The 69253-nt window shown below is 37.7% G+C and overlaps 3 protein-coding genes across 3 annotated transcripts in view; all 3 read right to left on the bottom strand.

Annotated features, from left to right (window-relative positions):
* The window catches only part of LOC146463975 (uncharacterized), a 9699-nt gene extending 5896 nt beyond the window's left edge, over positions 1-3803 (bottom strand). The window contains exon 1 of the mRNA XM_085083765.1: positions 3737-3803. Coding sequence (XP_084939891.1) covers positions 3737-3760 — 24 coding nt within the window. The 5' untranslated portion in view covers positions 3761-3803. The remainder of the gene's footprint in view (positions 1-3736) is intronic.
* A 17082-nt stretch (positions 3804-20885) lies between these two features.
* LOC146463976 (uncharacterized) lies at positions 20886-23415 on the bottom strand. The gene is made up of 4 exons (XM_085083816.1): positions 23395-23415; positions 22873-23062; positions 22349-22467; positions 20886-21324 (listed from the first exon to the last, which is right to left on the bottom strand). Exons 1-4 carry the CDS (start codon positions 23413-23415, stop codon positions 21091-21093), a joined length of 564 nt encoding a protein of 187 aa, XP_084939942.1. The 3' UTR covers positions 20886-21090.
* Positions 23416-49732: 26317 nt separating this feature from the next.
* LOC146463977 (uncharacterized) lies at positions 49733-55706 on the bottom strand. The gene is made up of 4 exons (XM_085083759.1): positions 55649-55706; positions 52540-52729; positions 51004-51131; positions 49733-50181 (listed from the first exon to the last, which is right to left on the bottom strand). Exons 1-4 carry the CDS (start codon positions 55670-55672, stop codon positions 49948-49950), a joined length of 576 nt encoding a protein of 191 aa, XP_084939885.1. The 5' UTR covers positions 55673-55706; the 3' UTR covers positions 49733-49947.
* Between the last annotated feature and the right edge of the window lie 13547 nt (positions 55707-69253).

Consider the following 69253-nt stretch of genomic DNA (forward strand, 5'->3'; position numbering starts at 1 on the left):
ACTGCAACTAGCGCAAGTTCACGCCGAGGGAAGCCAGAAAACGTTTCTCGCAACGGAGATAATTAAATCTAAAGAACCTCTCGTATAAAAAAGGGGCTTCGGAAATATCCCCATGCCCGTGATAAGCTTCCTTGCAAAACTTAAAGCATCTTCACTTACCGAAAATTTAAGCCGTGCATGCATTTAGTCTGCACTCTTGTTTCCCACGTCTACTGGGAAGATCACTACGGTTCTAGTGCTAAATACATCGCTTTTTAACGAATATCAATTTCCGCTCCATGAAGGCCTCGGTTCAGATTACTTCGCAGCACCTTTAACAAAGGTTACCACCCAGGTTGCTACTGCAAGGTATTTTGGTGGATTAATGGGCTTTTGTTCACAACGCTAACAGCGATTTTCAGTGTTACGTGCGTGGCAGAGAGTAGCGACTATCTTTCAACATGCCACCAGTTGACATGCTATGTCAACAGCTAAAGGACCGTTTAAACTAACAAGCTGATAACTTTGCGAGTATTGGCAAGAGAAAAGGTAAATAAACTAAAATTACTGACCAGAGACTCAATGGTTGGAGAGAGGTGTTAACATTACTCGGGTCTCAATTAAAAAAGAAAATAAACATTTTTTACGCTTTCGATTGCTCTCCATAGATGATCCATGACTTCCGGTAGAATTCGGCCACTTCTGTTCGCAAGGAGTTGGCACTCAAAACAGCCAATTTATCGATCTCGGATTGACTTTTTGATATTCCCCACGTCATTTTCGTGATACGAAAACCTTTCTCTGTCATCACCGAAATTCGAGTTCAACTGTACATTAGGGCAATCACTATTCAATACACTGAATCCTTGAGTGGAACTCTGCAGCTACAAAGCACGAATTTTCTCTTAAACTCTTACCTCTGTAGCTGTGAAAGGTCTGACGTTAAGCCAGACGTAGTGCAGGTAGTTAAATTAACCTTCAAAACTGGCAGTTATTGCTGAGATAATCGGTCTTCATGTCTTATCTAAAATCAACTTCCCGGGAGGTTCTTACCAGTTTGTGATTAACTGGTCGCTGATAATTAATGGAGGTCAAAATCAAAATAAGGAGATATTCCAGGGTCAGGTTATTGCTAGCCTCCCACGTAGTCGTTTTAGGGTACTCGTATTAAAACTAGTATCAGGGGATTCGTACTAAAATCCCTAGAGGCAGTTGTTAATACGGAATTGATTAAAGTCAGTGATTGGTTTCATTCTAATAAATTAAACATTAAACACCGAGAAATCAAACTATGTTATCTTCCATCCCTACCCGAAAAAAAACCCATTAATTACAAAAAGCAAATCAATTTATTTGATCCCAACACCGCTAGCGTAGCTCACCTGGAACGACATGCAGGATTACGTAAACATATCGGGACAGTGATTGATACTGAAATTTACTTGGAAATATCACATTGATTATGTTGCCTCTAAGATTAGCAGAAAAAAAAGGAAAGCATTTTTTTTAACAAAAAACAGTCTTACGATCGCGAGCCTACAAGTGCAAACCATCAGTGATAATTAATAATAAAAGAAAACAATTGTGAAAGGTCAGACGCAGTGCAAGAAGTAAAATATATTTTCAAAACTGGCAGTTATTGCTGAGATAATCTGTCTTCACGTCTTATCTAAATTCAAACTCCCCGGGAACTTCTTACCATTTTGTCATTAACTGGTCGCTGATAATTAAGGGAGGTCAAAAGCAAAATAAGAAGATATTCCAGGGTCAGGTTATTGCTAGCCTCCCACGCAGTCGTTTTAGTGTACTCGTATTAAAACTCGTATTAGGGGATTCGTACTAAAATCCCTAGAGACAGTTGTTATCACGGAATTGATAAAGGTCAGTGATTGGTTTCATTCTAATAAATTAAACATTATACACCAAGAAATCAAACTATGTTATCTTCCATCCCTACCAAAAAAAAAACATTTATTATCACGTGCAGATCAATTTATTTGATCTTAACACCAATAGCATAGCTCACCTGGAACGACTTGCAGGATTACGTAAAATATATGGGAACACTGGTTGATACTGAAATTTACTTGGAAATATCATATTGATTATGTTGCCTCTAAGATTAGCAGAATTATTGGTATTATAGCGAGATTGAGACATTTTATCCCTCTGAGTACTTTACTAACTATTTATCGATCTCTGATTGCCCCGTACTTGTCACACTGCATAATCGCCTGGAGACAGGTTGCGAAATCAAATTGGCGTAAAATTTTACTCTTGCAGAAGCGCGCCTTTCGTCTGATGCCATTTTTTTCCTAACAGAGATCACACCCTTCCTTTGTTCTTTTCTTCTAATATCTTACCAAATAATTTGCTTTATTAATTCGAGACGGTTTCGATCTTTGTGCCTCATGTTGCCCATGACTCTGTACATTTAAACCTTCAAAATCTCTACCGCCCTTCAAATCAAATTCACTCGCATAACACAAAGTTCTCTTCTGCTAGTAATTACTATGTTAAACCATCCAGAACAAACGTAGTGCGGGATTCTATCGCTAGATTAGGGCCAAATCTATGGAATTCTCTGCGTAAAAACTTTATATTTTTTTTAGTCTCCCCAATCAATTAGTAGGGCACTTGTGCTCGGCTATCCAGATTTGAGACTTGAATAAAGTTGTTATTGTTATTGTTATTATTATTATTATTATTATTATTATTATTATTATTATTATTATTATTATTATTATTATTATTATTATTATTATTATTATTATTATTATTATTTTTCTCTTTTCTTAGAAGGTGAAAGCAGACATTTTTCACCCGGTAAAACCTAGTAAGTCCTGCAAAACACCAAAAGATCGTAATTCCCAGTAACCAACCCAAACTATACTGAGCCTTGATTCCGTAAAATCTAACAGTTAAGCTTTTCAGTTTTACTTACTGCAGACATGTGTTTTAAATCCATTTAGTTCATCCACTTGTCCTCAGGAACCTCAAATGAATAGATCAGAACGGCTCTAATGTTAAATAGGCACGCACACAAAATGCTTTTATAAAGGTCACCTGCTCGGTATGTTAAAAATGATTCAGATTACCTGTAGCTACGTGACACTGACCACATTCCACTCTCCGAATGAAAATAAAAACAACTTTTGCTTTAATTCTCTCGCCTAGGTGCTTATCCAGTGGAATTAAAGCAAATCTTTCGTTTAACGTTTTTACCGCTGATCGCGATGAACGATTCGAACGAAATAAAGAACTTCATGATTTTTTGGGTGAGTTATTATTCATAAGAGTACGCCGTAATAAAACGTAGCTCAGTGTCCTAGTTACGCTTGTCCGTAACTTATTAAATGCGTAAGGTATCGTTCATAAGAGATACTCTAGGAAGGTTCTATACATATTTTCCCCTTTCTGTTTTACTTGAGATTTAAGCATGTTTAGCCTTGATAATCACCAAAGATATAATTGTAGGAGATAAATCCTATTCTTATATAGACCTCTCATGCTCTAATAATTGTGCTAACAGTAAGCACCTCCTAAATTTTTAAGACGCTCTACAGGTTTTTTACGAAAACCTCCTAGCCTTAATTTTTCTCTTGTTTTAGCTCAAAGCTGAGTTTTGTTTTGTTTTTTTTCACCTAGCAAAACCTTACGTACTGCAACGCACCAAAAACTCTAAAATTCCCAATATAACCAAAGCAATTTGTAAGCCCTGATTCATTAAACAGTTAAGCTGTCTAGCTTTAGTTACTGCAGAGATGAGTTTTAAATCCATTTAGTTCGTCCACTTGTCCTCAAGAACCTCAACTGAATAGGTCAACTCGCCTCTAATGTTCAATACGCACGTACACGAAATGTCTTTACTGAAAGATCTTTGGGTTGGTATGTTAAAAATGATTGCGGCAAAGATACCGCCTTCTTCAAAATTCACCTAGAAACTGATAACTTAAAAATCGTGACTCGTGTTCATCTGAACATAAATATTTCCGTGTAAATCACACCTGATAGAAGCCTGTTCGGTGTTTAAGAATAATAGAAGAGTGATCCACAGACCAGTTGTCCACTGTCCAGCAAAAATAAAACAACAACCGAACAACAACAAAACTAGCTTTAATCCTCTCGCCAAGGTGTCTATCTAGTGTTGTTTAATTTGTTTGAATGTTTTTACTTGGTCAGCCTTTGAATCTTTGAAATCGAGCCTAAGTAATAACGACTCTAAATTCTTTTTCAGTGACCTGTTAACAAGATTATCTCATCGTTAGCAACATCTCCCGCAATCACCCGCAATTAATTAACAATTACTCACCTCAGTGGAGGTGAAAAGTGAAGCGGCGAGGTAAATATCCTTCACTTCCACCGACACTGAGGTGAATAATTGTTTTAGTATATACCACACAAGTTGAATAACTAGTGGACCAAAAAAATTATTTTACTTCTGACAATGTACCAACAAATGGTATGAAATTTTAAATTCTCGCGCGCCGCGCAGTAAGCGATTTCTTATTGTAGAAAGTTCCATCTCGCTTTCTTGCAGACAAATAAAACTTTTGGAGACAATTGTTTAGTTCCTACGATGTCATTTCTTCAATTTTTCTGTGAAATTTGTCTTGTTGTTGAAACCATGCTGAAAAATTTAGATGTTTTAGTGTTTCCATTGTAATTTTAGTGCTCGGCAGTTTTTGTAAACAAGGGATTGTATTTTCATTTTCGCCTCAGAATACGAGGTTGAAAAGATTAAATAACTGACCATTTAATGCCGTTAAACCAAACTTGTTGCCATTTATGTATATATATATATATTTTTGTTTTTAACAGCCGCCTCGTTTATCGAAATAATTTCCTCTTAAGCAACTGTGGCGAACGGGAAGCCATCTTGTTTCTCTTCGGCTTCTCGGAGGTGAATTGTACTTGGCTTATCACCTTCGAGCTAGCCAATCAGCGCGAGCGAAAAGTACTATTCTTTTTTGTGATATATACTAATAATTATTAATAACATATTTTGCTTTTTAACTAAAATGATCAAAGACGCATCACAAGCATGAAAGGACGATAAATTAAGGTACCGTATTTATTCGATTAACCGCCCACGTCGAACAAGTGCCCATCTTGAAAGTCCAAAAATTTAATAAGCGCCCACCCTGAAAGCCCATAAACTTAAAAAGCGCCTACCCTATCTCCTTTCCAAAAAAACAAAAAACCATTTCTGTACTAGCCCAGCGTGTAGTATAAGAGGAGCGTCAGTTGTGTTCCAAAACTGGTTTTAGATATACGGTAGTCAGTGAACTTTTATGTTGTTTATGGTTTGCTCATGTTAGCGTTTGCAATTTGTTTTGTCTTGTTGAAGCGAAATAAACTTATTATCCCTGGTTTTGTTATTCTCTAAAAATGTCTTCGCTTGTTGAAAATGTAGGGAAAATAATAAGCACCCACCCTCGTGGTTCCAAAATTAAATAAACGTCCAGGGCGGTTTATAATTGAATACATACCGTACAAGGCAACAAAAGCTATTTAAAAAGATAAGTTTCCAGTAAGGATTAAAATGCTACAGTGATCTAGATTTCCCGTATCACAAGAGGTAAAGCATTCCACAGTGGCCGGAGCCGCGGCGGCAAAAGACCTATCACCAAATGATTGACATGATTTTTCCATCATTTGAGCGTAAGTGATAGGCAGATTGTTTCCTTATTGCGTGCAAACACTTGAGTTATGTATACACTCGATTGCAAAAACGTTGACACCTAAAAAGCATAAACCGTGAACGTTGAGACCCAACGGATTTGTGGGCAGTGTATAAACAATAACCTCATTTCCGTAATCAATAAGTTACCATTCTCGTTCTTTGCAATAAAAAATGCAGTGCTGACTTAATCCTTCCGAATAATTTTCTACCAAATAATGTTTAAGTTCATTGCCTGTTTTGAACTTAGGCAAATCGCGAATTGTATATCACTCAAATTGGCCCTTGTTGGCCAACTTGGACACTTTAATTAAAGCTTGGACAGTTTCCATCATTCACCACGTGCGACTAATTTTGGTCATCAACCGTCGCACGAGAATAGAATATTATGCAAATAAATTTAGTACACTTACAGTGTATACCCATGAAGCCATTGGGTCTCATCGTTCACGGTTTGTGCTTTTTAGGTGTCAACGTTTTTGCAATCGAGTGTATGCACTTACCTAAATCACGTTGGCGATCTATGCATTTGCTTACTCTGCCTCGTTGGCTAGACCAGAGGACTTTAAAACGGGAAATAAAATTAACGAGATATACTGCATAGGACGAAATGTTTTGCAAAACCAGAAATTTGTTTTTGCCATTTTCTGTGAGTTTGCCTTATAATAAAAAAAAATATCCCAAGGAATACATTGCGAAGAAAGAAAACTTTTCAGTGCAAAAAGTGAGGACAACCTGTAAAAATATTCCATATAAAATCCTGGGGCTAGATTCACCAAGATGTATCCTAAGTATTGTTTGAATAAGTGAACGACCATCTCAGTCATGTGGGTAATTTTTACTTATGCAGTTGCGGAAAGAAAGCCTGCATGAACGCTAGAACGCTAAACCTGATAACCTCTGCAATGCTGGCACCATGGTCTACAAGTTTGTGAATTTGTTCTACAGTTTGTATACCTGTAGCGGTGATGCGATGAAAGTGACTATGAAATTCATACATTTGAACTGCGGATGAAAGAAAAAAAAGACGATTTGCAGCGATCCGGTTTGGTTCTGCTACTCGTCATAAATAAGCAACGTTTTCAACTAGTTTAAGAGTTATAAAGTACGAAAGTAACTCCGAAGAACATCCTGCATTTGTCGAAAATGGAAATGGTTTAAGAGTTATATATTTATTTCAGTGTTATTTGACTGGCCAGAAACGAGACGTGACCGAGCTTGAAATCATCATGACCGGTGAGGAGAGGAGTCCGGATGTTAAAACTGCTTTCCAATTTTGAGTCAAAAACATGTAGTTTTCACTGCCCATTGTCAGAATTTAGGAAGCATTCCTAGCCATAACAGCCTTCTACGGATCTATGATTATTTTACGAGATCGTTTAATTGTATTTTCAAAACTCCGTTTTTATAAGACATGTCTCCAATGTTAAGACATCAGGCTCATAATTTTTCAGACTAAGGCCGGACGTCCCAAGTTTTTAGAAACGTTATAATTATTCACAAAGACTTCCTATCTCAGCAGGTGTCTTTAGTTTTCTCCTTAACGTAGGAGGTCAAAGTTGACTTACCAACTGGTAATAAGACCTGTCTTGCTTCTGGAGAAAAATTTGATTGTCTATGAGTTTTCATACCAATTTGCAACGGGGTGATCAATGTGTGGAGATTGCCGTAGTCTCTCCACTGGGCAAAAATAAAGTATTTGAAGCTTCTTCCTCTCTCCTTTCCAAGAACAAAATGTCAATTTTCAGTTAAATTTGAAGCGAAATTTAAAAACAAGTTAGTTAATGAAACAAATTTATAGGAGGAAGATCACGGTGCAAATTGAACAAATTAAAACAAATCCTTCGTTAGTTATTTTTAGTTTTTGCCAATGATCGCTATGAACAATTCAACTGAAATAAAACCCTCATTCATGATATTTGAAAATTATGATTCATAAGAGTTCCCTTAACAAAACAATTCCTGATTGGCTTAGCTTTACGAATTTGATAACTGCCACACGGCAACTTAAGCGAATATGAGGAACTTCAGTTACGCTTGTCTCATTCATGAATAAAACTTAGGATATACCCTTGGAGGGTTCTAAAGTTTCCTTTTCATGTTTGAAATGCATGTTAAGCCTTGAGAATTACCGAAGATATAATTGTTGGAGATAAATCCCATCACTTGATCCGCTTCGTCGGCTGGCGCAGACGACTTCAAAACGGGAAATAAAAATGAAGAGATTATACTGCACAGCACGAAATTTTTTGCAGAACCTGAATTTTGTTCTTGCAAATTTTTGCGATTTTTCCTTCGATCCTAATAAAAATAACATATCCCGAGAAAGACTGATACCTCTCTCAAGACCGTGTTTCCACCGGTACATTGCGAAGAAAGAAAACTTTCCAGTGCAAAAAGTGAGGACTGCCTGTAAAAATTTCCATATAAAAGCCTGGGGCTAAATTCGCCAATATGTATCCTAAGTATTGTTTGAATAAATGAACAACCATCGCAGTTGTGCGCGTAAATTATGCAGCTGTTTCTCTCTTTTCCAAGGACAAAATCTCAATTTCCAGTAATTCGAAGCGGAATTTGAAAACAAGTCAATTAATTAATCAAATTTACAGGAGGAATATCGCGGCGCAGCTTGAACAAAAACAAATCCTTCGTTGGGTATCGGTTTTGCCAATGATTGCGATGAACAATTCGATCGAAATGAAATCTTCATTGATGGTATTTATAAATGATTACAAAACAATCCCTGATTGGCTAAGCTTTGCGAATCAATCGATAACTGCCACACGACAAGTAAGCTTAAGAGACTCTTCAGCTCGGCTTGTTATAAGGTATCGTTCATGAATCAGAAGTTAGGATATACCCTAGGAAGGTTCTTAATTTTCCTCCTAAATTTTTATGTTATGTCTTGAGAGAAATGCTTGTTAAGCCTTGATAATCACCAAAGATATAAATTTAGGAGATAAATCCCATTCGTACATAGACCTCTCATGCTCTAGTTATTGTGCTAACTAAAAGCACCTCCTAATTTTTTAAGAAAGCTCTTAGCTATATAGCAAGCTTTTTACGTAGATTTCCTAGTCTAAGATGTGCCTGCTTTAAGTTGCGAAAGCAAATATTTTTTTCACCTGGCAAAACCTAAATAGGTCCTGCGAAACACCAAAAAAATCATAACTCCCAATATAACCAAACCAAATTGTAGGCCTTGATTCTTTAAAATCTAACAGTTAAGCTGTCTAGCCGTTTACTTACTGCAGAGATGTGTTTTAAATCCATTTAGTTCGTCCCCTTGTCCTCAGGATCCTCGATCAACTGAAAAGATCAATTAGGCTCTTATGTTAAATAGGCACATACACGAAATCTCAGTTTACAAAGGTCGGTTGGTATCAGATTTCCTATTCAAAGAGTTATTGTTACTGAGAGGACTCCACCTTCTTCAATGTTCTTCCTCGATGTCTAGAATCCGGTTTTAGAAAACAATGTCCTGACAGATTCTGCCTTCCGTTCTAGGAAAAACCAGTGTGGTGAAGGATTAGCAAGAACGTGATCCACAGAACAGTTCTTGGCTCACTGTCCAGGAAAACAAACATTTTTTATTTTGTTTAATGCTCATCCGGTGTTGTATTAAATAAATTTGTTTGTTGTTAGTTTACTTTGAATCTTAACTTTCAACGGAAATAATAGCTGACAAAAAACCAAAAGGATGTTCATACAGGATGAGCAAGATCTCTTCCAAAATAGTCACCAAGTAAAAGTTGAACTATATAAATTAAAATAAACACTAAATCAGTACTTTAACTGAAAACAGATTCCAGTTTTACGGACTACGGGCTCAGTTCTCTACTTGATAATACCCCTGTTTCGACGTCCCTTAAAAGTGATGAACTGTTCATTTTCATGTGACGCTATTTCGCAGCCAGATTTTTATGACAAATCCGTTATTTTCCGACCCGTTTTCAAGTCTTGCCTCTAACATTCATGTCTGTTTTCATTGTTTTATCACAGAGAGTATATACACTCGATTGAAAAAACGTTGTCATGCCACGTAAAAGGTAAAAACTGTGAACGATAAGACTCAACACCTTCCTGGGAAAATGTTCTTCTTGTTAGGAAATAAAGGCACGTGCGGCTTTTAGGATATAAAATTTTACAATACTCAGTATATCTCTTTCCTCCTTTACATCTAGCCTTCGGTAAACAATATATCTACAGCAACCACTAAATCTATATCTCTATTTTTGAAATTGCATGCTTTTTTTTTTTTCTCACCTCCTCTGTAATATATATCTTTTTTACTTTTATTTTGCTTTTCTTGTGACTGGCAATTAAACAAACTTGAACTTGAACATTTCTCACAGGCAAACGGAAAAAAAAATGTATTTTCTCTCTTTCGAAAAGCGATTAAATATCTTGCTTTGTTGTTGGTTCTCGTCTTTGCTCCGAGAGGTTTTTCTCCGGTTCTCCGGTTTTCCAATCTCTCCTCAAAGACCAACATTTCTAAATTCCAATTCGATCTGGAAAGTGTCCCTAATTAATGCTCTGCGCTAAATACATTGACATTGATTGATTGATTTTATTTTATCTGTACACTCTCTAAAAACTAAACCCATGTTCACTGCATGACTGATACGAACAGCAAAACCATACCCAGTTACACACCAAAATGTTCGGCAGAAGCACCTACAATACTGGTTAGGTTTGTTGGAGCAAGGAGTAGAATCAACCTGAAAAAATTCAACCCACATATGAATGCGAATCCATGAATTGAACCCAGGTCACATTGGTGAGAGAAGAGTGCTCTCACCACTGCGTCAGATCTCTGGTCTCCTCGCCGAGCGAATTCTCCCAAGCTCTACTCACAAAGATTGTGTAGTACCAGCTACTTAAGGAGGCTCGAGGCAGATTTTTTGGACTTAGGGTGGAATATGTATGCGAGATGGCAATTTCAAAACTTCCATCCTAAGTCCAAAAAAACTGCCTCGAGCCTCCTTAATACAGTACTTCCTGTTTTTCCTCACACATTGATTTTCACAAGCGTTATATTCAAGCTAGTAAACTTAGTATTTAAAGCCAGACATTCTTTTATCAGCTTTTTGTAGCAGCCTTCCAGTAATTCGCTTTCTCTGCCAAAACTGACTTGGGTGCATAGTATTGGAACAATTCTGGCTATTATTGTCCGGGTTTAGCTATGACAGAATACACAGAATATCAGTTACCAAAAGAATACAATTCCAGGTCTTCCCATTCCAACGAAAAACTTTCCAAACGGAATACAATTCCCCTTATTTTGAGCGGACTGTATTCTGTTCATTGCGCTATCGGTTTTCAGCATACTATTCTGTTAATTTCGAAAACAATAATAGGTCTTAAAAGAACGTGAACACCGTGCATTCCGTGTATTCGCCCTTAATTTCAGAGTCACGAATCTCAAAGAATGCGCCCTTATGCCGCCGATACCAGGCATAAGCCGGAAAGGAAAAACTATTTACTTAGAGCAACACCTGAAAACTCCGCGTGGATTGATTTTGTTGAACAGCCGTCGATCCGCCATCCGGTTTTCTGAAGTATCATTAGAAGGCTAAGCTAGTGCTTACGCAGGGATCAGGGATTTGTTTCACAAGTGATAGTTGCATGCATACCTAGCGTATATATGCACAAAACAAAAACCACACAACACGTTTACGGGTTTTCTTAAAGGAAACAAGTTACATACTTCAACAAGGAGTGAATGGGACGTGAAGCACACGCGTAACATATTTGTAACATTTACACGTGCGTGACGTGTTAATTTCGTGAGAGACAACTGATATGGGAAGTCTATATCAGAGGATATCCCATGCACGGGTCTTAATCGATACCACGACTGCGATGTTGGCTCAAGTTCAACTTCACCGCAGGTTTTATTATTCGGAACACCCGTCAAATGCATCAAAGGATGACAAATCTGAGGCTGACTTTTTTGAGTAAAACCTTTGCGCCTGTAAAATCAGTGAAGGACTTGGGAGACATCGTAGGTTCCCACTTGACATCTAATGACTGCCATATTTGGTAAATTAGTCTCTTCGTGTATGGCTCTGAACTTGTTGAAATAAATCGTGTTAAGCACATTTATGATAATAAACCGCGAACATTAATTCAATTTACGCCCTTGTAATCTTGTAAATTTGTTTTTTGCTCAACCGTGTGGTCTAACACATCTGCTAAATGCAAACATAAACAAACTAGCTAAGATGTTCAAAACTCTACTTGTAACTGATAATAACGAACGTAGAGCACTCCAGCCTTGCACTAGCTCCATTGTTCGATAGATATAATAGCGACGTTTTATAACTAGCCCTTAAGTTCCTTCATAACTTATTCGTCTTGAGTCTAGGGCTTTTTTCCTGTGCCCGTACAGACCTTTGTTTACATAATACCGATGTTTCTAAGCCGTGTAGCAAAGGTTAATACTTTGTTAAAACGAGCCGTGATGCAATTTCGAATTAGGTTTGTTATCGTACTTTAAACTGAAGGAAAAACATATCTGCAAGTTTCCAGGGACGAGTGATAAACATGTTAAATAGCAAAATATTAACCAGTTGTCATTAATAATTTTTTCAAAAGGGAAATATGGATCGAAATGCAAGATCGACCATGATGCATTAGTGCAGTGCATCAGCGGGAGCCTATTCTATTTATCATGTGCCATTTTGAAGTGTTTTTCATTATCTATATGTCTCACAATTCGGTAAGAGATATTGAAATCATCTCGGAAGTGAATATGTCATCAAATTTAGCTTTAAAAAAAATTAACGACATATTTTATATTGGATCAAAGGAGATCCCAAAGCAGCAAAAATAACTTTTGTTTAGGTCACTGAAATTACTGCTCTAGTATTCTAAACTGATAACAAAGCTGTCTTTGGGCATGAAATCCCAGGATGCCATTGGTTCGCACAGGAGGTTCGCAATTTGACAGAAAAAAAAACATCTGATTGTGTTGAAAAACTCGTTAAAACCCTTTATTTATTATGCGGGCCTGTCATCCATTTGAAAAAAAGATCACTTGATATCTTTCCGTTGTTGCTCTAAGAGCACTTCGTGTATCGGGTAAAAGCTACTTACTTTGATTTTAGCACAAACTCTGACAAAAAAACCTTTAAAAAAGTACCACCACATAGCGCCTTTAAGTTATTCCTGAGAAATGTTCAATACGGCGTGCGGAAGTGGTTTACCAATCATCGATGGCAGTTGGTTGTTAAAAGGTTTTCATTGATACTAAACCGCATAAAATTAGAGAATGCATGTAAAGACAAAACCGGACAGATGGTCAATAATCGGTTTATCTGATATATAGTTAATATCTGCTTATCTCTCGCGGTTTTCCTCGTTGGCACTCATTCATTCTTGAAAGAAAATATAATTTGCAGACTTCATCCATTCTCCTAAACTTCTTTTTTTTTTTTTTTTTTATCTGATAATTTTCCCCCTCGCACTTTCCTTTAATAGTAACAGCACGATTGGGAGTGAAACTACATTCGATACGAACTGGGTGAGAAAAAACTAGCGCTGTTTAAAGTTGCTGAATCAAGTACGAGGATAAAAAGGGTACTAGGGTCCTCAACGCAAAATCGTATATCGAAAGAGTGCGTCTTTGTAAATTTTATATAACTCTGGAAATTTCTTGCTTGAGTTTTCAATCTTGTCCTCTAGCTGGGGTGTTGACTAGAGTCTTTGTAATCCATGATGACGATGTTATACAGCTGTTAATTTCAATCAACGAAACATACCAATAGGCGAAAATGCCCAAATGAGTTATAAATTTACCAAGCTCTACTATGGCTCACTATTACAGTAAATGAATCACAGAGGGAAATGTTTTATGGTCTTTTCTCTTATCCTATGCCACCAAACAACTGTGAAATTCCTTCCGAATTACAAAGGATTGACAGCAATCCATACGACCTTTCGGTCTTGTCGCGTAGGTCCAAGGGTTGAAAATCCGACAACGTTCATAACAATTGAAATGGCCATGTATTTCCTGCGCGTCGGTTCGTCCCAATAGGTTTAGGGCATTCAGTGATCAGTGTTTTAAAGTACACTTTCTTTTATAACATAAGAACCTTTTTCATAAGAGCGCTGAGGCAGAGATTAACTAAATTTTAAGAACATACTGAGAACATTACCTAGGCTGATAGTCACTTAAGAACATTTTTACTTCGACCAATTGTTTTTTTTTTGAATGAACAGTATAAATAAGGATAATATAACAGTCTATACTGATTGTCCAATTAACCCAAATAATTGTTTTCTTGGTCACGTCCGCATATATTTATTGAAATACTATAGCAGGTAGCTTACAACATCTTAAGAACTTTCCAGGTTCAAATCAGTTTAAAACGCTCAATCTCACCCCCAAAATTAGACGTTCTTATTAAACAAAATCATAATAAATAGATAAATAAATAAATGAGTGTACTGCAGTGCAGTGACGAAATTTTCTGATACTGAGCGGCCTCAAGCTTGGAATTCAATTTGTTAGGAACTTAGCGAATGAGACCCGGATTTCTAACCTTGTCGCTCAATAGTCAAACCTCTGTTGTTCCGTTGAGAGTAATGGCTTCAACACGTTTTCAATAATCTGTCCACAAAATCCTGCAACGTGATCATTCAAATGAAAGCTAGTGAGCAGTACTTTCCATAGCGATCGTTTTTCGGTATTTTCGGTACTTTGAATGAACAGTATAAATAAGGATAATATAACAGTCTATACTGATTGTCAAATTAACCCAAATAATTGTTTTCTTGGTCACGTCCGCATATATTTATTGAAATACTATAGCAGGTAGCTTACAACATCTTAAGAACTTTCCAGGTTCAAATCAGTTTAAAACGCTCAATCTCACCCCCAAAATTAGACGTTCTTGTTAAACAAAATCATAATAAATAGATAAATAAATAAATAAATAAATAAATAAATAAATAAATGAGTGTACTGCAGTGCAGTGACGAAATATTCTGATACTGAGCGGCCTTAAGCTTGGAATTCAACTTGTTAGGAACTTAGCGAATGAGACCCGGATTTCTAACCTTGTCGCTCAATAGTCAAACCTCAGTTGTTCCGTTGAGAGTAATGGCTTCAACAAGTTTTCAATAATCTGTCCACAAAATCCTGCAACGTGATCATTCAAATGAAAGGTAGTGGGCAGTACTTTCCATAGCGATCGCTTTTCGGTATTTTAATTATTTTCCGTTGTTATGAACTCTGGCACGACATGATTCCATTGAACAATGAACTAAGTCTTAACGTCTCCTAAGTTTTCAATTTGTCCCTCCCGCTATCATCAAACCAGTCTGTTGTTTGCACCATGGCTCAATAGGCATTTCTAACAAGGCTCCCCGATGGCTTGAATGGACTTTGTGTCAATGAGAAGTTTAAGATTAAAATTTCTGATATTTGTCGGTCTTGCTATTTGAGCTGTCTTACAGTTTATACTGTGGCTATTAGATGTTTATAAAACCGCTCTTGTATAAAAGAAACAATATTCTCCCTGTAAATATATTCTTCGAGAGAAAAGCCGATGTGAAAATAAGGGCAACCTGAAATTATTGAAATGACAAGTCATGCAAAATGTGTTAGTCAAGTTGACAACTCAACGAGCGAGAGAAATCTAAGCGAAACTGATCATGATTCAAGAAAGTATGCCATCTTGAAATTAAAACTGTAAAACACTTCCTTGCGCCATCTGGTTATGAAGATTCCCCTACCGAAACCTAAAGCGATAATCTAATTAAAATCAAAAGAGCAAAGGAAGACACTTAGATTATAATTCCGAGACTGCTGGGAGTGATATACATGCACGAATTTAAATTAAAACAAATGCGCGGTTCGCCAAACGTTTCTTCGTTTCAACAATAACACTGCCGGACTAAAAATCCAAATCCATAAACTGAAAGACACGGTCATTTACGAAGAAAATGTGTCAGAACTTACCTTCTTTATTTGGATCTTGCGTTACCAATGTAACTTAAAAGAAATGTTAAAACATTTCCAACGTCAATTAAAGGCTGCTTTGCTTCTTGCTAGTGGCTTGTTCAGCTAGAGTTTCAACACGACTGTCATTTGCTCAAAAATTAGTGCTCTCTAGCCAGCTAGACAACCTTGCATCTTATGTTTCTGTTAAAATGCAACTGAAGTGAAGTTCTGTCAGCATTTTTACTGATGTGCGGTTTCTCTTAATTGTAAAGAAACTGATTTTTTTAAACTTCCCCGGTTAAAAAAAGAAGCCAAGCTTTTAAAAATACGTTATCTGAGTGGTCATTGCAAATGCATGCATTGAAAATCAAATGCTTCATTCTGATAGGGTAGCAGGTGTACCGGTGACAGCAGTGAATTGAAGTTAGTTGGTGTTATAAGTCTGTCTCTAACACAGTTCTAAACCTTAACTTTAACTATTCTCAAGAAAGAAACGAAGTGAAAACTGCCAAACACGTGCTCTGGCACTGAACTCAAACATATGGTCACCAAAACAGTTCGCGGGGATAGAAAACAGTCAGGGACCCAGAATCCCGTGGGGTCCCTAGTCAATAACATTACAACAGTCGGGGCTTTTATAAAGCGGATAAATATTCAAATATTCATTGAATGACTGGGGTGTGTTTGTTATTTTATTCAAAGCCCTTGGACAATTTTGTTAAAGGTCCTTTTTCATTCCCTGACAACCTTGTCTTAAAATTAACAATCGGCTTTGCAGTGTAAATAAATATTCATGTTGTTTTTCTCCATTTCATTGTCTTCTTCCCATGCCCATGAACACCGTTAAGAACGAAATATTCTACTGGGAATCAAAATATCAGCGTGCTATCCATAATTAAAGCGAGACCCTCGCACTTCTGTACTGTAAAACCATAATCAGTCATTTTTCTTTAACACGTAGATGTATAAACTGGAACTATGGAAAGAAAATATAAAATACAAATAATTAATAATTGCTGAAAAATGTGAGCATATGCCGTTAAATCTCTCTAAACGAGAATCACACTTGAAAGGCACGATGTCACTATTAACCACGTTTCAACTCGTCCGGCTAAGTGAAACACTCTTTCATTTGGTCATAGTCTGGAATTGGTCGCTCGAGAGAATTCTGACTGTATTCATATTTGTAAAAATATCCCCATGGAATTAAGAAAATAACAAAATATCAAATTGATATAACTTGGATCAACGATTATAACTCTGCCGAATATGCGGATAGGCTCATTGGAGATAAGTCAGTATGGATAAAACTAAAAATAGCACCTTAATAAAAAGGTGTTAAAGAAGACTTAAAATTTACATAATTTACTGCACTCAGTATTGCTATAGTACCTTAAATCGAAGGATGTCAAAATCTGTTCAGTCGTCAGATGGAATATTGATAAGATGAATGGTAAACAAAGTGATAGACTTCAAAGATTACACGTATGACACGTGTGGGAAGGCTAAACCAGCCCTGCTAGCAGGGCCCTTCCTCAGAGAGAAATCAAAGAAACGTCTCGCAGGGAGACGCGTCATGTCTTTATTTAGCATGCACAAGATATTGCTTGGATAAAGTTTCAAGGAGGGGGGTGAATAGGTCTACGGATCAGCGGATTTGGTAAATATTTTAGCCCGGATTCTGGATTCAGAGCAAAATTTTAACGGATCTGCGGATCCTATGATCACAGCGGATCGCGGTTTTATTCAGTTTTTGGGCCCGGATTTTGGATTTTGGTGGTTAGGAAGTTCAAGTTTGCTCTTTTTTCTCGTATCTGCAAGATTTTGTTTCGATACAGACGTTGGTTACATAAATATTTCGTTGATAGTCATCCTCAACGCTAAAACACAATATCACGCAAGGCAACTCCAACAACTGAAGTCGCTCTGTATCTCGCGTATCATCCAACGCGGCAAACAATTTTCGGATTCGGATTTAGTTGATTTTTTCAGCGGATCGACGGATTCAGCCATTAATTTTAGCGGATCGGTGGATTTACATACCCCTATTCACCCCCCTCTTCAAGCCCAGGCCAAATCGCCTACCTTATGCCGCAAAACGTTTTCTCAAAATGACTGTCGTTAAGGTGGGGGTATACGTGAATTTGAATGGAATTTTAAGAGGTTTAAAGAAGGGATAACAGAAAGAAAATTAATTTTGGAACACCAACAGACAGTTTACCCAACACAACAGCACACCAGGTTGGTAGGGGACCTTTTGGGTTTCCATATTTCAATTTTTAACTTCAAATTCTAATTTTTAAACTGCATCAAATCTTAACTATTCCTTATTTCTCCAAATTTTACTACGCTTTTGAGAAAAACTATCTCCTCCCAAATATACCTAAAAATCACCAAAAAAATTACAAAACACCCCAAAACATTGATTTGTTTTGAGCTAAGGGTTTTTGCATTGCTTGGTTCGGCGCATGTAAAGATCGACGTATGAATGAGTTAGGATCGACAGATTTGTTTTTGGGTCGACCTGCCGTTTTATTTGACTGCGCCGGGCGAATAGAACGGCAAAAGTTCGACTTTGATCTATACGTCGAACTTTTACATGTGCCGAACCAAATTCATCCGTTACGTATAAATTATATAAATTATATCTATCCCAGAGGTCTGCGCGTTCCATCGACTTGGCATGCGCAAATGACTTCATTCTGAACAAGATGGCGGGAGAAGAGGAATGTGCTTGTTCTTCTTGTTTAAAAACAACTAAATATACTTGTCTGAGGTGCAAAAGATTTAAAAAAAGAATCCATATCAAACTTATCTCCCACGAACGTGAACATTTGCTTAAATTTGCGTCCAGTCTGGCGCGGCCAAAATTTTTCGGTATAGCGCAAGCGCAAGAGGTTAGATGAAAACAAATAACATGGCAGCGATGGCGACAGGGAGAGTTAAGAGGGAGATCATAGCACCAAAATGATACGCGAAATAAGTCTTTTCATCAGAGCTTTACCGAAAAAAGACAAGAGTTAAAACAACCGACCGTAAACTAATACTGTATCCTGTGGTTGTAACAGACGTGGACAAGGTCGGGAAGCGAAATTGCGTTGGCTACAGTGAACGCTACGACGAGTGGCGGGCATGTGAATCTGAAGACAACAACCTTTTCCAGCAGATGGAAACTTCGTGTTCGTTTCTTCCCTCCCTCCTAATTTTCCTTTTCAATAACGTATTTGTCAAGTTCGTGGTAAAATATTTTCACCTCATATTAAAGTTTGGTCGCGCCATTTGTTTATGGGTCCTTTTGACACTCAAACCCCCACTTTTCTTCTTGACTCTTTTGAGCTCGGCAAACAGAGACCCACTCTTTTTCCGAAAGGCATTTATGAGTCGGTTTTTCACAACAACACTGCGAATGCCCGTTTTTTGAAAGATTTTCTCAACGATTGCAGCGAAGGCAGACTCGCCACTACCCTCTTCATTCAATTTTCGCAATTGTGTAGAGGAGATAGCTGAAAGTTGGAGAAAAACGACCGGGACTGAAGATATATGCGAGATTATTAGCAATGAAAATTTAATTCATTATTTCGTGTCCGAAAAAAATCGAGACAGTTCATTTATTTTAGTTCTTATGAATAGCTTACTTGTTGATACTGCATGTAACGAAAGGTGGCGGATGGCCCGCAAATCCATTATTTTGATCGTCCGATCCATCTCCCACAGCATTCACGGATCCGCAGAACGAAAACAATAGGAATAGCAGAAGTCCTCCAACTTTAACGGCGATTTGACCCACCCAAAATTGTTGAAAACAAGCCGAATTATATACCAAAATAAAGGAAATTTTTCGATCTATCCGAATTGGTCGGTAGTTATTCATCCGGGTCCAGTTGTTCAAAGGCCGATTAAGCTTATCCTTGGTTGACGTGAACTTTGATTCAAGTTTAATTATTAATGAGTAAGGATGTTTCCAAAGAAATTTTGTCCCTTAGTTTTGACCTATACTTTTCCCTAGCCCCTTAAATTAGCTTTTAAAAACATTTTTAACAGTTAGCAAAATGAAAGATCTCTCTTAACTTTTAATCATGCACGGATGATTAGCGTTAATTGGCTTTTGAACAACTGGGCCCCGGTTAGTATGCGATGTTTTTCTCGTATTCTAATTTCCAACGTTCACAAAAGCATAATTGTTATCAACTCTATTAACACACGCTTTTCCAGGAATGTTTTTGAAGCCGTTCAAAAAACTCGCAGCACATGTTTTATTGGGTCTAAAATCACTCGGCCGTACCTCGTGGTTTTGACCCGATAAGAGACTCCTGCTCGTTTTTAAAAATTACTTAGTCTGCAGTCGTTTATTAGCCTAGCTGCCAAGAGTCTGCTATACCTCAGCCGTAGAGCATCTGAACTAGTAATAGGGTGGTCAAAGGTTCGACTCCTGTGTCACTAACTGAAACAAAATACCTCTATCATTTATTTACCAGACTTAAAACATGATATCACTTTTCTCTCAAACAAATATCTAGTTAGCCTTTCATGGATAAAAGTTCTGTTTATATTTGAAAAGCGATCGGTCAGCAAAAGTTTTCTTAATTGAAAGGGATGAGTCATCATCTGAAATAGACCAAAAAAATAATAAAATAAAAGAACGGTATATCAAACTTGACTTATTTGAAGAGAAACAGTAACATAAAAAAAAAAACCGGTACTACCTACCTATTGTGGGGTTGAGATATTAACTGCAAATAAAGTGCGGGGATTCCCCTGACAAGATTTTTCGACACATTCCTTGTGTAGTATTTGGTATGTATCGAAAACATCAAAGGAACCGCAGCTTATACAGCTCAAGTGCGCTCTGAAGTGTTCTCGAGCTGAAACTGGCCTTGCTTTCACAAGTTGTCCAGTACTATTTATTTTTTGCAATTGACTCGAGTGTCTGTTTCATTCTGTGTGTGAGTCAGTTTAGTTTTGAAAAAGGTTTTAAAAAGAACTACAACATCTCCTTCACACCGTGTAAACGGAAAATGTCATGAATTGTAATCTATTCGAAGCCCAATCTCAAACGAAAATTAAACGGAAGCGTCAAAGGTCGCTTTTAATTACACGCTCTTTGAAATGTATCTTTACAACATTTAAAGGGACCAAGAGATTCGATTCTGCTCCTAAAATCCTTGTTGGCCTTCTCTTTTTTTCAACTAATTGCTCGGTAACTTTATATCGAAGCGATTCGGAGAACAAAAGGGCCCCCCCCCCCCCCCCCGCAATTGAGACCCTCCTTAATTCGTCATCTACATGTACAAGGCTAGCATAAACCATTTCTAGCATAGGAGCCTATTCTAAAGGCAACTTGTAAATGGCATGGCCTCTCACTAACAATTTACGAAATTATAATTGTTGTAATATGCGGGAAAACATGACTTATTAAGAATGTTCCATAATTATAAACTGTTCGCAACAGCTTCCCTGGGCCTTCACGAACCAATTCTTAGGATAACTGACGTTTCTGCTTTATAAATCTGCAAGATATTTCTGAACCAATATCATCTGTCTCTATAAGAGATACGTTTTCACTGCAGTCACGGGTTACTCCAATACACATCGTTACGTTAACAAGAGTGGGTTGGTATACGAATCGTCCTTTGTTGCCGTCCCTAACAGGCTTCTCCATGAACAAAAAAGCCTGGTCACTTGTGCTTCCAGTACTTCTGCATTGGTGTTGCTGTGAATGCAAGTGGAAATGTTATTAAACGTACTTAAGAAATGTTAGAAACAAATCAGTGCTCTTCTAGGTACTCTTCTAGTGACCGAAGTGTTAACTTGTCAACCATCAAACGAATAAAAATTTCACCGTCAAGAGATATATTACCGGGAATTCAAAAACATAGGGTATAAGTATTTTAACCGTCAATATTTAATCCCCTCAAAGTCATTACTAGTTCATGACGAAAAAAAAATGTAGATTACTACCGTGAAGGAAGTTTGAAAATATGATCTTAATTATCATAAAATTGGTGAGCTTTTTCTTTAAATTTCTCCAAGAATTATTTTGTTTTGAGAAGGTATATCACACACTCCAAAGACTGTTTCTTTCAAGCACCTAAAAGTTGGTTGAAAAACTGTTTATTAACCCACTTCTCGGTGTCTGGTAATTTGATGAAACACCCTCCCTTGTGTTTCATATTTTACGAGAACGTCTGGCCAAAAGTTCCCAATAGTGTCTGGAAGAGGTTTGTATCACTGATCCATGAATTAGCCAAAACTGAGCGCTCAATTTGTGAAATTAGTTGCAACCAAGTGGTGCAGATTCTCGCATTTCATATTAGCTGTCAGTGGTGACTCGAAGTCACAGCCAATATGCCCCAAACTTTTCAAAGTAACCAGATCAGGCAAATCTTGCCTGATTTGTTTTGAATAGCCGAAAAAGTTGAACACTGAATGATGAGCTCACACTACCCTCTGTGACATTGACATTAGCTTAACCAAGGCTCGCAGTTGACTGTCACTTTCGCCCAAAAGCCACAGGGCCAATGGGCTTAATACGCGAAGCCCACCTCTCCTAAATTAAGATGTTTTCAACGTATTATTCCTTATAATAGTCCTTTGCTGGAATAACTATAGACTATTGTTATGAAACATTCCTTAAGATACCCCTTAAATTAGGAGGGCTCCGTCAGATTTTTGTTTTTAAGAACTTAACGGTAAAGTAGAAAAGAACAGAGTTTTTGTTCATGAGCGTGACTCACCTCAAACACAACTTTCCAATCTTGATTTTCTTTTGCTGCTTTCAGTGCGTACTGAATTCCGCTGCGTGGGTCAGTAAATTGAATACACCGCCCTCCTTTGAAATTCATTATCTGAAATCCTTAAAATAGTATTTAATTGTTGTTAAAAACATCTTTCAAGGCTTCTATTACACCATAATCGTTTAGAGACGGAGGTTGGACAATTATATTCTCCGAATCGTTTATCCTTGTGAGATGATCTCAGGACGGGGTACTGTACATTACGTGCGCACTAGAGTGGCTTTCAATTGAGATGCGGAGTCAGTTGCTTTGATTTTACTTAACTGCGCTCTGTGATTGGCTGACAATTTCCTTTTTGAATCCCAATAACCCTCGTAAGATCTACGTTTCACGCATAGAAAGAGAGGGTGATCCTCTCTTGCGCATAGTCATAAACTGTACAAAAATATCTCTTAAAGGAAGCACCGTCCTCAACTTCGAGCACACAAGTTTGTCGGGCTCACCAGTCATGTGCGTGTACTTACCAGTGTTGGTGAATCTTTGCCATTTTAATGTACATCGGCGCTCTCCAGAAGAAGCTGTACAAAGGACTCCAAGGGCACTCCCATTTGCACAATTCAAACGCTCTTCTCTGAAGACGGAGCTAAGATAATATGAGGTCTGAGGTTTAGCGTTGACCTCCAAACAGGCCGTCAACAGAAACACGACCACAGCCTGAGAATAGAAAAATACAACGCCGCCCGTGAAATTTTCAAGTTAATAGGGACCTTAACATTGTTTTTGTTTCCCGCAAACGGCAAAATTCTAAAAGTCACGTGACTCCCATCCTACCGTCACGTTTGAGGTTCAGGTTTCATCGTCAAGGACACTGTTTAGAGGTAAGTGAATTACGGCAGAGTTTTTCGCTGGTTTTAAAACTTTAAAGGGACGTTTAAACGTCAAATTTACTGTTTTTAAAGAGTTATCTCGATGAATTTAGAGATTTTTTTGATTCAGTTACGAGATGACAAAAATTAAATTTAAAACAACAACAGCTAGCTCGATACTATCCTCCTTGCAGCAGCCATCTGTGACAAGTTTCAGTGACTATCTTTGTTACTCGTGTCCAAATTTTAGCTGACAAATACATTTTTTAGGGACAAACTGGCGCACTAGTCTTATGTGTAAAAGGAAAAAAATGTCATGCGAACTTTTGGTACAATTGTTTCCTCTCGGCACTTTGTGCCGTGTTCGGAAAGCTTTTTTTTTTTTTCACTTTTCCGAAAAAGTTTCCCATCAGGTAACCTTAGCGTGAGGCCTTCCTGAGGGGAGGGTGGAGGGGGACAAAATGGGTAGGAAAGGCTGACTTCTTTCATTCTAAGAAGTATTAGAGACACAATGCAGCACACACAATGCAGCAACAATGCTAAAATTTCGTCTCGTGTTTCAAAATGGCGGCAAGTTACGGGAAATCGGTTGGCCTTCTTCGTTTTTGGTTGATTTCTATTATTCCGGAAGGTAGGTGGACTAAATTCCTTTTGTTTTCAAGCGTTAAGATGTTTTTTATTGTATGTAAATCATTATTGAGTCACTGCGATTGCATGGAATGCCCAATGGGAGGCAAGAAGCAGGACCGGTTCACGGATGCGTGGTTTTCTTTTGTTATGTAAAATTCGCTCGGTAGAAAAGCATCTTTTTGAACAATAACAGAGTGACAGTGGCTGTAACTTCAGTTGAAGTTAATTTTACCTCTCTAGTAGCTTTTTATTGTAAAAGTCGCAAAAAGGCTCCACGCTTTACCGTCGAAATCGTCTTTGAATTATTGGACCTTCAAGAAAGCTTGAGATGCTTTTAGAAGAGAAGTATGAGAAACGTTCTTGAAGCACATTCTGGTTGCAAAGATTTCCGATGTTGCTGTCCGGTATTTTAGAATCATCTGTCTTTATATTTTACTTTTCAGGTCTTATGGAAAGTCATTCTTCTAGCGGTAAAAGGCATTCTGCGTCTTTAAGCCGATAACACCATCGATGCCTCATGAAAAACGAGAATGCCGCCAAGAACTTGTTCCACGGGGAAGTCGAACGAAGAAATCACGTTTGTTTGGCTCCACTTCATGCTTAAAATCGCCGTCTCAGAAATTTAAGACGAATTGATGCAAATTAATACTGGGCTTGCAGCGTCTTTAAAGATATCATCAACATTGCGCTCATCGACAGTCCGTGGCACCAGCGCAACTCCTCTTTCGTTCATTTTGTCGACGAAACTTACATGAATTTCTCGACAAATCATCTTTACACACGCTGGATAAGCCAAGCTAATCTCGAAATCATCTTTCGCGACACAATGGATGTAAAGAAGCCGATAATTCTTGAAATAAGATGCTTGATTCTCTTTCAATGTTCGAAAACAGGCCGCCATGATGTTCACTGCTCTCCGACTCATTCGAATGATGACATCACGAGTAAAACGATAACATATTTCATCGGCGCACGGAATCATGGGTAATATGCAAAGTAGTATGGGATTCCTCTCGAACCTCCTCAGATTAGAGACAAAGACTTGTGACGAACTGTAATCAATGTATTTATAAGCAAGAGCTCCTTGGAAAAGATGGCCTGCAATAGCCGCTGTTCCGTAATGAGTTTATTGCGTGCCTGCGAGATAGGCAACGTTAAAGCTGCTAATCTCCAGAAATATTTCTTCGTGCATTTTTTTTAATACCGCTGTCAAAAGAAATGACATTCGAACTCTAGTGGGGGGTTAGGCTGCCATCATCCGGCGAGCGAGGGAATCCGTCAGTTGCAGCTGACAAGTTTCAAACGCTTTTAAAACACATTTTTCAATCAAGGCGTTTAAACCTTATATAGTTATAGTTCTTTGGTAACTACTGACGAAATTTTTTCAGAGCATGTGTTCTAGGGAGGACAAAAATGAGATGGTAGATCCACAGTAATGACTAGAGCAATATGGAGACATAGGACCCTCTGAAACCTTGCTTGGCCTTGTTTAGCTTTGATCACACTACAGGTAAGTCATAAGCCAAGAAAGAATCAAACTTTTTTTTCCTGTACTGTGCCGGGCATTTGAACTGAACAGCTCGTTCAGTCCCAGACATGGGGCATTAGCCGACCTAGTTTTACAAAAATCCGAATGCCCACCGAGCCGGTTAGTCCTGGGGCAGTGCTGGAAATGACTGATGCATTAAAACAGACTCTCCCAACTTGTGCCTCTAGAAATATACGTAAAACGGTGTGGAGAATATACGTTTCGATATAGGAGCTCAAGAGTTGGCGAACATGTCAGTTTTTATCCCACGGGTCTTTTCAAACAACTTGTCAATGATCTTACAGTCTTGGTTGCAGTTAATGAAGGTATTACTTACATTTCCTTGTATTTAGAATTGGAAGAGGCAGACTTATGGATGTGCTCCTTCCGTTGCGTGCAATGGTCGCTGCTCGGGTGAACTTATATTGCGTGCAACGTAAAATCTTGTTATCTCCAAAAACATTTCGTGATGTTTTTGTTCTGATAAAGTGGAGGATGATAAGGCTGTAGTTATCTGGCTGAGCCTTGAACCCTTCAGTTTGCATCTGACGCGATTCCAACGCTTCGCGTGATTAAGGTGCGTGTTTCAATCAAGACGGTCGAACCATAGTTCTTTGGTAACTAAAGAAATTGTTTCAGAGGCTGATGAATTCAACACGAGAATGTCTCAGTGCTGTTGCCCTTTTTTATGGAATGAGAAGTTGCCTTCCAAGCACGGTTTTCTTTTCTTTTCTTTTCTCTGCTTAACTTGTTATATTTTTAAAATCAATATAAAAGCGGGAAAAATTCATTCGCACGTACGCACCACTTACGAGCAACAACAATTAATCTCGAAATGGGACCTCACTATTATTTTGCAAACTGGATAGCTGCCACCGAAAATCGAAATGATAGTGAACCTAACCGAGGACTAGAAAAGTCTTCTGAACACTGGACAGCTGTCAATAAACTTAGCTAGGACTGAAAAAAACATTTTAAATGCGAACATCATAGATGGTCTTCAGCGCAAGCATTTGCGAGAATCGACGAGCATAGCGTTTTCTCTCTTGTTACGAGTTCGAGCATTGTTCAAATTTGTTTTCCGACTCCACCTACTTAAAGACGAGCAGGTAGAACTTTTGAGCATTACGTACCTTATCAAAGAGGTCTTTTTCCGGTTCAACTTGGCGAGGGGTTTAGTGTGCTTAGTAGAGTTTCTCGCTCGAGATTTATCTAACGGACTCCGCATCCGAGTGAGGTGAAGTTAACAAAAATTACTGCAACTAGCGCAAGTTCACGCCGAGTGAAGCCAGAAAACGTTTCTCGCAACGGAGATAATTAAATCTAAAGAACCTCTCGTATAAAAAAGGGGCTTCGGAAATATCCCCATGCCCGTGATAAGCTTCCTTGCAAAACTTAAAGCATCTTCACTTACCGAAAATTTAAGCCGTGCATGCATTTAGTCTGCACTCTTGTTTCCCACGTCTACTGGGAAGATCACTACGGTTCTAGTGCTAAATACATCCCTTTTTAACGAATATCAATTTCCGCTCCATGAAGGCCTCGGTTCAGATTACTTCGCAGCACCTTTAACAAAGGTTACCACCCAGGTTGCTACTGCAATGTATTTTGGTGGATTAATGGGCTTTTGTTCAAAACGCTAACAGCGATTTTCAGTGTTACGTGCGTGGCAGAGAATAGCGACTATCTTTCAACATGCCATCAGTTGACATGCTATGTCAACAGCTAAGGGACCGTTTAAACTAACAAGCTGATAACTTTGAGAGTATTGGCAAGAGAAAAGGTAAATAAACTAAAATTACTGACCAGAGACTCGATGGTTGGAGAGAGGTGTTAACCTTACTCGGGTCTCAATTAAAAAAGAAAATAAACATTTTTTATGCTTTCGATTGCTCTCCATGAATGCTCCATGACTTCTGGTAGAATTCGGCCACTTCTGTTCGCAAGGAGTTGACATTCAAAACAGCCAATTTATCGATCTCGGATTGACTTCTTGATATTCCCCACGTCATTTTCGTGAGACGAAAACCTTTCTCTGTCATCACCGAAATTCGAGTTCAACTGTACATTAGAGCAATCACTACTCAATACGCTGAATCCTTGAGTGGAACTCTTCAGCTACCAAGCACAAATTTTCTCCTAAACTCTTACCTCCGTAGCTGTGAAAGGTCTGACGTAAAGCCAGACGTAGTGCAGGTAGTTAAATTAACCTTCAAAACTGGCGGTTATTGCTGAGATAATCGGTCTCCATGTCTTATCTAAAATCAACTTCCCGGGAGGTTCTTACCAGTTTGTGATTAACTGGTCGCTGATAATTAGGGGAGGTCAAGAACAAAATAAGAGGATATTCCAGGGTCAGGTTATTGCTAGCCTCCCACGTAGTCGTTTTAGGGTACTCGTATTAAAACTCGTATTACAGGACTCGTACTAAAATCCCTAGAGACAGTTGTTAATACGGAATTGATTACGGTCAGTGATTGGTTTCATTCTAATATATTAAACATTAAACACCAAGAAATCAAACTATGTTATCTTCCATCCCTACCAAAAAAAAAACATTTATTATCAAGTGCAGATCAATTTATTTGATCTTAACACCAATAGCATAGCTCACCTGGAACGACTTGCAGGATTACGTAAAATATATGGGAACACTGGTTGATACTGAAATTTACTTGGAAATATCATATTGATTATGTTGCCTCTAAGATTAGCAGAATTATTGGTATTATAGCGAGATTGAGACATTTTATCCCTCTGAGTACTTTACTAACTATTTATCGATCTCTGATTGCCACGTACTTGTCACACTGCATAATCGGCTGGAGACAGGTTGCGAAATCAAATTTGCGTAAAATCTTACTCTTGCAGAAGCGCGCCTTTCGTTTGATGCCATTTTTTTTTTCCTAACAGAGATCAAACCCTTCCTTTGTTCTTTTCTTCTAATATCTTGCCAAATAATTTGCTTTATTAATTCGAGATGGTTTCGATCTTTGTGCCTGATGTTGCCCATGACTCTGTACATTTAAACCTTAAAAATCTCTACCGCCCTTCAAATCAAATTCACTCGCATAACACAAAGTTCTCTTCTGCTGGTAATTACTATGTTAAACCATCCAGAACAAACGTAGTGCGGGATTCTATGGCTAGATTAGGGCCAAATCTATGGAATTCTGCGTAAAAACTTTATATTTTTTTTTTAGTCTCCCCAATTAGTAGCCAAGGGCACTTGTGCTCGGCTATCCAGATTTGAGACTTAAATAAAGTTGTTATTATTATTATTATTATTATTATTATTATTATTATTATTATTATTATTATTATTATTATTATTATTATTATTATCATCATCATCATCATCATCATCATCATCATCATTATTATTATTATTATTATTATTATTATTATTATTATTATTATTATTATTATTATTATTATTATTATTATTATTATTAATATTATTATTATTTTTTTTTCCCCTTTTCTTACAAGGTGAAAGCAGATATTTTTCACCCGGTAAAACCTAATAGGTCCTGCAAAACACCAGAAGATCATAAATTCCCAGTAACCAACCCAAACTATACTGAGCTTTGATTTCGTAAAATCTAACAGTTAAGCTTTTCAGCTTTACTTACTGCAGAGATGTGTTTTAAATCCATTTAGTTCATCCACTTGTCCTCAGGAACCTCAAATGAATAGATCAGTACGGCTCTAATGTTAAATAGGCACACACACAAAATGCTTTTATAAAGGTCACCTGGTCGGTATGTTAAAAATGATTCAGATTACCTGTAGCTACGTGACACTGACCACATTCCACTCTCCGAGGAAAATCAAAACAACTTTTGCTTTAATTCTCTCGCCTAGGTGCTTATCCAGTGGAATTAAAGCAAATCTTTCGTTTAACGTTTTTACCGCTGATCGCGATGAACGATTCGAACGAAATAAAGAACTTCATGATTTTTTGGGGTGAGTTATTATTCATAAGAGTACGCCGTAAAAAAAAGGAAAGCTCAGTGTCCTAGTTACGCTTGTCCGTAACTTATTAAATGCGTAAGGTATCGTTCATAAGAGATACTGTAGGAAGGTTCTATATACATATTTCTCCCTTTCTGTTTTACTTGAGATTTAAGCATGTTTAGCCTTGATAATCACCAAAGATATAATTGTAGGAGATAAATCCTATTCTTAGATAGACCTCTCATGCTCTAATGATTGTGCTAAGAGTAAGCACCTCCTAAATTTTTAAGACGCTCAACAGGTTTTTTACGAAAACCTCCTAGCCTCAATTTTTCTCTTGTTTTAGGTCAAAGCTGATTTTTTTTTTTTTTTTTTTTCACCTGGCAAAACCTTACGTACTGCAACGCACCAAAAACTCGAAAATTCCCAATATAACCAAAGCAATTTGTAAGCCCTGATTCATTAAATAGTTAAGCTGTCTAGCTTTAGTTACTGCAGAGATGAGTTTTAAACCCATTTAGTTCGTCCACTTGTCCTCAAGAACCTCAACTGAATAGGTCAACTCGCCTCTAATGTTCAATACGCACGTACACGAAATGTCTTTACTGAAAGATCTTTGGGTTGGTATGTTAAAAATGATTGCGGCAGATTCTCTACAGGTACATATCACGAATTATCGTCAAAGATACCGCCTTCTTCAAAATTCACCTAGAAACTGATAACTTAAAAATCATGACTCGTGTTCATCTGAACATAAATATTTCCGTGTATTAATCACACCTGATAGAAGCCTGTTCGGTGTTTAAGAATAATAGAAGAGTGATCCACAGACCAGTTGTCCACTGTCCAGCAAAATAAAACAACAACCGAACAACAACAAAACTAGCTTTAATCCTCTCGCCAAGGTGTTTATCTAGTGTTGTTTAATTTGTTTGAATGTTTGTACTTGGTCAGCCTTTGAATCTTTGAAATCGAGCCTAAGTAATAACGACTCTAAATTCTTTTTCAGTGACCTGTTAACAAGATTATCTCATCGTTAGCAACATCTCCCGCAATCACCCGCAATTAATTAACAATTACTCACCTCAGTGGAGGTGAAAAGTGAAGCGGCGAGGTAAATATACGTCACTTTCACCGACACTGAGGTGAACAATTGTTCTAGTATGTACCACACAAGTTGAATAACTAGTGGACCAAAAAAATTATTTTTCTTCTGACAATGTACCAACAAATGGTATGAAATTTTAAATTCTCGCGCGCCGCGCAGTAAGCGATTTCTTATTGTAGAAAGTTCCATCTCGCTTTCTTGCAGACAAATAAAACTTTTGGAGACAATTGCTTAGTTCCTACGATGTCATTTCTTCAATTTTCTGTGAAATTCGTCTTGTTGTTGAAACCATGCTGAAAAATTTAGATGTTTCAGTGTTTTCCATTGTAATTTTAGTGCTCGGCAGTTTTCGTAAACAAGGGATTGTATTTTCATTTTCGCCTCAGAATACGAGGTTGAAAAGATTATATAACTTACCATTTAATGCGGTCAAACCAAACTTGTTGCCATTATTGTATTTTTTTTTTTTGTTGTTGTTGTTGTTTTTAACAGCCGCCTCGTTTATCGAAATAATTTCCTCTTAAGCAACCGTGGCGAACGGGAAGCCATCTTGTTTCTCTTCGGCTTCTCGGAGGTGAATTGTACTTGGCTAATCACCTTCGAGCTAGCCAATCAGCGCGAGCGAAAAGTACCATTCACTTTTGTGATATATACTAATAATTATTAATAACATATTGCGCCATTTAACTTAAAATGATCAAAGACGCATCACAAGCATGAAAGTACGATAAATTAAGGTACCGTATTTATTCGATTAACCGCCCACGTCGAACAAGTGGCCATCCTGAAAGTCCAAAAATTTAATAAGCGCCCACACTGAAAGCCCATAAACTTAAAAAGCGCCTACCCTATCTCCTTTCCCAAAAAAACAAAAACACATTTCTTTACTAGCCCAGCGTGTACTATAAGAGGAGCGTCAGTTGTGTTCCAAAACTGGTTTTAGATATACGGTAGTCAGTGAACTTTTATGTTGTTTATGGTTTGCTCATGTTAGCGTTTGCAATTTGTTTTGTCTTGTTGAAGCGAAATAAACTTATTATCCCTGGTTTTGTTATTCTCTAAAAATGTCTTCGCTTGTTGAAAATGTAGGGAAAATAATAAGCACCCACCCTCGTGGTTCCAAAATTAAATAAACGTCCAGGGCGGTTTATAATTGAATACATACCGTACAAGGCAACAAAAGCTATTTAAAAAGATAAGTTTCCAGTAAGGATTAAAATGCTACAGTGATCTAGATTTCCCGTATCGCAAGAGGTAAAGCATTCCACAGTGGCGGGAGCCGCGGCGGCAAAAGACCTATCACCAAATGATTGACATGATTTTTCCATCATTTGAGCGTAAGTGATAGGCAGATTGTTTCCTTATTGCGTGCAAACACTTGAGTTATGTATACACTCGATTGCAAAAACGTTGACACCTAAAAAGCATAAACCGTGAACGTTGAGACCCAACGGATTTGTGGGTAGTGTTTAAACAATAACCTCATTTCCATAATCAATAATTTACCATTCTCGTTCTTTGCAATAAAAAATGCAGTGCTGACTTAATTCTTCCGAATAATTTTCTACCAAATAATGTTTAAGTTCATTGCCTGTTTTGAACTTAGGCAAATCGCGAATTGTATATCACTCAAATTGGCCCTTGTTGGCCAACTTGGACACTTTAATTAAAGCTTGGACAGTTTCCATCATTCACCACGTGCAACTAATTTTGGTCATCAACCGTCCCACGAGAATAGAATATTATGCAAATAAATTTAGTACACTTACAGTGTATACCCATGAAGCCATTGGGTCTCATCGTTCACGGTTTGTGCTTTTTAGGTGTCAACGTTTTTGCAATCGAGTGTATGCACTTATCTAAATCACGTTGGCGATCTATGCAGTTGCTTACTCCGCCTCGTTGGCTAGAGCAGATGACTTTAAAACGGGAAATAAAATTAACGAGATATACTGCATAGGACGAAATGTTTTGCAAAACCAGAAATTTGTTTTTGCCATTTTCTGTGAGTTTGCCTTCAAGCCTATAATAAAAAAAAAATATCCCAAGGAATACATTGCGAAGAAAGAAAACTTTTCAGTGTAAAAAGTGAGGACAACCTGTAAAAATATTCCATATAAAAGCCTGGGGCTAGATTCACCAAGATGTATCCTAAGTATTGTTTGAATAAGTGAACGACCATCGCAGTCATGTGGGTAATTTTTACTTATGCAGTTGCGGAAAGAAAGCCTGAACAACTTCCGGCTTGAACGCTAGAACGCCAAACCTGATAACCTCTGCAATGCTGGTACTATGGTCTACAAGTTTGTGAATTCGTTCTACAGTATGTATACTTGTAGCGGTGATGCGATGAAAGTGACTATGAAATTCATACATTTGAACTGCGGATGAAAGAAAAAAAAGACGATTTGCAGCGATCCGGTTTGGTTCTGCTACTCGCCATAAATAAGCAACGTTTTCAACTAGTTTAAGAGTTATAAAGTACGAAAGTAACTCCGAAGAACATCTTGCATTTGTCGAAAATGGAAATGGTTTAAGAGTTATATATTTATTTCAGTGTTATTTGACTGGCCAGAAATGAGACGTGACCGAGCTTGAAATCATCATGACCGATGGGGAGAGGAGTCCGGATGTTAAAACTGCTTTCCAATTTTGAGTCAAAAACATGTATTTTTCATTGCCCATTGTCAGAATTTAGGAAGCATTCCTAGCCATAACAGCCTTCTAAGATCTATGATCATTTTACGAGATCGTTTAATTGTATTTTCAAAAGTCCGTTTTTATAAGACATGTCTCCAATGTTAAGACATCAGGCTCATAATTTTTCAGACTAAGGCCGGACGTCCCAAGGTTTTAGAAACGTTATAATTATTCACAAAGACTTCCTATCTCAGCAGGTGTCTTTAGTTTTCTCCTTAACGTAGGAGGTCAAAGTTGACTTACCAACTGGTAATAAGACCTGTCTTGCTTCTGGAGAAAAATTTGATTGTCTATGAGTTTTCATACCAATTTGCAACGGGGTGATCAATGTGTGGAGATTGCCGCAATCTTCTCCACTGGGCAAAAATAAAGTATTTGAAGCTTTTTCCTCTCTCCTTTCCAAGACCAAAATGTCAATTTTCAGTTAAATTTGAAGCGAAATTTAAAAACAAGTTAGTTTATGAAACAAATTTATAGGAGGAATATCACGGTGCAACTTGAACAAATTAAAACAAATCCTTCGTTAGTTATTTTTAGTTTTTGCCAATGATCGCTGTGAACAATTCAACTGAAATAAAACCCTCATTCATGATATTTGAAAATTATGATTCATAAGAGTTCCCTTAACAAAACAATTCCTGATTGGCTTAGCTTTACGAATTTGATAACTGCCACACGACAAGTTAAGCTAATGTGAGGAACTTCAGTTACGCTTATCTCATTCATGAATAAAACTTAGGATATACCCTTGGAGGGTTCTAAAGTTTTCTTTTCATGTTTGAAATGCATGTTAAGCCTTGAGAATTACCAAAGATATAATTGTTAGAGATAAATCCCATCACTTGATCCGCTTCGTCTGCTGGCGCAGAGGACTTCAAAACGGGAAATAAAAATGAAGAGATTATACTGCACAGCACGAAATTTTTTGCAGAACCTGAATTTTGTTCTTGCAATTTTTGCGATTTTTCCTTCGATCCTAATAAAAATAACATATCCCGAGAAATACTGATACCTCTCTCAAGACCGTGTTTCCACCGGTACATTGCGAAGAAAGAAAACTTTCCAGTGCAAAAAGTGAGGACTGCCTGTAAAAATTTCCATATAAAAGCCTGGGGCTAAATTCGCCAATATGTATCCTAAGTATTGTTTGAATAAATGAACAACCATCGCAGTTATGCGCGTAAATTATGCAGCTGTTTCTCTCTTCTCCAAGGACAAATTCTCAATTTCCAGTAATTCGAAGCGGAATTTGAAAACAAGTCAATTAATTAATCAAATTTACAGGAGGAATATCGCGGCGCAGCTTGAACAAAAACAAATCCTTCGTTGGGTATCGGTTTTGCCAATGATTGCGATGAACAATTCGATCGAAATGAAATCTTCATTGCTGGTATTTATAAATGATTACAAAACAATCCCTGATTGGCTAAGCTTTGCGAATCAATCGATAACTGCCACACGACAAATAAGCTTAAGAGACTCTTCAGTTCGGCTTGTTATAAGGTATCGTTCATGAATCAGAAGTTAGGATATACCCTAGGAAGGTTCTTAATTTTCCTCCTAAATTTTTATGTTATGTCTTGAGAGAAATGCTTGTTAAGCCTTGATAATCACCAAAGATATAAATTTAGGAGATAAATCCCATTCGTACATAGACCTCTCATGCTCTAGTTATTGTGCTAACTAAAAGCACCTCCTAATTTTTTAAGAAAGCTCTTAGCTATATAGCAAGCTTTTACGTAGATTTCCTAGTCTAAGATGTGCCTGCTTTAAGTTGCGAAAGCAAATATTTTTTCACCTGGCAAAACCTAAATAGGTCCTGCGAAACACCAAAAAAATCATAACTCCCAATATAACCAAACCAAATTGTAGGCCTTGATTCTTTAAAATCTAACAGTTAAGCTGTCTAGCCGTTTACTTACTGCAGAGATGTGTTTTAAATCCATTTAGTTCGTCCACTTGTCCTCAGGATCCTCGATCAACTGAATAGATCAATTCGGCTCTTATGTTAAATAGGCACATACACGAAATCTCAGTTTTCAAAGGTCGGTTGGTATCAGATTTCCTATTCAAAGAGTTATTGTTACTGAGAGGACTCCACCTTCTTCAATGTTCTTCCTCGATGTCTAGAATCCGGTTTGAGAAAACAATGTCCCTAATGATAGTATATTTGTGCAAATGTAGTTTGTTGGCAGATTCTGCCTTCCGTTCTAGGAAAAACCAGTGAGGTGAAGGATTAGCAAAAACGTGATCCACAGGACAGTTCTTGGCTCACTGTCCAGGAAAACAAACATTTTTTATTTTGTTTAATGCTCATCCGGTATTTTATTAAATAAATTTGTTTGTTTGTTAGTTTACTTTGAATCTTAACTTTCAACGGAAATAATAGCTCATAAAAAACCAAAAGGATGTTCATACAGGATGAGCAAGATCTCTTCCAAATAAGTCACCAAGTAAAAGTTGAACTATATAAATTAAAATAAACACTAAATCAGTACTTTAACTGAAAACAGATTCCAGTTTTACGGACTACGGGCTCAGTTGTCTACTTGATAATACCCCTGTTTCGACGTCCCTTAAAAGTGATGAACTGTTCATTTTCATGTGACGCTATTTCGCAGCCAGATTCTTATGACAAATCCGTTATTTTCCGACCCGTTTTCAAGTCTTGCCTCTAACATTCATGTCTGTTTTCATTGTTTTATCACAGAGAGTATGTACACTCGATTGAAAAAACGTTGTCATGCCACGTAAAAGGTAAAAACTGTGAACGATAAGACTCAACACCTTCCTGGGAAAATGTTCTTCTTGTTAGGAAATAAAGGCACGTGCGGCTTTTAGGATATAAAATTTTACAATACTCAGTATATCTCTTTCCTCCTTTACATCTAGCCTTCCGTAAACAATATATCTACGGCAACCACTAAATCTGTATCTCTATTTTTGAAATTGCATGCTTTTTTTTTTCTCAAATGTTTATAGATCGTTTCCATTCTAATAGATTCAACCGTAATTGTATCAACCGTTTCACAGTCTTCAAACATTATATGTAGCAACTATGTAATAAGGAAGCCTTTTTCTATAGGCCCTATGGTTTCTCCTAAGGCTTCCACGCCACCTCCTCTGTAATATATATCTTTTTTACTTTTATTTTGCTTTTCTTGTGACTGGTAATTAAACAAACTTGAACTTGAACATTTCTCACAGGCAAACGGAAAAAAAATGTGTTTTCTCTCTTTCGAAAAGCGATTAAATATCTTGCTTTGTTGTTGGTTCTCGTCCTTGCTCCGAGAGGTTTTTCTCCGGTTCTCCGGTTTTCCAATCTCTCCTCAAACACCAACATTTCTAAATTCCAATTCGATCTGGAAAGTGTCCCTAATTAGTGCTCTGCGCTAAATACATCGACATTGATTGATTGATTTTATTTTATCTGTACACTCTCTAAAAACTAAACCCATGTTCACTGCATGACTGATACGAAGAGCAAAACCATACCCAGTTACACACCAAAATGTTCGACGGAAGCACCTACAATACTGGTTAGGTTTGTTGGAGCAAGGAGTAGAATCAACCTGAAAAAATTCAACCCACATATGAATGCGAATCCATGAATTGAACCCAGGTCACATTGCTGGGAGAAGAGTGCTCTCACCACTGCGTCAGATCTCTGGTCTCCTCGCCGAGCGAATTCTCCCAAGCTCTACTCACAAAGATTGTGTAGTACCAGCTACTTAAGGAGGCTCGAGGCAGTTTTTTTGGACTTAGGGTGGAATATGTATGCGAGATGGTAATTTCAAAACTTCCATCCTCAGTCCAAAAAAACTGCTTCGAGCCTCCTTAATACAATACTTCCTGTTTCTCCTCACACATTGATATTCACAAGCGTTATATTAAAGCTAGTCAACTTAGTATTTAACGCCAGACATTCTTTTATCAGCTTTTTGTAGCAGCCTTCCAGTAATTCGCTTTCTCTGCCAAAACTGACTTGGGTGCATAGTATTGGAACAATTCTTGCTATTTTTGTCCGGGTTCAGCTATGACAGAATACACAGAATATCAGTTACCAAAAGAATACAATTCCAGGTCTTCCCATTCCAACGAAAAGCTTTCCAAACGGAATAAAAATTCCCCTTATTTTGAGCGGACTGTATTCCGTTCATTGCGCTATCAGTTTTCAGCATACTAATCTGTTCATTTCGAAAACAATAATAGGTCTTAAAAGAACGTGAACACCGTGCATTCCGTGTACTCGCCCTTAGATTCGGAGTCACGAGACTCAAAGAATGCGCCCTTATCCCGCCGATACCAGGCATAAACCGGAAAGGAAAAACTATTTACTTAGAGCAACACCTGAAAACTCCGCGTGGATTGATTTTGTTCAACAGCCGTCGCTCCGCCATCCGGTTTTCTAAAGTATCATTAGAAGGCTAAGCTAGTGCTTACGCAGGGATCAGGGATTTGTTTTACAAGTGATAGTTCCATGCATACCAAGAGTATATATGCACAAAACATAAACCATACAACACGTTTACGGGTTTTCTTAAAGGAAACAAGTTACATACTTCAGCAAGGAGTGAATGGGAAGTGAAGCACACGCGTAACATATTTGTAACATTTACACGTGCGTTACGTGTTATTTTCGTGAGAGACAACTGATATGGGAAGTCTATATCAGAGGATATCCCATGCACGGGTCTTAATCGATACCACGACTGCGATGTTGGCTCAAGTTCAACTTCACAGCAGGTTTTATTATTCGAAACACCCGTCAAATGCATCAAAGGATGACAAATCTGAAGCTGCCTTTTTTGAGTAAAACCACTACGCCTGTAAAATCAGTGAAGGACTTGGGAGACATCGTAGGTTCCCACTTGACATCTAATGACTGCCATATTTGGTAAATTAGTCTCTTCGTGTATGGCTCTGAACTTGTTGAAATAAATCGTGTTAAGCACATTTATGATAATAAACCGCGAACATTAATTCAATTTACGCCCTTGTAATCTTGTAAACTTGTTTTTTGCTCAACCGTGCGGTCTAACACATCTGCTACATGCAAACATAAACAAACTAGCTAAGATGTTCAAAACTCTACTTGTAACTGATAATAACGAACGTAAAGCACTCCAGCCTTGCACTAGCTCCATTGTTCGATAGATATAATAGCGACGTTTTATAACTAGCCCTAAAGTTCCTTCATAACTTATTCGTCTTGAGTCTAGGGCTTTTTTCCTGTGCCCGTACAGACCTTTGTTTACATAATACCGATGTTTCTGAGCCGTGTAGCAAAGGTTAGTACTTTGTTAAAACGAGCCGTGATGCAATTTCGAATTAGGTTTGTTATCGTACTTTACACTGAAGGAAAAACATATCTGCAAGTTTCCAGGGACGAGTGATAAACATGTTAAATAGCAAAAAATTAATCAGTTGTCATTAATAATTTTTTCAAAAGGGAAATATGGATCGAAATGCAAGATCGACCATGATGCATTAGTGCAGTGCATCAGCGGGAGCCCATTATATTTATCATGTGCCATTTTGAAGTGTTTTTCATTATCTATATGTCTCACAATTCGGTAAGAGATATTAAAATCATCTCAGAAGTGAATATGTCATCAAATTTAGCTTTAAAAAAAATAAACGACATATTTTATATTTGGATCAAAGGAGATCCCAAAGCAGCAAAAATAACTTTTGTTTAGGTCACTGAAATTACTGCTCTAGTATTCTAAACTGATAACAAAGCTGTCTTTGGGCATGAAATCCCAGGATGCCATTGGCTCGCACAAGAGGTTCGCAATTTGACAGAAATTAAAAAACATCTGATTGTGTTGAAAAACTCGTTAAAACCCTTTATTTATTATGCGGGCCTGTCATCCATTTGAAAAAAAGATCACTTGATATATTTCCGTTGTTGCTCTAAGAGCACTTAGTGTATCGGGTAAAAGCTACTTACTTTGATTTTAGCACAAACTCTGACAAAAAACCTTTAAAAAAGTACCACCACATAGCGCCTTTAAGTTATTCCCGAGAAATGTTCAATACGGCGTGCGGAAGTGGTTTACCAATCATCGATCGCAGTTGGTTGTTAAAAGGTTTTCATTGATACTAAACCGCATAAAATTAGAGAATGCATGTAAAGACAAAACCGGACAGATGGTCAATAATCGGTTTATCTGATATATAGTTAATATCTGCTTATCTCTCGCGGTTTTCCTCGTTGGCACTCATTCATTAGGCGATGAAAAAATTCTTGAAAGAAAATATAATTTGCAGACTTCATCCATTCTCCTGAACTTCTTTTTTTTTTTTTTTTTTTTTTTATCTGATAATTTTCCCCCTCGCACTTTCCTTTAATAGTAACAGCACGATTGGGAGTGACACTACATTCGATACGAACTGGGTGAGAAAAAACTAGCGCTGTTTAAAGTTGCTGAATCAAGTACGAGGATAAAAAGGGTACTAGGGTCCTCAACGCAAAATCGTATATCGAAAGAGTGCGTCTTTGTAAATTTTATATAACTCTGGAAATTTCTTGCTTGAGTTTTCAATCTTGTCCTCTAGCTGGGGTGTTGACTAGAGTCTTTGTAATCCATGATGACGATGTTATACAGCTGTTAATTTCAATCAACGAAACATACCAATAGGCGAAAATGCCCAAATGAGTTATAAATTTACCAAGCTCTACTATGGCTCACTATTACAGTAAATGAATCACAGAGGGAAATGTTTTATGGTCTTTTCTCTTATCCTATGCCACCAAACAACTGTGAAATTCCTTCCGAATTACAAGGGATTGACAGCAATCCATACGACCTTTCGATCTTGTCGCGTAGGTCCAAGGGTTGAAAATCCGACAACGTTCATAACAATTGATCGAAATGGCCATGTATTTCCTGCGCGTCGGTTCGTCCCAATAGGTTTATGGCATTCAGTGATCAGTGTTTTAAAGTACACTTTTTTTTATAAGAACATTTTTCATAAGAGCGCTGAGGCAAAGATTAACTAAATTTTAAGAACATTAACTGAGAACATTACCTAGGCTGATAGTCACTTAAGAACATTTTTACTTCGACCAATTGTTTTTTTTAAATGAACAGTATAAATAAGGATAATATAACAGTCTATACTGATTTTCCAATTAACCCAAATAATTGTTTTCTTGGTCACGTCCGCATATATTTATTGAAATACCAAGCTAGTGCTAAGCTAGTGCTTACGCAGGGATCAGGGATTTGTTTTACAAGTGATAGTTGCATGCATACCTAGCGTATATATGCACAAAACATAAACCATACAACACGTTTACGGGTTTTCTTAAAGGAAACAAGTTACATACCTCAGCAAGGAGTGAATGGGAAGTGAAGCACACGCGCAACATATTTGTAACATTTACACGTACGTGACGTGTTAATTTCGTGAGAGACAACTGATATGGGAAGTCTATATCAGAGGATATCCCATGCACGGGTCTTAATCGATACCACGACTGCGATGTTGGCTCAAGTTCAACTTCACAGCAGGTTTTATTATTCGGAACACCCGTCAAATGCATCAAAGGATGACAAATCTGAAGCTGTCTTTTTTGAGTAAAACCATTACGCCTGTAAAATCAGTGAAGGACTTGTGAGACATCGTAGGTTCCCACTTGACATCTAATGACTGCCATATTTGGTAAATTAGTCTCTTCGTGTATGGCTCTGAATTAGTTGAAATAAATCGTGTTAAGCACATTTATGATAATAAACCGCGAACATTAATTCAATTTACGCCCTTGTAATCTTGTAAACTTGTTTTTTGCTCAACCGTGCGGTCTAACACATCTGCAACATGCAAACATAAACAAACTAGCTAAGATGTTCAAAACTCTACTTGTAACTGATAATAACGAACGTAAAGCACTCCAGCCTTGCACTAGCTCCATTGGCTGCCAGTTAAACAACTACTATTCTATAAAATATGGCCAATTTATAAAATTGTTGTCAATCGGAATTTTATAAACTTTTTATCACTCCAAAATTTAATAAGAAATTTCTATTTTGTTAATTTGTTAGATATTCATTGCTAGTGTATTTGAATATGAAACACTAATCATAATTTACAGGCTTAAGAGAAACCGTGTAAAAGGGGTACGATTTGTCGATTTACAGCGAACATCCGATTTACCGATTGTTCTATAATTTTCTGTGTGCTACTATTAAAAAGAAAAAAAAACAACAACAACAACAAAACAAAGAAGAAAGAAAGAATGCACGCCCCGGCTGTATAGGGGGTATACAGGACCAAATTCTATTCTGTAATCGCGCCCTTATCGGTTCTAGTTTACCTAACAAATTTAAACAAAAAAGACGTCTGCTCTGTGATTGTACTGTCTATTTATCAAGAAAAGTAAATACTGTACCACTTCATGATGTTGTCGCATACACTCTTTTATTTTTAAAAGAACATTGTTTTTCCGGCGCCGGCTAAACATTCTTATTTTTCTACCGATGTTAGGCTGAAAATATTCTTATGAATATTCTTATATTATATCGTATGGCATTTTCATTTTAGAATGCATTGGGGTATCAATTTCAATTGTTAGGTGTTTTATTGGCTAGTTTTGCCGTTTACAGAAAGGAAGAATTTTATAGTTTAGTTAAAACATGTAAATGTAAATTGTATTTAAAAATTTTCAAAACGCAAAATTATATTCTTTCCAAAATCTCAACATAAGGTTCATTTTTAAAATATTCTTAAAATTTCGGAAATTTCAGCCTCGATATTCTTATGAAATAAATTCAGTTATATAAAAAATAGAGTATAGCCTGGGTTCAACCTCAACGATAAGTTTCAAGCGTATTTTATACATGTATTCAAACTTTGTTTGCATGCTATAATTTTGTAATTTATCCCATCTGTTCAACAAGGATATACGAAAAACTATCTTGTTATATGCAGGATTAAATTATTCTCATGGGAGGAAAACTCAGTAAGGGATGCCGTGTCCTTGTTACGAAAGAGCGATACTACTCAAGGGAATTTTGTCCAAGCAACTAGGTGGATTTTTGTAAAATTACGATTTTAAAACGGTTTTAAGATCTTCTTTAAACCACGTGTACAACAGAGGATTGACAAGAGAGGAGCCAAACCTCATAAAGAGAAGAATCGTATTAACAATCGGTGGAACATGGATCGCAGCATTCCCGTCATAGGAAAATATCAAAGGAATTGCAATCAACCCTGATAGTAGATCGGAAAAGGCCAGACATGCTAGATATAAGTTGGTAGTTCTTCGCAATTGCTTGTTTCTGTAAACCAAAACAATGACCAGTGAATTGGCAGTAAAGATGAGACAGGCGAGGACACCTATAAACACAAGAGGGAAATGGATCTCACTCGAAAATGGAATATGTTTGTTTGTGCTATTGGATTTATTTCCCGACAGGTTCACTGCTGTGTTATCATCGTAAGGATTTGGAACGCTACCGTTAATTAAGGTGTTGTTCATGATTGATTTCTCTCTCGTCGTCGTTTTAGATATGATAGCGACGTTTTATAACTAGCCCTAAAGTTCCTTCATAACTTATTCGTCTTGAGTCTAGGGCTTTTTTCCTGTGCCCGTACAGACCTTTGTTTACATAATACCGATGTTTCTGAGCCGTGTAGCAAAGGTTAGTACTTTGTTAAAACGAGCCGTGATGCAATTTCGAATTAGGTTTGTTATCGTACTTTACACTGAAGGAAAAACATATCTGCAAGTTTCCAGGGACGAGTGATAAACATGTTAAATAGCAAAAAATTAATCAGTTGTCATTAATAATTTTTTCAAAAGGGAAATATGGATCGAAATGCAAGATCGACCATGATGCATTAGTGCAGTGCATCAGCGGGAGCCCATTATATTTATCATGTGCCATTTTGAAGTGTTTTTCATTATCTATATGTCTCACAATTCGGTAAGAGATATTAAAATCATCTCAGAAGTGAATATGTCATCAAATTTAGCTTTAAAAAAAATAAACGACATATTTTATATTTGGATCAAAGGAGATCCCAAAGCAGCAAAAATAACTTTTGTTTAGGTCACTGAAATTACTGCTCTAGTATTCTAAACTGATAACAAAGCTGTCTTTGGGCATGAAATCCCAGGATGCCATTGGCTCGCACAAGAGGTTCGCAATTTGACAGAAATTAAAAAACATCTGATTGTGTTGAAAAACTCGTTAAAACCCTTTATTTATTATGCGGGCCTGTCATCCATTTGAAAAAAAGATCACTTGATATATTTCCGTTGTTGCTCTAAGAGCACTTAGTGTATCGGGTAAAAGCTACTTACTTTGATTTTAGCACAAACTCTGACAAAAAACCTTTAAAAAAGTACCACCACATAGCGCCTTTAAGTTATTCCCGAGAAATGTTCAATACGGCGTGCGGAAGTGGTTTACCAATCATCGATCGCAGTTGGTTGTTAAAAGGTTTTCATTGATACTAAACCGCATAAAATTAGAGAATGCATGTAAAGACAAAACCGGACAGATGGTCAATAATCGGTTTATCTGATATATAGTTAATATCTGCTTATCTCTCGCGGTTTTCCTCGTTGGCACTCATTCATTAGGCGATGAAAAAATTCTTGAAAGAAAATATAATTTGCAGACTTCATCCATTCTCCTGAACTTCTTTTTTTTTTTTTTTTTTTTATCTGATAATTTTCCCCCTCGCACTTTCCTTTAATAGTAACAGCACGATTGGGAGTGAAACTACATTCGACACGAACTGGGTGAGAAAAAACTAGCGCTGTTTAAAGTTGCTGAATCAAGTACGAGGATAAAAAGGGTACTAGGGTCCTCAACGCAAAATCGTATATCGAAAGAGTGCGTCTTTGTAAATTTTACATAACTCTGGAAATTTCTTGCTTGAGTTTTCAATCTTGTCCTCTAGCTGGGGTGTTGACTAGAGTCTTTGTAATCCATGATGACGATGTTATACAGCTGTTAATTTCAATCAACGAAACATACCAATAGGCGAAAATGCCCAAATGAGTTATAAATTTACCAAGCTCTACTATGGCTCACTATTACAGTAAATGAATCACAGAGGGAAATGTTTTATGGTCTTTTCTCTTATCCTATGCCACCAAACAACTGTGAAATTCCTTCCGAATTACAAAGGATCGACAGCTATCCATACGACCTTTCGGTCTTGTCGCGTAGGTCCAAGGGTTGAAATTCCGACAACGTTCATAACAATTGAAATGGCCATGTATTTCCTGCGCGTCCGTTCGTCCCAATAGGTTTATGGCATTCAGTGATCAGTGTTTTAAAGTACACTTTTTTTTATAAGAACCTTTTTCATAAGAACGCTGAGGCAGAGATTAACTAAATTTTAATAACATACTGAGAACATTACCTAAGCTGATAGTCACTTAAGAACATTTTTACTTCGACCAATTGTTTTTTTTTAATGAACAGTATAAATAAGGATAATATAAGAGTCTACACTGATTTTCCAATTAACCCAAATAATTGTTTTCTTGGTCACGTCCGCATATATTTATTGAAATACTATAGCAGGTAGCTTACAACATCTTAAGAATTTTCCAGGTTCAAATCAGTTTAAAACGCTCAATCTCACCCCCAAAATTAGACGTTCTTGTTAAACAAAATCATAATAAATAGATAAATAAATAAATAAATAAGTAAATAAATAAATAAATAAATAAATGAGTGTACTGCAGTGCAGTGACGAAATTTTTTGATACTGAGCGGCCTCAAGCTTGGAATACAATTTGTTAGGAACTTAGCGAATGAGACTCGGATTTCTAACCTTGTCGCTCAATAGTCAAACCTCAGTTGTTCCGTTGAGAGTAATGGCTTCAACAAGTTTTCAATAATCTGTCCACAAAATCCTGCAACGTGATCATTCAAATGAAAGCTAGTGGGCAGTACTTTCCATAGCGATCGCTTTTCGGTATTTTAATTATTTTCCGTTGTTAGCACGACATGATTCCATTGAACAATGACATAAGTCTTAACGTCTCCTAAGTTTTCAATTTGTCCCTCCCGCTATCATCAAACCAGTCTGTTGTTTGCACTATGGCTCAATAGGCATTTCTAACAAGGCTCCCCGATGGCTTGAATGGACTTTGTGTCAATGAGAAGTTTAAGATTAAAATTTCTGATATTTGTCGGTCTTGCTATTTGAGCTGTCTTACAGTTTATACTGTGGCTATTAGATGTTTATAAAACCGCTCTTGTATAAAAGAAACAATATTCTCCCTGTAAATATATTCTTCGAGAGAAAAGCCGATGTGAAAATAAGGGCAACCTGAAATTATTGAAATGACAAGTAATGCAAAATGTGTTAGTCAAGTTAACAACTCAACGAGCGAGAGAAATCTAAGCGAAACTGATCATGATTCAAGAAAGTATGCCATCTTGAAATTAAAACTGTAAAACCCTTCCTTGCGCCATCTGGTTATGAAGATTCCCCTACCGAAACCTAAAGCGATATTCCAATTAAAATCAAAAGAGCAAAGGAAGACACTTAGATTATAATTCCGAGACTGCTGGGAGTGATATACATGCACGAATTTAAATTAAAACAAATGCGCGGTTCGCCAAACGTTTCTTCGTTTCAACTGTAACACTGCGGGACTAAAAGTCCAAATCCATAAACTGAAAGAGAAGGTCATTTACGAAGAAAATGTGTCAGAACTTACCTTCTTTATTTGGATCTTGCGTTACCAATGTAACTTAAAAGAAATGTTAAAACATTTCCAACGTCAATTAAAGGCTGCTTTGCTTCTTGCTAGTGGCTTGTTCAGCTAGAGTTTCAACACGACTGTCATTTGCTTCAAAAATTAGTGCTCTCTAGCCAGCTAGACAACCTTGCATCTTATGCTTCTGTTAAAATGCAACTGAAGTGAAGTTCTGTCAGCATTTTTACTGATGTGCGGTTTCTCTTAATTGTAAAGAAACTGATTTTTTTAAACTTCCCCGGTTAAAAAAAGAAGCCAAGCTTTTAAAAATACGTTATCTGAGTGGTCATTGCAAATGCATGCATTGAAAATCAAATGCTTCATTCTGATAGGGTAGCAGGTGTACCGGTGACAGCAGTGAATTGAAGTAAGTTGGTGTTATAAGTCTGTCTCTAACACAGTTCTAAACCTTAACTTTAACTATTCTCAAGAAAGAAACGAAGTGAAAACTGTCAAACACGTGCTCTGGCACTGAACTCAAACATATGGTCACTAAAACAGTTCGCGGGGTGGCCCTAGAAAACAGTCAGGGACCCAGAATCCCGTGGGGTCCCTAGTCAATAACATTACAACAGTCGGGGCTTTTATAAAGCGGATAAATATTCAAATATTCATTGAATGACTGGGGTGTGTTTGTTATTTTATTTAAAGCCCTTAGACAATCTTGTTAAAGGTCCGTTCTTATTCCCTGACAACCTTGTCTTAAAATTAACAATCGGCTTTGCAGTGTAAATAAATATTCATGCTGTTTTTCTCCATTTCATTGTCTTCTCCCCATGTCCATGAACACCGTTAAGGAGGAAATATTCTACTGGGAATCAAAATATCAGCGTGCTATCCATAATTAAAGCAAGACCCTCGCACTTCTGTACTGTCAAACCATTATCAGTCATTTTCCTTTACAACGTAGATGTATAAACTGGAACTATGGAAAGAAAATATAAAATACAAATAATAATTGCTGAAAAATGTGAGCATAAGCCGTTAAATCCTTCTAAACTTGAAAGGCACGAAGTCACTATTAACCACGTTTCAACTCGTCCGGTTAAGTCAAACTTTCTTTCATTTGGTCATGGTTTGGAATTGGTCGCTTGAGAGAATAGCCTATTTTACAGTTCGTGCTTAGTGACTTGGCCTTGGATAGGAAGCGAGGCTGGGGGTGACCCTGTTTTGATACAAAGCTCACTTCTTTTCATATGTAGATCATTCTCTTCTTATGCTAACTAGTTTGCATTTACATATAAAAAACAGTCAGGTTTGTATCAAAACAAGGTCACCCCCAGCCTCGCTCCCAATCCTAGGCCAGGTCACTAAACACACAACTGTAAAATGGCTAACTGTGTTCATATTTGTAAAAATATCCGTATAAAATTAAGAAAATAACAAAATATCAAAGTGATATATCTTCGATCCACGATTTTAACTCTACAGAATTTGCGTATAGTCAGTATGAATAAAACCAAAAATAGCGCAGATTTCTCCTGCCACGGACCCACGGTCGTAATAGGGAGCTTAATCACGAGAGACTTTGAGGACGACGCCGTGGTCAAATCTGCGAAGGCCTGGGTCTGAGGTCGTCGCTCTCCCGCCAAATTTTAATTTGTTAAGCGCGGATGTCGTTTTGACAGGACTTGTCCATTCTCAATTCCTGATACACTTTTGAATCTGTTCTGTTATGGCCAGTTTTAAAGAGTTTAGTCAGATACTACGATGCTGATCTTATTACTGATGAAGAGTTTATAATCTTGTACGAGTTGTTTTCTTCACGAAACCCGGGATTTGCTTATGATTCGTACAATCGCTTTCACTTGGAAAACATGAACGACGACGAATGCAAAACTGAATTTAGAGTAAGGAAAAGGAATCTTCCAACACTGGCTCAAGCGCTTAGGATTCCACGCTCATTTCAACTTTCTCAAAGGAGCGCTGAAGATGGTATGGAAGGCTTTGTATGCTCCTGAAGCGACTTGCATATCCTTGTAGATATGGAGACCTCATTTACTGTTTTGGACGTCCAGTTCCCGTTTTTAGTATGGCTACAAATCATGTCCTCAATTACATTTACAATACTCACAATCATCTCATAACACAATGGAATCACACACTGCTGAGCCCTCGTGCTTTAGAAGTATACGCAGAAACTATCCACGGAAACGCATGATGCCAGTATGCTCAAAGATTCTGGACTACTACAAGATCTTGAACAATGTGCATTTTCAACAACAGGGCAGCCAATGTGCATATATAGAGACCCTGCCTACCCCCTAAGGGTTCATCTCCAGGGCCCCTTTAGAGATGCTTACCTCACCCCTCAGAAGCAGCTTTACAACCACTCAATTAAAAGGTGGACTAAGCTAAGTACAGTATTATCTGAGAAATAGTGTAGAACACTAGCTTTGAACAGCAGAGAGGCACCAGGAATCTTTGTAGCTCTTCTTTATTCTTTAACGAACAGAATATTCAATAGTCAACTCTACAACAATTCTACTCTATTCTACGAGTATCACTCAAATCACGCCTTACTGTATAGTATGCTGTAAACATGTTAACGACCATAATTCAACCAAGGCTAGATGGTCCCAACCAGAGATAAGAACTGGTTTTGCCAAAATACACTAACCAGAAAGAACAACACAACTATTCTAAAAAAATAGCCAATGTTAAAGGAAGTAGCAAACCTGTCCACAGCACAGCTGTTAACTCTAATCTTTGAACAACAAGAGAATGTCAAATAATCTGGAAAATATCTATCAAAACTACCGAAAGGTAATAACAACTGTATTCTAAAATTAAAGTCGAAAATGCACCCTTACATTAGCTTCACAACAATAGTATTTTTAGTACAAGCATGCGAAGATGTACCTTTACACTTAATCAACGCTTCGGATCGGAAAGCGTTTAGGATACATGTATCTATGCTGTCTATGTCAATAATATTCAAATTTTGGTCACAGAGGTATTTTCCCTTAAGCTTTGCTGGGATATTGGCACTTAACAAAATGTCTTGAGCATTTTCAATGCCCAACAGTTGTTCAATTTCGACTCCTGTGTCACTCACTGAAACAAAATACCTCTATCATTTATTCACCAGACTTAAAACATAATATCACTTTTCTCTCAAACAAGTATCTAGTTAGCCTTTCATGGATAAAAGTTCTGTTTATATTTGAAAAGCGATCGCTCAGCAAAAGTTGTCTTAATTGAAAGCAATGAGTCATCATCTCAAATATACCAAAAAAATAGTAAGATAAAAGAACAGCATATCAAACTTGACTTATTTGAAAAGAAACAGCAACATAAAAAAACAACACCGGTACTATCTACCTATTTTGGGGTTGAGAGATTAACTGCAAATGAGGTACTGGGATTCTCCTGACAAGATTTTTCGACACATTCTTTGTGTAGCTTATACAGCTCAAGTGCGCTTGAAGTGTTCTCGAGCTGAAACTGGCCTGGCTTTCACAAGTTGTCCAGCAGTATTTAATTATTTTTGCAGTTGACTCGAGTGTCTGTTCTATTCTGTGGGTGAGTCAGTTTCGTTTTGAAAGAGCTTTTAAAAAAAACTACCAGGTCTTCATCACACCGTGTAAACGGAAAATGTCATGAATTGTAATCTATTCGAAGCCTAATCTCAAACGAAAATTAAACGGAAGCGCAAAGGTCGCTTTTAATGACACACTCTTGGAAATGTATCTTTACAACATTTAAAGGAACCAAGAGATTCGATTCTGCTCCTAAAATCCTTGTTGTCCTCCTTTTTTTTAACTAAAAGCTCGGTAATTTTCCGTCAACCGTCAAAGCTGCCCCCTTCCCCCACCTCTCACATTGAGACCCTCCTTAATCTGTCATCTACAAGGCTAGCATAAACCTTTTCTACCATAAGAGCCCATCCCAAAGGCAACTCGGAAATGGCATGGCCTCTCACTATCAATTTAACTAAATTAGCACCTAAGGGGATTACGAAATTATAATTTTTGTAAAATGCGGGAAAATATGATTCATTAACAATGTTCCATAATTATAAACTGTTCGCAATAGCTTCCCTGGGCCTTCACGAACCAATTCTTAGGATAACTGACGTTTCTGCCTTTTAAATCTACAAGATATTTCTGAACGAAAATCATCTGTCTCTATAAGAGATACGTTTTCACTGCAGTCACGGGTTACTCCAATACACATCGTTTCGTTAACAAGAGTGGGTTGGTATACGAATCGTCCTTTGTTGCCGTCCCTAACACGCTTCTCCATGAACACAAAAGCCTGATCACTTGTACTTCCAGTACTTCTGCATTGGTGTTGCTGTGAATGCAAGTGGAAATGTTATTAAACGTACTTAAGAAATGTTAGAAACAAATCAGTGCTCTTCTAGGTACTTTTCTATTGTCCGAAGTGTTAACTTACTTTGAATTTCTCCAAGAATTATTTTATGTTTTGATAAGATATATCACACACTCCAAAGACTGTTTCTTTCAAGCACCTAAAAAGTGGTTGAAAAACCGTTTATTAACCCACTTCTCGGTGTCTGGAAATTTGATGAAACACCCTCCCTTGTGTTTTATATTTTACGAGAACGTCTGGCCAAAAGTTCCCAATAGTGGCTGGAAGAGGTTTGTATCACTGATCCATGAATTAGCCAAAACTGAGCGCTCAATTTGTGAAATCAGATGCAACCAAGTGGTGCAGATCCCCGCATTTAACATTAGCTGTCAGTGGTGACTCGAAGTCACAGCCAATATGCCCCAAACTTTTCAAAGTAACCAGATCAGGCAAATCTTGCCTGATTTGTTTTGAATAACCAAAAAGTTGAACACTGAATGATGAGCTCACACTGTCCTCTGTGACTTTGACATTAGCTTAACCAAGGCTCGCAGTCTACTGTCACTTTCGCCTAAAAGCCACAGGGCCAATGGGCCTAATGCGCCAAGCCCTCCCTCCTAAATTAAGATGTTTTCAACGTATTATTCCTGATAATAGTCTTTTGCTGGAATAACTATAGACTATTGTTAAGAAACATTCCTTAAGATACCCCTTAAATTAGGAGGGCTCCGTCATAATTTTTTTTTTTAGAACTTAACGGTAAAGTAGAAAAGAACAGAGTTTTTGTTCATACGCGTGACTCACCTCAAACACAAGTTTCCAATCTTGATTGTCTTTTGCTGCTTTCAGTGCGTACTGAATTCCGCTGCGTGGGTCAGTAAATTGAATACACTTTGATCCCCGCCTTCCTTTGAAATTCATTATCTGAAATCCTTAATGAAATATTTGATTGTTATTAAAAACATCTTTCAAGGCTTCTATTACACCATAATCGTTTGGAGACGGAGGTTAGACAATTATATTCTCCGAAACGTTTATCCTTGCGAGATGATCTCAGGACGGGGTACTGCACATTACGTGCGCACTAGAGTGGCTTTTAATTGAGAGGCGGAGTTTGCTTTGGTTTTACTTAAGGTGGCCGAACACAGTTTTCCAGTACACAGGTGTTGGTAAACATTATTTGAAAACTACGTAGTTCTGAGAACTCGAAATTAGCCTGGTGCAGGATTAACCAAGAAGGAATAAATTTTGATACTTCTTGTTGAGCAAGGTGCCGTTGGCATGGCAACGCAGCAAGCTATTAACCGTCCACAAATAATGGTTTTTCTCAATTTTTAGAAAATGCACTCGTTAGATTTTTTCCATTTTTTGTATCCAGAAAAACTCATAAAATACTGACATGGAGACGCTGCTTTCATGTCATTTTAACAGAGAGATCTCCTGTAAATGTTGTTTTTGCACTTTAATGATTTTTAGAAATACCCTCTGTTAAATTTTGGTTTTTGTTTGTAGGCGAATTACGCTTTTAGGGAACTACTGTTGTGTGAAATTTTACAAAATTCTACCGAGCGGTTCCTTAGAAAAAGGTTTATTTCCGTTAAAACAACCAGTCACAATTTTTTGGTCAAATGCGCATGCGTGGCTTTAAATTAGTTTTCTCAGCCAAGAAGAAAAGCTCGCAAAAAGGCTTAGCTCTTCGTGAACTCACTTCCTTTGTTCGGTGATAAATGAACAAGGATTCACAGATGAAAAACTGAGTTATTTTAAGAACAAAACTCACCTTTGTGATCCATTTAGTATAAAATCGAGGGATCAATAGTATTTGCTTACCACAACCCTAGCGTGCGCTCAATAGCATCACAAACAGAATCTGTAAAGCGCGCGCGAACTGTGTTCGGCCACCTTAACTGCACTCTGTGATTGACTGGCAATTGCCTTTTTGGATTCCTGAATAACCCTCGTAAGACCTACTTCTCCCGCATAGTCATAAGTCTTTCAAGGCTTCTATTGCACCATAATCGTTTGGAGACGGAGGTTGATTATGTTCTCCGAATCCTGTCCGAATCGTTTATCCTTGTGAGATGAACTCGGGACGGGGTACTGTACATTGCGTGCGCACAAGAGTGGTTTTCAATTGAGAGGCGGAGTCAGTTGCTTTGGTTTACTTAACTGCGCTCTGTGATTGGCTGACAATTTCCTTTTTGAATCCCAATAACCCTCGTAAGATCTACGTTTCCCTTATAGTCATTAACCTTACAAAAATATCTCTTAAAGGAGGCACCGTCCTCAACTTCGAGCGCACAAGTTTGTCGGGCTCACCAGTCATGTGCGTGTACTTACCAGTGTTGGTGAATCTTTCCCATTTTAATGTACATCGGCGCTCTCCAGAAGAAGCTGTACAAACTACTCCAAGGGCACTCCCATTTGCGCAATCCAAACGCTCTTCTCTGAAGATGGAGCTAAGATAATATGAGGGCTGAGGTTTGGGGTTGACCTCCAAACAGGCCGTCAACAAAAACACGACCACAGCCTGAGAATAGAAAAATACAATGGCGCGTGTAAAATTTCAAGTCAATAGGGATCTTAAGATTGAGGCTTTTCCCAGTTTCCCGCAAACCGCAAAAGTCTAAAAGTCACGTGACTCCGATCCTGCCGTCCCGTTTAAGGTTCAGGTTTCATCGTCATGGACACTGTTTAGGAGTAAGTGAATTACAAGCAGAGTTTTTCGCGAGTTTTAAAACTTTTAAGCGACGTTTAAACGTCAAATTTACTGTTTTAAAAGAGTTATCTCGATGAATTTAGAGATTTGTTTGATTCATTTACGAGATGACAAAAATTAAATTTAAAACAACAACAGCTAGCTCGATACTATCCTCCTTGCAGCAGCCATCTTGTTTTTCTGAAAACAGCCATGATGCGTACGTAAAAAGTACCCCTCGATCTTAAGGCCCGGATTATGTACTTACAGCGAACTCCGAACTGCAAACTGCTAGTCGAGGTTTGCGGTTTACAAAGGTCCCTAATATTCACTTCCAGTTGGACGTGTACTTGTTTAGTGCAGAATCTATTCAGTGACAGTTGTAAAGTGATTCAACAAAACCAGACAGCCGGAAATACGCCTGCGTTCGCAGGCTGAGTAGACCGTGAATGTATGGACCGCTTGAGCAAATTTCCTGTGACAAGTTTCAGCGACTATAATAGTATCTTTGTTACTCGTGTCCGAATTTTAGCTGACAAATGCATTTTCTAGTGACAAACTGGCGCACCAGTTTTATGTGTAAAAGGAAAAAATGTCATGCGAACTTTTGATACAATTGTTTCCTCTCGGCGCTTTTTGCCGTGTTGGGAAAGCTTTTTTTTGTTGTTGTTTTCCGAAAAAGTTTCCCATAAGGTAACCTTAGCATGAGGCCTTCCTGAGGGGAGGGTGGAGGGGGACAAAATGGGTAGGAAAGGCTGACTTTGTTCATTCTAAGAAGTATTAGAGACAAAGACTTATGACGAACTGTAATCAATGCATTTATAAACAAGAGCTCCTTGGAAAAGATGGCCTGCAATAGCCGCTGTTCCGTAATGAGTTTATTGCGTGCCTGCGAGATAGGCAACGTAAAAGCTGCTTATCTCCAGAAATATTTCTTCCTCATTTTTTTAATACCGCTGTCAAAAGAAATGACTTTCAAACTCTAGTGGGGGGTTAGGCTGTCATCATCCGGCGAGGGAATCCGTCAGTTGCAGCTGACAAGTTTCAAACGCTTCTAAAACACATTTTTCAATCAAGGCGGTCAAACCTTATAAAGTTATACTTCTTTGGTAACTACTGAAGAAATTTTTTCAGAGCATGTGTTCTAGGGAGGACAAAATTGAGATGATAGATCCACAGTAATAACGGTGACTAGAGCAATACAGAGACATAGGACCCTCTGAGACTTAGCTTGGCCTTGTTTAGCTTTGATTACAATATAGGTAGGCCAAAAGCCAAGAAAGAATCTGAAACTTCTTTTTTTCGCTGTAATGCGCCGGGCATTTGAACTAAACAGCTCGTTCAGTCCCATCCGTGGGGCATTAGCCGACCTAGTTTTACAAAAATTCGAATGCCCACGGGGCCGGTCAGTCCTGGGGGAGTGTGCAGTGCTGGAAATGACTGATGCATTAAAACAGACTCTCCCAACTTGTGCCTCTAGAAATATACCTAAAACAGTGTGGAGAATATCCATTTCGATATCGGAGCTCAAGAATTGACGAACATTTTTTTTCCCACGGGTCTTTTCAAACAACTTGTCAACGATCGCACAGTCTTGGTTTCAGTTGATAAAGGTATTACTTACATTTCCTTGTTCTTAGAATTGGAAGAGGCAGACTTTCTCAGACAACAATGGATGTGCTCCTTCCGTTGCGTGCAATGGTCACTGCTCGGCTGAACTTATATTGCGACGTCTAAATATTGCGTGCAACGTAAAATCTTGTGATCTCCAAAAACATTTCGTGATGTGTTTGTTCTGATAAAGTGCGCCTCGCGTGATTAAGATGCGTGTTTCAATCAAGACGTTCGAACCATAGTTCTTTGGTAACTAAAGAAATTGTTTCAGAAGCTGATGAATTCAACACGAGAATGTCTCAGTGCTGTTGTCCTTTTTTTATGGAAAGAGAAGTTGCCTTCCAAGCACGATTTTCTTTTCTTTTCTTTTCTCTTCTTTTCTTGTTATATTTACAAAATCAATATAAAAGCGAGAAAAAATTCCTTCGCGCGTACGCACCACTTACGAGCAACAACAAATAATCTCGAAATGAGACCTCACTATTATTCTGCAAACTGGATAGCTGCCACCAAAAAATTCAATAAACTAAAAAGGATTGGATTTTTTATTCAAATAACATTAAATGGTTTTTCCCGAGCATTGCAAATTGGCAAAGTATAATTTCGAAATGATAGTGAACCTAACCGCGGACTAGAAAAGTCTTCTGAACACTGGACAGCTGTCAATAAACTTAACTAGAACTGAAAAAAAAAATTTCAAATCCGAACATTATAGATGGTCTTCAGTGCAAGCGTTTGCGAGAATCGACGAGCATAGCGTTTTCTCTCTTGTTACGAGTACGAGCATTGTTCAAATTTGTTTTCCGACTCCACCTACTTAAAGACGAGCAGGTAGCACTTTTGAGAATTACGTACCTTATCAAAGAGGTCTTTTTTCCGGTTCAACTTGGCAAGAGGTCTAGTGTGCTTAGTGGAGTTTCTCGCTCGTGATTTATCTAACGAACTCCGCATCCGAGTGAGGTGAAGTTAACAAAAATTACTGCAACTAGCGCAAGTTCACGCCGAGTGAAGCCAGAAAACGTTTCTCGCAACGGAGATAATTAAATCTAAAGAAGCTCTCGTATAAAAAAGGGGCTTCGGAAATATCCCCATGCCCGTGAAAAGCTTCCTTGCAAAACTTAAAGCATCTTCACTTACCGAAAAATTAAGCTGTGCATGCATTTAGTCTGCACTCTTGTTTCCCACGTCTACTGGGAAGATCACTACGGTTCTAGTGCTAAATACATCCCTTTTTAAAGTGCCCATATCGGAATTTTTTTTATTTTTTTATCTGAATCTAAACATCACCCTAAGAACTTCAGTGAAAAAATTTTTCGATTCGCACAAAACGCGATTTTTTTTATGAATTTTATAAGACGTTCAAATTTGCCGCCATTTTGGCCCAGGATTCGCATTAGTCTCCTCTCGGTTTAGCAAGAGCTGTGACGTAGATTCAGGAACACGTGACTTCAGCCTTTCTCTGGATCTCACTGAAAACAAGTCGCGGTATTTCTGCACGTTTCTCGAAAATGCCGGAAAGATGTGTTGCAGCGAGATGTGGAAACATCAAAGACGAAGCAAATGGAATAAGCATGCACAGGATTCCTTTCTTTGGCACTACATGCCCGCAAAGACTGAGGAGGCGAAAGAAATGGATCGATTTTATGCTGGAGCGGAGGAGGATGTGGACACGCGCCTGGAAAGACCTCGTCCTTGTGCTCGATGCACTTCAATGACGAGGATTTCACAAGGCTGATGAAGTCAGGTTTAAACTTAAAACGTGAACTGAAGTAGGATGACATCGCGTTTGTGTTTATCCTTTAAAACAGCTAAGCGAAAGGAAGACGAAGACCGAGAGACACCTTCGAAGAGGAACAGGGAAAAGCGAATGGTAAGCTTTCGATGCTGAATATTCACACCCGCTTGTGACATTCTAAGCGTTGTAACCTTCTGAGGTTTATAGTTTGACCTCACTTTTAACTCAGTGGCAAGTTTTATAAAATATAGTGTAATTGTTTTGATATATATTCTCATAGATCGTGAGATCCGCGAAGTTTCGTTGAGACCAAGCTCTCAAAAAATACTAGCGCAAATGCTACCACTGATGTAAATAGATCGATGCGAGAGGCGGACACAGAAAACATTGTAAACCACGATGCATGTAGATAAGGTAGATAAACTGCAGCAAGAATTCAACGAGCTCAAACAAATATTGTACACACATGTGTTGCAGAATTCTGCAAACAATAAAAATGTTGAAAAGTATAACAGCTTTATCTCTGAAAACCTAACCACCACAACGGGGGTTCAAAATAAAAAAGGGCACAAAACAAATAACAAGCGCAAAGAGCGCAGAAAAAAATTGGCAAAAAAATGGATTGAGATACAAGGAGAAAAACACGAGAAATTTATGAAGAATTTTTCAAACAAACAACTTAGCGACAGCCTGTTAGCGTTATTTCTAAAGGGCTCAAATTTGTCCCGACACCGGTGACAGACACGAATTACATTAGCTAGACGCCAACTCCTGTTAGACTTCGAACATTTCGCAAGACGTATGCGCCTCAAAGTTACAATGGATTTTGTAAACTGTGGGACAGTGACAAAAAGGTTATTAACCTGTTCATTGGACAAGCTAACAACTTCCATCCTACAATTAAATTTACGGCCGAAATTTCAGAGAACGAGACAAGCTATTATTATCACAGTTCAACTCGTGTCCTTCCTGTAGTTCCGCGAGAACAATGTCGCTAGTCAGCGCTTCCCAATTGCCTTCGAGTTCCTTGCAGCAGTAGCACTCGCTGATATTTGCTAGCAGATCACGGCTACAGTTACCACAAGTACATCTACATGGAAAATAATTCGTTCGAATGTTTGTGAGCACTTGGCCATAGTTTTAACAGATGATAATGAAGAGCGCGTATGCAAAATGCAAGGTGAGAACTTTACCATCCACTAACACGCACTCTATTCTCCGAGCGTTTCGTTAAATCTTCCTCGAGTCGTCGCTTCTCCTCTTGTTCCTTGCGATATCTTTTTAGCCATTCTTCGTCTGCTATCGGCTCGTCCGCGTACGGTTCGAGTGTATCATCATCTTCACACGTATTACTTGTTTCGTGGACGCCATCTATCGCCTCGACTTCGACGCTTTCAAATTCGTCCTAGCTGCTTTCTTCAGCGGTTTGCTCACTTTCCGTGTCAGATAAGTTTTCTGCCATGGAATATACTTATTTGGAGCTAAGTTTTTCCTTCCTACCGGTGAATCTGACGATTTTCATTCTGCCGCGAATGTACTTTACTGAAGGTCAAGTGAGTGCATAGACTCGAGAGTTCCTGAATGTACGTCACAGACCATGTCACGTGGCCCTATTGTGAGCCCGTCGGCATTCTCATCAGCGGGGCGGGTGGACCGCAATAAAATAGGATTTTAAAGATTTGTAAAATTCATAAAAAATTTGCGTTTCATGCAAATCGAAAATTTTTTTCGCGGACGTTCTTAGCGTAATGTAAAGATTCAGATGAGAAAATAAGAAAAATTCCGTTATGGGCACTTTAACGGATATCAATTTCCGCTCCATGAAGGCCTCGGTTCAGATTACTTCGCAGCTCCTTTAACAAAGGTTACCACCCAGGTTGCTACTGCAAGGTATTTTGGTGGATTAATGGGCTTTTGTTCACAACGCTAACAGCGATTTTCAGTGTTACGTGCCTGGCAGAGAATAGCGACTATCTTTCTACATGCCATCAGTTGACATGCTATGTCAACAGCTAAAGGACCGTTTAAACTAACAAGCTGATAACTTTGAGAGTATTGGCAAGAGAAAAGGTAAATAAACTAAAATCACTGACCAGAGACTCAATGGTTGGAGAGGTGTTAACCTTACTCGGGTCTCAATTAAAAAAGAAAATAAACATTTTTTATGCTTTCGATTGCTCTCCATGAATGCTCCATGACTTCTGGTAGAATTCGGCCACTTCTGTTCGCAAGGAGTTGACATTCAAAACAGCCAATTTTGTCGATCTCGGATTGACTTCTTGATATTCCCCACGTCCGTTCGTGATACGAAAACCCTTCTCCGTCATCACCGAAATTCGAGTTCAACTGTACATTAGAGCAATCACTACTCAATACGCTGAATCCTTGAGTGGAACTCTTCAGCTACCAAGCACAAATTTCTCCTAAACTCTTACCTCCGTAGCTGTGAAAGGTCAGACGTAAATCCAGACGTAGTGCAAGTAGTTAAATTAACCTTCAAAACTGGCAGTTATTGCTGAGAGAATCTGTCTTCATGTTTTATCTAAAATCAACTTCCCGGGAGGTTCTTACCAGTTTGTAATTAACTGGTCGCTGATAATTAAGGGAGGTCAAAAACAAAATAAGAACATATTCCAGGATCAGGTTATTGCTAGCCTCCCACGCAGTCGTTTTAGGGTACTCGTATTAAAACTCGTATCAGGGGATTTGTTCTAAAATCCCTAGAGACAGTTGTTGATACGGAGTTGATAAAGGTCAGTGATTGGTTTCATTCTAATAAATTAAACATTAAACACCAAGAAATCAAACTATGTTATCTTCCATCCCTACCAAAAAAAAAAAAAAATTATTATCAAGTGCAGATCATTTTAATTGATCCCAACACCACTAGCGTAGCTCACCTGGAACGACATGCAGGATTACGTAAAATATATGGACACACTAATCGATACTGAAATTTACTTGCAAATATTATATTGATTATGTTGCCTCTAAGATTAGCAGAATTATTGGTATTATAGCGAGATTGAGACATTTTATCCCTCTGAGTACTTTACTAACTATTTATCGATCTCTGATTGCTCCGTACTTGTCATACGGCATAATCGCCTGCAGACAGGTTGCGAAATCAAATTTGCGTAAAATCTTACTCTTGCAGAAGCGTGCCTTTCGTTTGATGCATTTCTTTCTTAACAGGGATCACAATCTTCCTTTGTTCTTTTCTTCTAATATCTTGCCAAATAATTTGCTTTATTAATTCGAGACGGTTTCGATCTTTGTGCCTGATGTTGCCCATGACTCTGTACATTTAAACCTTAAAAATCTCTACCGCCCTTCAAATCGAATTCACTCGCATAACACAAAGTTCTCTTCTGCTGGTAATTACTATGTTAAACCATCCAGAACAAACGTAGTGCGGGATTCTATCGCTAGATTAGGGCCAAACTATGGAATTCTCTGCGTAAAAACTTAATATTTTTTTTTAGTCTCCCCAATTAGTAGGGCACTTGTGCTCGGCTATCCAGATTTGAGACTTAAATAAAGTTATTATTATTAATAATAATAATAATAATTATTATTATTATTATTATTATTATTATTATTATTATTATTATTATTATTATTATTCATCGCGCAGAATGCCTATTGTTTTGGGGACATTTACTTACTGTACGGCAAAAGTTATAGATCTGTAATATTAGCGGTGAAGCGTAAACTGAGTGACTGTCATTGGTCCAAATCTACGCCGCGCCGTGCTCCGCAGGGAATACCGCTTAGCTCATTAACTTGTCAGGTCTGAGCTTAAAGACAATGGTCACATAAGCTATGGTTCATTCTATTGTTTCCTAATATCGCACCTGTGCAGCATGGCTGAATAAGTGCGCACCGGCAGCAAGTGTATTAACGTTCAATAGTATAACAGATCGAATTTTTTGAAAGGCCGTTTGGCCTGCTTTATACTTATTGTGAATAGGGCAAGTCTTACCTTCCGCCGAACCCACGGCAACAAATGTCGCGCCTTTGCAGGCATTCGAACATATACTTGTCGCGCCTGAATCTTGAGTAGCTTATGCTCGAAAAAACTCGCGCGCACGTGCCTTTTCTTTGTTGCGAAAAAAGAGAAGCTTTAACTAGAACATTCGCGCTCGCGACCAGATTCCTCTAATTTGTAGGCGAAGGAAAGGATGGTCGAACAAATTGGCCGGTTTCCCGCAAACGTCCCCTCCACAATGATTTCCATATACCTTCTCTGTTCAATTGAAAATAGTAAGTAGAGTTTATAACATTAACGTATGGCGGCACGATGTGAATTAACAACGGACGGAGCGGGTTTTCGAAGAGCTCTGAAAAGAGCTCCCGACCACTATTGTATTTATTGGTCGCCCACGCCGTCATCTTTGTTTTGACCGTAGATCGTGAGTAAAACCAACAGCTAATGCATATAGTAGTTAAGAATAATTTTTTCATGCAGAGTGGTTTTCAACAATAGGCATTGTTTCATTGGACATGTATTGTTATTCTTGTCTGGGCTGAAAACAATAGCTCGCCAGCTCTGAACGCGCCATTTTCAAATAAAACTAAGACCAACAATTTTCAAACTGAAAAACATAAAGGTTCCTCGTGACCAATTTTCGAAATTAAAACGGATTCTTTTCAAGGAAAGACTAGTCTGCCATTTGCCGTGCGTGAAAGTCTAGTAGGTATGTTAGTTTTCGCAAAATAGTTCTCCAAAATGACTGTCTATACGAAAATTTGCAAAATTTGCTGTATATTCAAGTGGAAAAACATAAAACTTCTACTTTCTCGATTTCATTCTCTTTTAGTGCAAATTGTAGACTAATCCTTGATTTTCAAGAAGCCGTGCGTGAACCTTGAGATTATCATTTCTGAGACTCGGGAACCTAGTTTCGGCCCATTCTTCTCTAATTTATAGCTCTTCAAAGCGCGATCGCATTCGAATTTGCCGCTTCAGTGGCTATGAATTATTCATAATGTCCAGGCATTCTGCGCGATGATTATTATTATTATTATTATTATTATTATTATTATTATTATTATTATTATTATTATTATTATTATTATTATTATTATTATAAACAGCATCGCACGTAGATTCCATCACCAAACAGAGCACTTTCATGGTGGCAGGCGAGAGGTCCACGGAGGAGTTAAAAAGACAACATCAAGCTTCAAAAATTGCGTCGGTGAAATCGAGAATGGAAAGTATTGATTCCACTCTACCCTCGGATCTGCTGCGGTCAGTTAACCAATCGAGAGACAAGGGTGCGAGCTCGTGGCTTACCGCAGTACCTCTTGTCGATCAAGGCTTAGTGCTGAATAAACAAGAATTCAGAGACTCTCTGCGTTTAAGGTATAATTTTCCCCTGTCTGATTTACCAAGCAAGTGTGTTTGTGGGGAGAAGTATACCGTCTGCCATGCCCTGTCATGCAAAAAGGGAGGGTTCGTGGCGCAGAGACATGATGGCGTCCGCAACCTACTTACCTCTTTTCTTGGTAAGGTTTGCACCAACGTTGAAGTCGAACCACAACTACAACCTCTCGACAATGAGCAATTCAACCTCAGAAGCGCGGTGACAAGTCCGGAGGCAAGACTGGACATGAAGGCAGGGGGCTTTTGGTCTCGAGGAGTTACAGCATTTTTCGATGTCAGAGTAACGCATGTTAACTCCAAGTGTAACCAGGGAAAAGCAACATCGACAATCTTTAAAGAGCAGGAAGAAGAGAAAAAGCGGAAGTACCAACAGAGGGTGCTGGACGTTGAAATGGGATCTTTCACTCCCCTAGTTTTTGGAACCAACGGTGGGATGGGAGCCGACTGCAATTGTTTTCTCAAACGCCTAGCCGAGAAGCTCTCAGAAAAGAATGAGGAACCTTATCACATTACTATCACTTGGATTAGAACATTGCTTTCTTTTGAGATTTTAAAGTCGGTACACACATGCGTACGAGGCTCCAGGACACCTTTTCACAAAATTCCATTTGGGGATTTCATTGATGACTGCCGCTTAAACGCTAGCCAAGCGTGTCTCCGCTAATTTTAGAAAGTGAATGATGGCGTGACGTTGTAAATTAGTATTTTAGGATCTTTTTAACAACTTTTTTATTTCATCAAAATTTTAGTCTTACTATTGTTAAAAAATTGTGCTTGAAAATAGCTCTGTTGTACTTGGAAATAGTCGCTTTTTTTTTAATCGAAATGAATTTTAAATATTGAATTGTAAATAGGTTTTAATAGCTCTTTTTTTCTACTTTTAACTTGTAAATATCAATTTTGCTTGGAATATTATAATAAAGAAAGATTTTATCTTTTATTATTATTATTATTATTATTATTATTATTATTATTATTATTATTATTATTATTATTGTTATAATACTACACGTGAGATCCCCCGTAAGCGTTTTAAAAAAGTAACCCACAATATGTTTCTGTCTTTTCTGGCTTGTTAGGATGTGTACATTGATTCGCCCACCATTATTATTCACAATGACTTCACAATGACTTCCAAATGCTAATTTTGTTGTTATTTTATTATATCTATGCTAAAATTGCACCATCGACACTATTCTTGCATTTGCTCTGTAATATCTACCCTTGTATTGTATAAGCGATCTACACCTTCCTTACTTTTCTACATGATTTGATTTGATTTGATTTGATTTGATTTGATTTGATTTGATTTGATTTGATTCTGTTCAAAAGTGACAAGCTGTTATGACAATCTTCTTTCCAGTTCTGTCGCTTCCCGCCTCGACTAGCCAATGCAATGCTATTTGCGGGAAGCGACCATTTGTATTTGTTTTTATTTTTATTTTATTTTTTTTTTATTTATTTATTTTTTTTTGGCAAGTGAAGTTAAAGTATTACCTGCTTCTCTGGGGACTGGAGGTAATGCAAGTCCGCTAAAAACGACTGTGTGAGAGGCAGGGATATTGTATACTTCAACGCGTGTTAGTAGTCCAATCCAGGCTTAAGCTATCCAAGGAAAAGGTTATCCAGGTGTTTATTTTCGTTTGGAATGAATATGCTGTAGACTGCCTTACGTTTTCGAATCGATTACTGCCACGTAACAAATAAACTTAGGACACTCCTTGACTTACGCTTGTCTTAACTTATTAAATGTTTAAGGTATCGTTCATAAATAAATTTAGAATATACCCTAGAAAGGTTCTAAATTTTCCTCCCCGAGATATAACAAAAGTTCGGTTATATCTTGAGATATAAACATGTTAAGCCTAGAGAATCACCAAAGATATAATTCTAAGAGATAAATCCTATTCGTATAAAGACCTCTCGTGTTCTTTATTGTGCTAACAGTAACCACCTCCTACATTTTCAAGAAAGCTCTTAACAGGTTCTTTTAAGAAGACCTTCTAGTCTAAGATCTGCCTTTATTTAATTTTTCTCTTTTCTTAGAAGGTGAAAGCAGATATTTTTCACCCGGAAAAACCTTATAGGTCCTGCAAAAAAACAAAAGATCATAAATTCCCAGTAACCAACCCAAACTATACTGAGCCTTGATTCCGTAAAATCTAACAGTTAAGCTTTTCAGCTTTACTTACTGCAGAGATGTGTTTTAAATCCATTTAATTCATCCACTTGTCCTCAGGAACCTCAAATGAATAGATCAGTACGGCTCTAATGTTAAATAGGCACGCACAGGAAATGCTGCTCGGTATGTTAAAAATGATTCAGATTACCTGTAGCTACGTGACACTGACCACATTCCACTCTCCGAGGAAAATCAAAACAACTTTTGCTTTAATTCTCTCGCCTAGGTGCTTATCCAGTGGAATTAAAACAAATCTTTCGTCTAACGTTTTTACCGCTGATCGCGATGAACGATTCGAACGAAATAAAGATCTTCATTCATGAATTTTTTAGGGGGTGAGTTATTATTCATAAGAGTACGCCGTAATAAAACATAGCTCAGTCTCCTAGTTACGCTTGTCCGTAACTTATTAAATGCGTAAGGTATCGTTTATTAGATATACTCTAGGAAGGTTCTATATATATTTTCCCCTTTCTGTTATACTTGAGATTTAAGCATGTTTAGCCTTGATAATCACCAAAGATATAATTGTAGGAGATAAATCCTATTCTTATATAAATCTCTCATGCTCTAATGATTGTGCTAACAGTAAGCACCTCCTAAATTTTTAAGACGCTCAACAGGTTTTTTACGAAGACCTCCTAGCCTTAATTTTTCTCTTGTTTTAGGTCAAAGCTTTTTTTTTTTTTTTTTTTTTTTGTTCACTTGGCAAAACCTTACGTACTGCAACGCACCAAAAACTCGAAAACTCCCAATATAACCAAAGCAATTTGTAAGCCCTGATTCATTAAACAGTTAAGCTGTCTATCTTTAGTTACTGCAGAGATGAGATTTAAATCCATTTAGTTCGTCCACTTGTCCTCAGGAACCTCAAGTGAATAGGTCAATTCGGCTCTAATGTTAACTACGCACGTAAACGAAAAGTCTTTACTGAACGATCTCCGGGTTGGTAGGTTAAAAATGATTCCGGCAGATTCTGGTATCACGAATATATTATCGTCAAAGATACCGCCTTCTTCAAAATTCACCTAAAAACCGATAACTTAAAACTCATGACTCGTTTTCATCTGAAAGTAAATATTTCAGTGTAAATAACATCTGACAAAAGCCTGTTCGGTGTTTAGGAGTAATAGAAGAGTGATCCACAGACCAGTTGTCCACTGTCCAGCAAAACAAAACAACAACAACAAAACTAACTTTAATCCTCTCGCCGAGGTGTTTAATTTGTTTGAATGTTTGTACTTGATCAGCCTTTGAATCTTTGAGATCGAGCCTATGTAATAACGACTCTAAATTCTTTTTCAGTGACCTGTTAACAAGCTTATCTCCTCGTTAGCAACATCTCCCGCAATCACCCACAATTAATTAACAATTATTCACCTCAGTGGAGGTGAAAAGTGAAGCGGCGAGGTAAATATCCTTTACTTTCACCGACTCTGAAGTGAATAATTGTTTTACTATATACCACACAAGCTAAATAACTAGTGGACCAAAAAAATTATTTTGTTTCTGACAAATGGTATGAAATTTTAAATTCTCGCGCGTCGCGCGGTAAGCGATTTCTTATTGTAGAAAGTTCCGTCTCGCTTTCTTGCAGTGAATAAAACTTTTGGAGACGATGGTTTAGTTCCTACGGTGTCTTTTCTTCAATTTTTCTGTGAAATTCGTCTTGTTGTTGAAACCATGCTGAAAAATATTAGATGTTTAATTGTTTTTCATTGTAATTTTAGTGCTCTGTAGTTTTCGTAAACAAGGGATTGTATTTTCATTTTTTGCCTTAGAATACGAGGTTGAAAAGATCAAATACCTTACCATTTCTTGAATGCCGTCAAACCAATCTTTGTTGCCATTTTTGAATTTTTTGTTTTTAACAGCTGCCTCGTTTATCGAACTAATTTCCTCTTAAGCAACTGTGAGAGAAATGCATGTTAAGCCTTGAGAATTACCACAGATGTATTTGTAGGAGATAAATCCCATTCGTATATAGACCTCTTATGCTCTTATTTTTGTGAAACAGAAAAGAAAACACCTCCTAGTTAAAAAGCTCAACAGGTTTTTTACGAAGACATCCTAGTTTAAGACGTGCCTTAATTTTTCTCCTTTTTTTTAGGAGGTGAAAGCTGAGCCGGTTCAAAACCATAATAGGTCCTGCAACATTCCAAAAAAATCGAAAATTCCCGATATTACCAACGCAATTTGTAAGCATTGATTGCTAAAAGCCTATGTCCAGCTTTACTTACTGCAGAGATGAGTCTTAAATCCATTTAGTTCGTCCACCTGTCCTCAGGAACCTCAACTGAATAGGTCAATTCGGCTCTAATGTTAACTAGGCACGTACATGAAATGTTTACATAAAGGTCTCCGGCCTTGGTATGTTAAAAATGATTTCGGCAGATTCTCTACAGTTACGCATCACGAATTATTGTCACGGATACCGTCTTCTTTTAAATACACCTAAAAACCAATAAGGTAAAAATCATGACTTGTGCTCACTCAGAAGGTATATATTTCCATGTAAATGACAGCTTACAGACGCCTTTTCGGTGTTTAAGGCATCAAAAGCTAATTTAAAAAGATACGTTTTCAGTGAGGATTTAATTAATATGCTGCAGTGATCTAGACTTCCCTATCGCAAGAGGTAAAGCATTCCACAGTGCGGGAGCCGTGGCGGCAAAAGACCTATCACCAAATGATCGCAACATTTTCACACAAGGGAAGTCTAGTAGAATTCCATCACAGTTTGAGCGTCAGTGATAGGCAGATTGTTTCCTTATTGATATGAAAACACTTGAGTTATGTATATGCACTTACCTGAACTGATCACGTAGGCGATCTAACAGTATGCATAACTGACTCACTCGATACGCCTCGTTGGCTGGCGCAGAGGACTTCAAAACGGGAAATAAAAATGACGAGATATACTGCATGGCATAAAATGTTTTGCAAAATCTGAATTTTTTTATTGCAATTTTTGCGATTTTGCCTTCCATCCTATTAAAAATAAACATACAGTATCCCAAGGCCCTGACACCTCTCTCAAGATCGTGTTTCCACCAGTACATTGCGAAGAAAGAAAAGCCTTCCAGCCGCAAAAAGTGAGGACAGCCTGTAAAAAAATTTCCATATAAAAGCCTGTAGATAGATTCACCAACATGTATCCTAAGTATTGTTTGAATAAGTGAACGACCATCGTAGTTATGTGCGTAAATTATGCAGTTGTTGCTCTCCTTCCCAAGGACAAAATGTCAATTCCCAGTAAATGGGAGCTAAATTTGAAAACAAGTCAATTAATGAAGCAAATTTATAGAAGGAATATAGCGGCGCAGCTTGAACAAAAACAAATCCGTCGTTACTTATCGGTTTTGCCAATGATCGCGATGAACAATTCGATCGAAATAAAATCTTCGTGGATGATATTTATAAATTATTACAAAACAATCCCTGATTGGCTAAGCTTTGCAAATCGATCGATAACTGCCACACGACAAGTAAGCTTGGGAGACTCTTCAGTTCGGCTTGTCATAAGGTATGGTTCAATGATCAGAAGTTAGGATATACCCTAAGAAGGTTCTAAATTTTCCTCTTTCTGTTATATCTTGAGAGAAATGCATGTTAAGCCTTGAATCACCAAAGATATAATTTTAGGAGATAAATCCCATTCGTATATAGACCTCTCATGCTCTAATTATTGTGCTAACGTCAAGCACCTCCTAAATTCTTAAGAAAGCTCTTAGCAAGCTTTTTACGAAGACATCCTAGTCTAAGACGTGCCTGCTTTAATTTGTGAAAGCAAATATTTTTGTTTCACCTGACAAAACCTTAATAGGTCCTGCGACTGAACACGAAAAAAATCATAACTCCCAATATAACCAACCTAAATTGTAAGCCTTGATTCTTTAACATCTAACAGTAAAGCTGTCTAGCCGTTTACTTACTGCAGAGATGTGTTTTAAATCCATTTAGTTCGTCCACTTGTCCTCAGGATCCTCGATCAACTGAATAGATCAATTCGGCTCTAATGTTAAATACGCACATACACGAAATGTCAGTTTATAAAGGTCGGTTGGCATCAGATTTCCTTTTCAAAGAGTTATTGTTACTGGGAGGACACCACCTTCTTCAACATTTCTAAAATCCGGTTTTAGAAAAGAATGTCCCCACTGATTTGTACCCAACTGTAAAACAACAATGTCTGAGGCAAAGGACTGAACTATCTTCAAATTATATTGAAGAACTTTAGCAATAGTTCTTCCCCCTATGCTATGCCATTTGATACAAAGATCCCCAGGTATGTGCAAGTTTTCCGTAAATTTCTGATCAGTTAAAATTGTGACAAAGAAAATCGTGGAAACGGCGAATAAATGGGTGGGCGAGAACTGAAACACGTGTCGGTGCCATAATAGAAAGGAAAAGGCCGAAATCCAAAATTTGAAACAAATATAAACTAAAGGAGTTAAGGTCTCCAACAATGAGAAAGAAAACAATTAATGAGCTACTTGCCTGAAAAGATATTTCTTGGCGATCTGTTAAAGAGATTTCTGGGGATCTGTTCAATCTGATGGCGAGGAGAAGAAGGAAGACTACCTCGGCAAAATTTCTATTTCATAATCACGCTGATCATTTGCTCTAAGCTCATTGGCTACACTTACGGTGCTATCCGCACCTGGTACGACCCACCTCCACCGGATTATCACGTGAACACCACGCCTCGATATAAATTACATTATGTCGGGCCATAATGTTTGCTTTTGTGCAAATATTGCTTGTTGACTGATTTCTTCCGTTCTAGGAAAAACCAGGATTGTGAAGGATTAGTAAGAACGTGATCCACAGCACAGTTCTTGGCTCACTATCAACTTTTTTTGTTTAACGCTCATCCGGTATTTTATTAGTTTGTTTGTTCGTTAGGTTATTTTGAATCTTAACTTTAAACGGAAATAACAGCTGATAAAAAACCAAAAGGAAGTTCATACAGGATGAGCAAGATCTCTTCCAAAATAGTCACCAAGTGAAAGTTAAACTATATATAAATTAAAATAATTCTTCTTCTTTTCTTCTTCTTCTTCTTCTAAAAGGTATAAACTGTGAACGATAAGACTTCTTCTTCTTCTTCTTCTTCTTCTTCTTCTTCTTCTTCTTCTTCTTCTTCTTCTTCTTCTTCTTCTTCTTCTTCTTCTTCTTCTTCTTCTTCTTCTTCTTCTTCTTCTTCTTTTTCTTCTTCTTCTTCTTCTTCTTCCTCATGTAAAAGGTATAAATTGTGAACGATAAGACTCAACACCTTCCTGGTAAAATGTTCTTCTTGTTAGGAAATAAAGGCACGTGCAGCTTCTAGGCTATAAAATTTTTCAACACTCAGTATCTCTTCAAGTTCCGCCTAAAAATCTAGCCTTCAGGAAACAATATATCTACAGCAACTACTCAATCTGAATCTCT

The sequence above is a fragment of the Pavona decussata genome, unplaced genomic scaffold (assembly GCF_977016875.1).
Source record: "Pavona decussata unplaced genomic scaffold, jaPavDecu1.1 SCAFFOLD_170, whole genome shotgun sequence".
In the NCBI taxonomy this organism is placed as follows: domain Eukaryota; kingdom Metazoa; phylum Cnidaria; class Anthozoa; order Scleractinia; family Agariciidae; genus Pavona; species Pavona decussata.

Bases quoted from the DNA above. Each gene is read 5' to 3' on its own strand.
- LOC146463976 (XM_085083816.1), bottom strand. From the start codon at position 23,415: ATGGCTGCTGCAAGGAGGATA. The intron at 23,063-23,394 runs GTATCGAGCTAG...TTCTATTCTCAG, and splicing joins TGGCTGCTGCAAGGAGGATA to GCTGTGGTCGTGTTTCTGTT. The intron at 21,325-22,348 runs GTGAGTCACGCT...TTGCATTCACAG, and splicing joins ATTGGAAAGTTGTGTTTGAG to CAACACCAATGCAGAAGTAC.
- LOC146463977 (XM_085083759.1), bottom strand. From the start codon at position 55,672: ATGCATGCACAGCTTAATTTTTCG. The intron at 52,730-55,648 runs GTAAGTGAAGAT...TTCTATTCTCAG, and splicing joins ATGCACAGCTTAATTTTTCG to GCTGTGGTCGTGTTTTTGTT. The intron at 50,182-51,003 runs GTGAGTCACGCG...TTGCATTCACAG, and splicing joins ATTGGAAACTTGTGTTTGAG to CAACACCAATGCAGAAGTAC.